This window comes from Triticum urartu, chromosome 5A, assembly GCF_056163025.1.
Source record: "Triticum urartu cultivar PI428250 chromosome 5A, HENAU_Tu73, whole genome shotgun sequence".
Lineage (NCBI taxonomy): Eukaryota > Viridiplantae > Streptophyta > Magnoliopsida > Poales > Poaceae > Triticum > Triticum urartu.
In genome coordinates, this window is record NC_141877.1 from 599,154,155 (window position 1) to 599,226,243 (window position 72,089).

At 44.3% G+C, this 72,089-nt stretch overlaps 3 protein-coding genes across 3 annotated transcripts; all 3 read right to left on the reverse strand.

The window, feature by feature from the left end:
* Positions 1-22,575: 22,575 nt before the first annotated feature.
* LOC147973222 (uncharacterized) lies at positions 22,576-23,452 on the reverse strand. The gene is made up of 2 exons (XM_087524611.1): positions 22,713-23,452; positions 22,576-22,600 (listed from the first exon to the last, which is right to left on the reverse strand). The coding sequence occupies exons 1-2, from the start codon at positions 23,450-23,452 to the stop codon at positions 22,576-22,578; spliced, it is 765 nt and encodes a 254-aa protein (XP_087380737.1).
* A 1,312-nt stretch (positions 23,453-24,764) lies between these two features.
* Positions 24,765-25,858, reverse strand: LOC125506139 (uncharacterized). The gene is made up of 2 exons (XM_048671004.2): positions 25,463-25,858; positions 24,765-25,145 (listed from the first exon to the last, which is right to left on the reverse strand). Exons 1-2 carry the CDS (start codon positions 25,784-25,786, stop codon positions 24,981-24,983), a joined length of 489 nt encoding a protein of 162 aa, XP_048526961.2. The 5' UTR covers positions 25,787-25,858; the 3' UTR covers positions 24,765-24,980.
* A 26,521-nt stretch (positions 25,859-52,379) lies between these two features.
* LOC125531583 (uncharacterized) lies at positions 52,380-53,199 on the reverse strand. The gene has a single exon (XM_048695932.2). It carries the CDS (start codon positions 53,138-53,140, stop codon positions 52,715-52,717), a length of 426 nt encoding a protein of 141 aa, XP_048551889.1. The 5' UTR covers positions 53,141-53,199; the 3' UTR covers positions 52,380-52,714.
* Positions 53,200-72,089: the final 18,890 nt, after the last annotated feature.

The following is a 72,089-nucleotide window of genomic DNA, read 5'->3' on the forward strand; positions in this document are numbered from 1 at the left end:
AGAAGTTTCGCCTATTGTCAGCTGATACTTGGCTGTCAAAAGCTAAACCCCACGGGTGGAGCTTATTAGTCATACTCCGTACCTTCTCATAAGCTTCCTAGAGATCACCCAATCTCATAGACTGTGACCAGCAGTCGGGATCACATAGGTGTGTTCCTCCAAAGAATGCTCTGTAGGTTAGCATCTTGCTTACATAAGCTTTGGAACACATTAAGACAAAAGTCAGCCTGCCTTACAGAATTGAGAGTATTGTGCATCTCCAACTGAGTGGGTTCATTAAGGATACTTTCCTCAGTTGACCGCTGGATTGTTTTCCCAAGTCCTAATTCACGGGATCTCCGATCACATAGGTTGGGTTACCCCCATGGCAACTTACGTGGGTCTCATACACATCTCCCTCGATGCATTTTCTATCACAATCCGTGATAGCCCTTTTGTAAAAGGGTCTGCCAGATTCTTAGCCGTCTGGATATAATCCAATGCTATTACTCCGGAGTTTCTTGATTTTCTGACAGATTTCAATCTTCTTCTTATGTGCTTTGTGGATTTCATGTTGTCCTTTGAACTCTTAGCCTTGGCAATCACTGTTTGATTGTCACAGTTCATAAGGACAGCCGGATATCCAAAATGGCTCAAAATCTTCTCAACATAGTGGGATTGCAAAAGTGTAATTCCACCCTCAGAATTTCTTAGTAGCTTGATGTTCAGGATAACATCAGCCACACCCAGGTCCTTCATCTCAAAGTTGTGAGATAGAAAAGACTTGACCTCCTCAATGACCTTGAGGTGGGCCCCAAATATCAGTATGTCATACCTTGACAAGATTTTGAAGTAGTTCAAAATGGAACAGTCAAAGAAAGAGTTCTTGGCTGTATTACAAGGTGTGAAATTGAGTAAGACTCAAAGCCCGACCACGGCAGAAGATAGAAAGAGAATGAAAGTCATTCCCTATGCCTCAGCCATGGGTTCTATAAAGTATGCCATGCTGTGTACCAGATCTATTGTATACCCTACACTGTGTTAAGCAAGGGAGTACAATAGTGATCTAAGAGTAGATCACTAGACAGCGGTCAAAATTATCCTTAGTGGAATAAGGAAATATTTCTCGATTATGGAGGTGACAAAAGGTTCGTCGTAAAAAGTTACGTCGATGCAAGTTTTGACACAGATTTGGATGACTCTAAGTCTCGATCTAGATACATATTGAAAGTGAGAGCAATTAGCTAGAGTAGCTCTGTGCAGAGCATTGTAGACATAGGATTCGCAAAATACTTACGGATCTGTATGTGACAGACCCGTTGACTAAAATTATCTCACAAGCAAAACATGATCACACCTTAGTACTCTTTGGGTGTTAATCACATAAGCGATGTGAACTAGATTATTGACTCTAGTAAACCCTTTGGGTGTTGGTCACATGACGATGTGAACTATTGGTATTAAATCACATGGTGATGTGAATTAGATTATTGACTCTAGTGCAAGTGGGAGACTGAAGGAAATATGCCCTAGAGGCAATAATAAAGTTATTATTTATTTCCTTATATCATGATAAATGTTTATTATTCATGCTAGAATTGTATTAACCGGAAACATAATACATGTGTGAATACATAGGCAAACATTATGTCACTAGTATGCCTCTACTTGACTAGCTCGTTGATCAAAGATGGTACCAAACGTCACAACATAACTGGGTATTATAAAGGAGCTCTACAGGTGTCTCCAAAGGTACATGTTGGGTTGGCGTATTTCGAGATTAGGATTTGTCACTCCGATTGTCGGAGAGGTATCTCTGGGCCCTCTTGGTAATGCACATCACTTAAGCCTTACAAGCATTGCAACTAATGAGTTAGTTGTGAGATGATGTATTACGGAACGAGTGAAGAGACTTGCTGGTAACGAGATTGAACTAGGTATTAAGATACCGATGATCGAATCTCGGGCAAGTAACATACCGATGACAAAGGGAACAACGTATGTTGTTATGCGGTCTGACCGATAAAGATCTTCGTAGAATATGTGGGAGCCAAAATGAGCATCCAGGTTCCGCTATCGGTTATTTACCGGAGACGTGTCTCGGTCATGTTTACATTGTTCTCGAACCCGTAGGGTCCGCACGCTTAAGGTTTCAATGACAGTTATATTATGAGTTTATGAGTTTTGATGTACCGAAGGAGTTCGGAGTCCCGGATGAGATCAGGGACATGACGAGGAGTCTCGAAATGGTCGAGACGTAAAGATCGATATATTGGACGACTATATTCGGACATCGGAAAGGTTCCGAGTGATTCGGGTATTTTCGGGGGTACCGGGGATTTACGGGAATACGAGGAAGAAGTAATGGGCCTCATGGGCCAAGTGGTGGAAGAGAGGAGGTAGGGCGCGCGCCCCCCTAGCCCAAACCGAATTGGACTAGGGGGCCGGCCCCCCTTTCCTCCTTTTCCTCCCTCTCCTTCCTTCTCCTTCTCCTTCCCTTCCTTCCCCTCTCCTACTTGGACTAGGAAAGAGGGGGGAATCCTACTTGGAGTAGGATTGCCCCCCTTGGGCGCGCCTCCTCCCCTTGGCCGCCTCTCCCCCCTTGCTCCTTTATATACGGGGGCAGGGGGCACCCCAAAGACACAACAATTGATCATTGATCTCTTAGCCGTGTGCGGTGTCCCCCTTCACCATAATCCTCGATAATATTGTAGCGGTGCTTAGGCGAAGCCCTACAACAGTAGAACATCAAGATTGTCACCACGCCGTCGTGCTGACGGAACTCATCCCTGACACTTTGCTGGATCGGATTCCAGGGATCGTCATCGAGCTGAACGTGTGCAAGAACTCGGAGGTGCCGTAGTTTCGGTGCTTGATCGGTCGGGCCGTGAAGACGTACGACTACATCAACCGCATTGTTATAACGCTTCCGCTTTCGGTCTACGAGGGTACGTGGACAACACTCTCCCCTCTCGTTGCTATGCATCACCATGATCTTACGTGTGCGTAGGAATTTTTTTTGAAATTACTACGTTACCCAACAGTGGCATCCGAGCCTAGGTTTTATGTGTTGATGTTATATGCACGAGTAGAACACAAATGAGTTGTGGGCGATATAAGTCATACTGCTTACCAGCATGTCATACTTTGGTTCGGCGGTATTGTTGGATGAAGCGGCCCGGACCGACATTACGCGTACGCTTACGCGAGACTGGTTCTACCGCGTGCTTTGCACACAGGTGGCTAGCGGGTGTCAGTTTCTCCAACTTTAGTTGAACCGAGTGTGGCTACGCCCGGTCCTTGTGAAGGTTAAAACAACACCAACTTGACAAACTAGTGTTGTGGTTTTGATGCGTAGGTAAGATTGGTTCTTGCTAAGCCCGTAGCAGCCACGTAAAACTTGCAACAACAAAGTAGAGGACGTCTAACTTGTTTTTGTAGGGCATGTTGTGATGTGATATGGTCAAGACATGATGCTAAATTTTATTATATGAGATGATCATGTTTTGTAACCGAGTTATCGGCAACTGGCAGGAGCCATATGGTTGTCGCTTTATTGTATGCAATGCAATCGCCCTGTAATGCTTTACTTTATCACTAAGCGGTAGCGATAGTCGTAGAAGCATAAGTTTGGCGAGACGACAATGATGCTACGATGGAGATCAAGGTGTCGCACCAGTGATGATTGTGATCATGACGGTGCTTCGGAGATGGAGATCGCAAGCACAAGATGCTAATGGCCATATCATATCACTTATATTGATTGCATGTGATGTTTATCTTTTATGGATCTTATCTTGCTTTGATTGACGGTAGCATTATAAGATGATCTCTCACAAAATTTCAAGATAAAAGTGTTCTCCCTGAGTATGCACCGTTGCCAAAGTTCGTCGTGCCCAGACACCACGTGATGATCGGGTGTGATAAGCTCTACGTTCATCTACAACGGGTGCAAGCCAGTTTTGCACACGCAGAATACTCAGGTTAAACTTGACGAGCCTAGAATATGCAGATATGGCCTCGGAACACTGAGACCGAAAGGTCGAGCGTGAATCATATAGTAGATATGATCAACATAGTGATGTTCATCATTGAAAGCTACTCCATTTCACGTGATGATCGGTTATGGTTTAGTTGATTTGGATCACGTGATCACTTAGAGGATTAGAGATATGTCTTTTTAAGTGGGAGTTCTTAAGTAATATGATTAATTGAACTTTAATTTATCATGAACTTAGTCCTGGTAGTATTAGCATATCTATGTTGTAGATCAATAGCTCGCGTTTAGCTCCCCTGTTTTATTTTTTGATATGTTCCTAGAGAAAACTGAGTTGAAAGATGTTAGTAGCAATGATGCGGAGTGGATCCGTGATCTGAGGAACATCCTCATTGCTGCACAGAAGAATTATGTCCTTGATGCACCGCTAGGTGACAGACCTATTGCAGGAGCAGATGCAGACGTTATGAACGTTTGGTTAGCTCAATATGATGACTACTTGATAGTTTAGTGCACCATGCTTAACGGCTTAGAATCGAGACTTCAAAGACGTTTTGAACGTCATGGTCCATATGAGATGTTCCAGGAGTTGAAGTTAATATTTCAAGCAAATACCCGAGTTGAGAGATATGAAGTCTCCAACGAGTTCTATAGCTAAAAGATGGAGGAGAATCGCTCAAGCAGTGAGCATGTGCTCAGATTGTCTGGGTACTACAATCGCTTGAAACAAGTGGGAGTTAATCTTCCAGATAAAATAGTGATTGACAGAATTCTCTAGTCACCATCATCAAGTTAGTATAACTTCGTGATGAACTATAATATGCAAGGGATGACGAAAGTAATTCCCAAGCTCTTTGTGATGCTGAAATCTACGAAGGTAGAAATCAAGAAAAGCATCAAGTGTTGATGGTTGACAAGACCACTAGTTTCAAGAAAAAGGGTAAAGGGAAGAAGGGGAACTTCAAGAAGAACGGGAAGCAAGTTGCTGCTCAAGTGAAGAAGCCCAAGTCTGGTCCTAAGCCTGAGACTAAGTGCTTCTACTGCAAAGGGACTGGTCACTGGAAGTGGAACTGCCCCAAGTATTTGGCGGATAAGAAGGATGGCAAAGTGAACAAAGGTATATTTGATATACAGATTATTGATGTTTATTTCACTAGTGTTCATAGCAACCCCTCGGTATTTGATACTGGTTCAGTTGCTAAGAGTAGTAACTCGAAACGGGAATTGCAGAATGAACAGAGACTAGTTAAGGGTGAAGTGACGATGTGTGTTGGAAGTGGTTCCAAGATTGATATGATCATCATCGCTCACTCCCTATATTTTCGGGGTGTTGAACCTAAATAAGTGTTATTTGGTGTCTGCGTTGAGCATAAATATGATTTGATCATGTTTATTGCAATACGGTTATTCATTTAAGTTAGAGAACAATTGTTGTTCTGTTTACATGAATAAAATCTTCTATGGTCATACACCCAATGAAAATGGTTTGTTGGATCTCGATCATGGTAATACACATTTTCATAATATTGAAGCCAAAAGATGCAAAGTTAATAATGATAAGTGCTACTTATTTGTGGCACCGCCGTTTAGGTCATATTGGTGTAAAGTGCATGAAGAAACTCCATGCTGATGGACTTTTGGAATCACTTGATTATGAATCACTTGATGCTTGCGAACCATGCCTCATGGGCAAGATGATTAAGACTCCGTTCTTCGGAACAATTGAGCGAGCAACTGACTTATTAGAAATAATACATACTGATGTATGTGGTCCGATGAGTGTTAACGCTCACGGCAAGTATCGTTATTTTCTAATCTTCACAGATGATTTGAGCAGATATGGGTATATCTACTTGATGAAACACAAGTCTGAACCTTTGAAACGTTCAAAGAATTTCAGAGTGAAGTGGAGAATCATCGTAACAAGAAAATAAAAGTTTCTACGACATGATCGCAAAAGTAAAATATTTGAGTTACGAGTTTGGCCTTCAATTAAAACAATGTGGAATAGTTTCACAAACTCATGCCACCTGGAACACCACAGTATAATGGTGTGTCCGAACGTCGTAACCGTACTTTATTGGATATAGTGCAATCTATGATGTTTCTTACCGATTTACCACTATCGTTTTGGGGTTATGCATTAGAGACAGCTGCATTCACGTTAAATAGGGAACCGTCTAAATCCGTTGAGACGACACCGTATAAACTGTGGTTTGGCAAGAAACCAAAGTTGTCATTTCTTGAAGTTTGGGGTTGTGATGCTTATATGAAAAGGTTTCATCCTGATAAGCTCAACCCCAAATCGGAGAAATATGTCTTCATAGGATACCCAAAGGAGACTGTTGGGTACACCTTCTATCACAGATCCGAAGGTAAGACATTTGTTGCTAAGAATGGATACTTTCTAGAGAAGGAGTTTCTCTCGAAAGAAGTGAGTGGGAGGAAAGTATAAATTGATAAGGTAATTGTACCTTCTCCCTTATTGGAAAGTAGTTCATCACAGAAATCTGTTCCTGTGACTACTACACCAATTAGTGAGCAAGCTAATGATGATGATCATGTAACTTCAGATCAAGTTACTACCAAATCTCATAGGTAAACCAGAGTGAGATCCGCACCAGAGTGGTACGGTAATCCTGTTCTGGAGGTCATGTTACTTGACCATGATGAACCTACGAACTATGAGGAAGCGATGATGAGCCCAGATTTCGCGAAATGGCTTGAGGCCATGAAATCTGAGATAGGATCCATGTATGAAAACAAAGTATGGACTTTGGTGGAATTGCCCGATGATCGGCAATCCATAGAAAATAAATGGATCTTCAAGAGGAAGACAGACACTGATAGTAGTGTTACTATCTACAAAGCTAGACTTGTCGAAAAAGGTTTTTGACAAAGTTCAAGGTGTTGACTATGATGAGATTTTCTCACTCGTATCTATGCTTAAGTCTGTCCGAATCATGTTAGCAATTGCCGCATTTTATGAAATCTGGCAAATGGATAAACAAAACTGCATTCCTTAATGGATTTATTAAAGAAGAGTTGTATATGATGCAACCAGAAGGTTTTGTTAATCCTAAAGGTGCTAACAAAATGTGAAAGCTCCAGCGATCCATCTATGGACTGGTGCAAGCATCTCGGAGTTGGAATATATGCTTTGATAAGTTGATCAAAGGATATAGTTTTATACAGACTTGCGATGAAGCCTGTATTTACAAGAAAGTGAGTGGGATCACTACAACATTTCTGATAAATATATGTGAATGGCATATTGTTGATCGGAAATAATGTAGAATTATTCTGCAAAGCATAAAGGAGTGTTTGAAAGAAGTTTTTCAAAGAAAGACCTCGGTGAAGCTGCTTACATATTAAGCATCAAGATCTATAGAGATAGATCAAGATGCTTGATAAGTTTTTTCAATGAGTACATACCTTGACAAGATTTTGAAGTAGTTCAAAATGGAACAGTCAAAGAAAGAGTTCTTGGCTGTGTTACAAGGTGTGAAATTGAGTAAGACTCAAAGCCCGACCACGGCAGAAGATAGAAAGAGAATGAAAGTCATTCCCTATGCCTCAGCCATGGGTTCTATAAAGTATGCCATGTTGTGTACCAGATCTATTGTATACCCTACACTGTGTTAAGCAAGGGAGTACAATAGTGATCTAAGAGTAGATCACTAGACAACGGTCAAAATTATCCTTAGTGGAATAAGGAAATATTTCTCGATTATGGAGGTGACAAAAGGTTCGTCGTAAAAAGTTACGTCGATGCAAGTTTTGACACAGATCTGGATGACTCTAAGTCTCGATCTAGATACATATTGAAAGTGAGAGCAATTAGCTAGAGTAGCTCTGTGCAGAGCATTGTAGACATAGAATTCGCAAAATACTTACGGATTTGTATGTGACAGACTCATTGACTAAAATTATCTCACAAGAAAAACATGATCACACCTTAGTACTCTTTGGGTGTTAATCACATAAGCGATGTGAACTAGATTATTGACTCTAGTAAACCCTTTGGGTGTTGGTCACATGATGATGTGAACTTTGGGTGTTGGTCACATGACGATGTGAACTATTGGTATTAAATCACATGGTGATGTGAACTAGATTATTGACTCTAGTGCAAGTGGGAGACTGAAGGAAATATGCCCTAGAGGCAATAATAAAGTTATTATTTATTTCCTTATATCATGATAAATGTTTATTATTCATGCTAGAATTGTATTAACCGGAAACATAATACATGTGTGAATACATAGACAAACATTATGTCACTAGTATGCCTCTACTTGACTAGCTTGTTGATCAAAGATGGTTATGTTTCCTAACCATAGACATGAGTTGTCATTTGATTAACGGGATCACATCATTAGGAGAATGATGTGATTGACTTGACCCATTCCGTTAGCTTAGCACTTGATCGTTTAGTATGTTGCTATTGCTTTCTTCATGACTTATACATGTTCCTATGACTATGAGATTATGCAACTCCTGTTTGCCGGAGGAACACTTTGTGTGCTACCAAACGTCACAACGTAACTGGGTATTATAAAGGAGCTCTACAGGTGTCTCCAAAGGTACATGTTGGGTTGGCGTATTTTGAGATTAGGATTTGTCACTCCGATTGTCGGAGAGGTATCTCTGGGCCCTCTCGGTAATGCACATCACTTAAGCCTTGCAAGCATTACAACTAATGAGTTAGTTGTGAGATGATGTATCACGGAACGAGTAAAGAGACTTGCCGGTAACGAGATTGAACTAGGTATTAAGATACCGACGATCGAATCTCGGGCAAGTAACATACCGATGACAAAGGGAACAACGTATGTTGTTATGCGGTCTGACCGATAAAGATCTTCGTAGAATATGTGGGAGCCAAAATGAGCATCCAGGTTCCGCTATTGGTTATTGACCAGAGACGTGTCTCGGTCATGTCTACATTATTCTCGAACCCGTAGGGTCCACACGCTTAAGGTTTTGATGATAGTTATATTATGAGTTTATGAGTTTTGATGTACCGAAGGAGTTCGGAGTCTCAGATGAGATCGGGGACATGACAAGGAGTCTCAAAATGGTCGAGACGTAAAGATCGATATATTGGACGACTATATTCGGACATCGGAAAGGTTCCGAGTGATTCGGGTATTTTCGGGGGTACCGGGGAGTTACGGGAATACGAGGAAGAAGTAATGGGCCTCATGGGCCAAGTGGTGGAAGAGAGGAGGCAGGGCGCGCGGCCCCAAGCCCAAACCGAATTGGACTAGGGGGGCGGCCCCCCTTTCCTCCTTTTCCTCTCTCTCCTTCCTTCTCCTTCTCCTTCCTTTCCTTCCCCTCTCCTACTTGGACTAGGAAAGAGGGGGGAATCCTACTTGGAGTAGGATTGCCTCCCTTGGGCGCGCCTCCTCCCCTTGGCCGCCTCTCCCCCCTTGCTCCTTTATATACGGGGGCAGGGGGCACCCCAAAGACACAACAATTGATCATTGATCTCTTAGCTGTGTGCGGTGCCCCCCTCCACCACAATCCTCGATAATATTGTAGCGGTGCTTAGGCGAAGCCCTGCAACAGTAGAACATCAAGATCATCACCACGCCGTCGTGCTGACGGAACTCATCCCCGACACTTTGCTGGTTCGAAGTCCGGGGATCGTCATCGAGCTGAACGTGTGCAAGAACTCGGAGGTGCCGTAGTTTCGGTGCTTGATCGGTCGGGCCATGAAGACGTACGACTACATCAACCGCGTTGTTATAACGCTTTCGCTTTCGGTCTATGAGGGTACGTGGACAACACTCTCCCCTCTCGTTGCTATGCATCACCATGATCTTACGTGTGCGTAGGAATTTTTTTGAAATTACTACGTTACCCAACATACACACTTTTCTTTCCTGACCATTTACTACAAAGCCATCCGGCTGTTGCATGTAAATTTCCTCATCTAGCTCTCCGTTAAGGAAAGCCGTCTTAACGTCCATTTGATGAACGAGAAGACCAGGCGAGGCAGCCAAAGCAAGTAACACTCGAATGGTTGTCAGTCTAGCCACAGGTGAATAAGTGTCAAAGAAATCCTCTTCTTCTTTCTGGGTATAACCCTTGGCCACAAGCCTAGCCTTGTACTTCTCAACAGTACCATCGGGCCTAAGCTTCCTTTTGAACACCCACTTACATCCTAATGGTCAACAACCATAAGGACGATGAGTGATCTCCCATGTCCCGTTAGCCAAGATGGAATCCATCTCACTACGGACCGCATCCTTCCAGTAGTCAGCATCCAGAGATGCATAAGCTTCTGAAATGGAGCTGGTGAAAGATCGTGGATGTCGCCTAGAGGGGGGGGGGTGAATAGGCATTTTAAAATAATTACGGTTTAGGCTTGAACAAATGCGGAATAAACCTAGCGGTTAATTTGTCAAGCACAAAACCTACAACAACTAGGCTCACCTATGTGCACCAACAACTTATGCTAAGCAAGATAAACTACTAGGTGATAGCAAGATATATGACAAGAAACAATATGGCTATCACAAAGTAAAGTGCATAAGTAAAGAGCTCGGGTAAGAGATAACCGAGGTACGCGAAGACGAAGATGTATCCCGAAGTTCACACCCTTGTGGATGCTAATCTCCGTTTGGAGCGGTGTGGAGACACAATGCTCCCCAAGAAGCCACTAGGGCCACCGTAATCTCCTCACGCCCTCGCACAATGCAAGATGCCGTGATTCCACTAAGGGACCCTTGAGGGCGGTCAACGAACCCGTACAAATGGCAACCCTTGGGGGCGGTCACCGAACCCGTACACTTTGGCAACCCTAGGGGGCGGTCACCGGTACCCGTCAAATTGCTCGGGGCGATCTCCACAACCTAATTGGAGACCCCGACGCTTGCCCGGAGCTTTACACCACAATGATTGAGCTCCGAACAACACCAACCGTCTAGGGCGCCAAGGCACCCAAGAGGAACAAGCTCTAGGGTGCCCAAACACCCAAGAGTAATAAGCTTCTCAAACTTCACTTCCACGTATCACCGTGGAGAACTCAAACCGATGCACCAAATGCAATGGCAAGGGCACACGGAGTGCACAAGTCCTTCTCTCTCAAATACCCCCGGAGCAACTAATGCTAGGGAGGAAAATGAGAGGAAGAACAAGAAGGAGAACACCAAGAACTCCAAGATCTAGATCCAAGGGGTTCCCCTCACATAGAGGAGAAAGTGATTGGTGGAAATGTAGATCTAGATCTCCTCTCTCTTTTCCCTCAAAAACTAGCAAGAATCCATGGAGGGATTAAGAGTTAGCAAGCTCAAAGAAGGTCAACAATGGGGGCAAAAACGAGCTCAAGAGATAGAGAACCATTGGGGAAGAAGACCCCCTTAAATAGGTCCCCACGAATCTGCCCGTTATGTACAGAATAACATAGGAGCGGTACAACCTCTATGAGCACCGGTACAACCGGTAACAGGCAATAAGCGGTACAACCGGCCCACAACCGCCCAACAACCGCACCACAACAGAGACCAGTCTGGTGGTAGAGCAGTACATGACCGGTACAACCTCCGGACCAATTCTGGAGCGGTACAACCGCTCCAAACACCGGTTGTACCGGTCAAGCGGTACAACCTCTCCATGGGGCGATACAACCTCTTTGTGTAAAACAGGCAATATCAAAGCAGCCACAACTTTCGCATACGAGCTCCGAATTCAACGAAACCAAGTTTGTTGGAAAGCTAATGACAAGGGCTAACACAATCTAGAGAGAAATATCAATAAGAAGCAAATGAGAAAAGGACCATAATAAAATGGTGAGAACCCTTCCTCGGAAAGACCGGTAAAACCTCCAACACCGAAAACATCATAGAAGATGCATGCGAACTCCGTTTTCGATGAACTCAAGCTTGTCATCAAGATGATCATAAGCTCTAAGACTCACAAATGGAACCAAACAAGAACCAAGAAAGATGATGCAAGGATGCAATGGTTTGAGCTCTCGACTAATGATACGATCAAGCTACTCCCTAGAGAGCCCCCCTTGATAGTACGACAATCGATCCTACAACCCGGTCTCCCAACTACCACTATGAGACCGGTAAAATAGAAAACCTATCAAGGGCAAACCTTTGCCTTGCACATAGTCCACTTGAGCTAGATGATGACGATCTTGACTTTCTCAAGTTGGACCACCTTTCTTGATTGTGTTGGCTCGATGAAGACTAGTTGATTGCTCCCCCATACTCCACTATGGGTGAGCCACTCTTTGGCACATCTTCACAATTCCATTGACACCACAATGGACGGCAAGCTTCAAGCTTGATTGCTCCCCCATACTCCATTATGGGTGAGCCACTCTTCGAGTTGCTCCACTTGAACTTGCACACTGCAAACTTGATGACGATCACCACTTGATGTCATCCTCCATGGGTTGTATGAGATATTCCTCTTGACGCAAGACCATGGAAACATACCTAACCCCACAAAGAACTCTCATGTAGAGCATGGGTTAGTACACAAAGCGTAATGGACAATGCTTACCATATCATGGGATCACTTGATCCCTCTCGATACTTCTTCTACGCTTTGTGAGTTGATCAACTTGATTCACTCTTGACTTAGTATTGATCAACATTGAATCTTTCCAACTCTCTTCATTTGGATGATGTCTTGAAGGTAAACATGAATGATCACACAATCTTCTTCTTCAAGACATGCTTGCAATACGCTCAACTCACACATGACCAATCTTTGGATAATTCCTTGAAAAGCACTTTGGCCATCTCATAAACTCCTTGAAACCAACACATGGACTTCAAGACAATCCTATGGACAAGTGCTTCAAATATAACTCAAGGCAACCGTTAGTCCATAGAGATTGTCATCAATTACCAAAACCACACATGGGGGCACCGCATGTCCTTTCAATCTCCCCCATTTTGGTAATTGATGACAATCACTTTCAAGAGAGTTTATATAAGGAATTATTTATCACCATGCAACAGAACAACCAACAATGCATGTGTATGAGATGCAAATGCTTAGGTACAAAACCAAAGCAAGAAGAAAAAAAAAACTCTCTAAACTTATCCACAAAACTCTCTGAAACTTCTCCCCCATTGGCATCGATTGCCAAAATGGGCGAAAAGCTTAGAATGCCAATATAAATTATGTTCCTCCATAAGTTGTGTATTTCTCAAGAAGAGAGTGGAATGCAATACACATATCCAATGGTAATACTTGGAGGAAGACCAACTATATTGAGGCACCAAGATTGCTAAAGGAATGATATGCCACAAGGACATAACAAAGAAAGAAACAAGCAATCAAGCAATCAAAAGGTACCAATTGAAGCAAGCAATCAACGGGTATCAATTGAACCAACTAGACCAAAGATCCTACGAGCTACATGAATAAAGGATATTATGAAATGAGTGAAGGAGTGCTCTAAAGGAACTAGAGAAGCTCCCCATGATTTGTGCACACATAAGAATTTTTGTATTTGGATACAAAGTGCACAAAATAGGATCACAGCTCCCCCAAAATCAATAGAAACTTACAACAAGTGCAAGTGAGCATATAGGAAACTAAGCCTAGTACATGTAACAAACACATGGTTGAGCAACAAGTAAGAGAGGCAACTTAAGAGTGGGCTCAACCAAAAAGATGTGTGTGAGTCAAGGCAATGCACTTGAGAAGACTAATGTACAGAGGAGCATTAAGCAACAATAAAGTCTTCAAAGAATGAGGTAGACGGTGCAAGGCCTATCATTCCCACACACAAATAGCAAATGGGTTCACAAGCTTACTAATACGCATATAGAGAACCTATGCTTGTGACAACCCGCGGTGAAGATAGAAGAAGAAAGGTGCATCAAGATGAGGGATGCCAATTAAGATGGCAAAAACCTCGTAAAGATAAGCATGAGGAAAATAATCTTCACCACACGCGAGCGCATCAAGATGCAACGATAGAAGACACACACTCAAGGCAAAGGCTTTCACGGAGCCACCAAAGAAATAACATAAGAAAGACAAGGTGGACGTGAAAGAAAGGATATCATCTAGATATGCAACTTCTCTCAAGTGTATAAGATTCTAGGTAGACGAAATCATGATATATATATATATATATATATATATATATATATATCTACAAAGAAGGATGTACACCCGAAATAGTTACAACACGAAGGAACAAGATATCCAAAAGGAAGTCATACATATACCAATAAGATATTTGCTTGAGAGCATAGCACATGGCTAGATATGGTCTTATTGTATATAAATGAATTCCAACCACACGAACATCAAAGACATCACAACTAGCAACAAGACATCATTGTTGGGATGCTTTGAGAAAGGAAACAAGTATCACAAGAAAGAATGGATAACATGCCATGATACAACCTACACAAGGTTGATGCAAGAAATGTGTGCATGAAGTATATGAAGATACTTGTTACTGAGATAACATTGGAAGGATGTAGTAGATACCAATTGAAGGTACAAAGTAGTTCATTGATCATCCTAGCTTGACTCCAATAAGCACATGGTGACAACACCTTCCTTGTGAGTGAGCCGAGCATCCAATGCATCTCCACTTGTTCCTAGAACAACAACACAAACAAAATGGTACCCAAACTCATTGGCACCAAAGAGTTAGAGAACCAACAACACATAGGACAAACTCCACATAAATATGTGCATATAGATATGAAAATGAATTTCATGCACATCTCATCCAATTTGAGACTTGGTGGAGTTCCCCCTATATATTGGGTCAAAGAAAGAAAACATGCCAAAGAAACTACAAGAAGTAAATATGCATGCTCAAGACTTTCAAGAACCGAGACCAAAAGACAAAGAAATACCAAGCTAAGAAAAGATACCAAATGAATAAATCATCACTTGGAGGATATCCATAAAAGATACATCAAGGAATGAGATATCCATTGATACACTCAAAAAGAAAGATGTCAAACTCCCAAAAGAGAGAATGGTTCCAAACAAACCAAGCCCTCTACAAAGTTTCATGATGGCACAAAGTACTAAAAAGAAACGGCTTGCCTTCCACAAACACACACTTGATAAGGATCACAAGATGAGTGTTTTATAGAGAATAGGATAGCTCCCCCAAGACTAGTGCATTATAGAGAATTTGCATTTGAATACAAAATGCACGAGGTGGGATCACCCCTTTCACTATATCTAGAAAACACTAAACAAGGTCAAGAAATTAACAAGATCCACAAGTGGTATGGAATACAATGGGAGTTGACACAACCCTACGCAAGAGATAAAGCAAAGGCCAATGTAAAGATGATCAATAATTTCTACCACACATAAGTGAGTACCAATTGTCAAAAGACAAGAAGTATTTGGGAATAATTCCGATGGTAGATAACAAGGATATCCGACATAATCTTCACACCAAACAAAAAGCAAATTGCAACTTGTAGAGCTAACATGCCACCTAGGAACAAGATAATTTACAATATCAATTCTAGGTGACAATATCTCAAATGTACACATTTTCTAGGCTAGTAATATACACATAGCATATTACTCCCCCATAATGTGATACCAATTAAAGATAAACAAGAGGCAAAATAACGAACCAACACGAGATAATTAATGGACAATATAGAATTTGATTTTCTCATGAGAAGACATACCACATAGCGACTAGATAATCTTGAAATATCAATACTAGATGGTATTACTCATGTACACACATATATAGGATTGTGAGGTGCACAAAGCACATCACTCCCCCATAATGGGATATTCCATTAATCTCTCACAAGAGCCAACTAAGAAAAGAACAAGATGCAAAAGGCTCAACGCATGACACACACGTACATGATGTGCAAACCAACACACACATACTTGATTGCTCAAGATAATCAAGTTGGAAGCACAACATATACAAACACATGCAAGGAACAAAACCAAAACATGCAAGGGGGCAAGTAACTTTCAATGTAAGCAATTGCGGTACAAGTTACCGCAAGGAGGCACATTGGATATAAGATATAATCTTGATGATTCAATTGACTTGGCTTGAGACAATAAGAATGATGAAGTACCCTTAATTCTTCATAATGTAGCCAAGTCTCCAATGACCTCCAACATCACCTATTGATCAAGTTTGAGCTTGTTGGTCCCCAACCAAGTTGGGTCCTAAGAGGTTAGTCACAATAGGCTTGGCTACCCAAATGGTTCTTTGCTTCAAACCACTTTGAGTACCAACAAACTTGGCAACCACATTGCCAACCTTATCCTTCCCAAGAGAATAGACATCATCAATAATAATTGGGTTGGATAAGTTACCACTAGTGCATGAAGAGGCGAGGTGACCTTTCTCGCGACATAGGTAGCAACGTCTACTCCTCACTTTCTTCTCACTTGATTTCTCAACTTGAGAAGCATAAGCTTGAGTCTTCTTGAGAAGAGGCCTTTCTTCAACTTGAGGTTTAGCATGAGAATGAACTTGTGGCCTCTTCCCTTGTTGCTTGTCATTAACGGACTTCTTCTTCAATGGGCAAGATCTAACATGATGCCCTTCAATTTTGCACTTGAAGCAAATAATCTTGGCCGAATTCTTGACTTGTTCTTGGCCCTTCTTCTTGATCATGTTGGACTTCTTCTTATTGGAGTTGAATCCAAGTCCACCTTTGTCATTGGGGGATTTTTGCACACTCAAGATATTGTTGAGTGTGGATTTCCCTTCATGACTCTTTTCCAAGTCTTTCTTCAAAGAAGTGACTTGGGCCTTGAGCTCTTTGATTTCCTCTACACGGTTAGTCTCAACACAAGTACTAGAGGAAGTATAAGCTTCATCGTTAGAACAACACGGCAAGGAAAGCAATTCATCACAAGATGTACCAACATTGTGAGTAGATGAATTACAAGGACTAGCACATGGCAATATAGCATTTTGACTAGAAGTAGTGCTAGTATCCACATGAGGCTCACTAGATGTTACCTTAGCAAGCATGGCCTCATGAGCTAATTTTTGCACATTATGGGATACTAGAAGATCATCATGAGAGCTTGTGAGCTTTACATGATTTTCTTCCAACATTCCATAATTGCTAGATAGCAACTCAAGTTGAGCCCGAAGCTCAACATTATCCTTCAAAATGGATGCTTCACAAGTAATAGAGTTAGTATCCCAAGCATCATCATTAACAACAATAGGAGAGGACACCTTGGCAAGCTCTTTTAAGTAAGAAGCTTCAAGTTGAGCATGAGACTCGGTGAGTTTTATGAGCTCACCCTTGATGACCCTTGAGCCATTTTCGAGGTGCTCAAAATCCTCAAGGAGTCTAGCACGACCAACTTCAAGCTTAGCATTTTTAGTTTTGAAATCATTGGCCACCTCGAGTGCTCTATCATGAGATTCCTTTATTCTAGATAATTCTATAGCAAAGGTCTCCTCAAGAGATTCGGATGAGGTTTGTTCATGTTCAAGAGCTTGAGATAGCTCCATGATCTCATTTGCGTAATCACGCTCATGAGCTTCCATTTTCTCAATGGTGACCTCATGCTCCTCTAGATGAGATTCCAACTCCTCAATGTATTTCTTGCCTTCAATGGCAATAGACATGATTTCCATGAAGTTGAAACGAGCAAGTTTATTTTTGTGAAGAGCTTTAAAAATCATTTCCCCCTTAGTTTTTAAGGAGGCAACATTATCATTCTCTTCATCATAATCAACATCATCATCACTCTTGCCATCATCACAAGATATATTGGGATTCAAAGTGGGAGATACCTTTGAAGCCTTGGCCATAAGGCAAAATGCAATAGATGATGATGTAGGATCCGTTGAAGCACCATTCAAGACCACATCTTGTTCCATGGGGTGTTGGGTTTCCTCTACATTGTTAGCACAACAATTCGAGGACATATATGCATTTTTATCATGGCAACAAGACATAGTAAACATATCATCATGAGATTTAGTCAAGCAATTTCTACATGACATGCAAGGACTTTCAACACAAGCATGTGAAACATTTCGAGTGCTCGAAGTGTTAAAGCCCAAAGAAGGAGCATTGCAATAAGATAGTGATGAAGGATCATCCACAATAAGCATACTATCATCATTGCAATGACCAACACTACTCACCATATCATTACCTTGTGGCAAACCACATGTAGGTGAAGTAGAAGAAGTTGAGAAGACTATACGACCGGAGGTGGAGGGAGAACAATCATCCCCACAAATCTTGGACACACCATATTTTTCTTGAAGCTTCGTCCACAACTCATGAGCATCCCGGAACGGCATGAGTTGAAATAGAACTACATTGCTCAAAGCATCGAAAAGCACATTAGAAGCTTGAGCATTGAGATAAGAGTTTTTCTCATCCTCTAAAGATAATCTTTGGGGATCCTTTGGAGGAGAAAAACCCATATCTACAATTTGCTCTAAATTTGGGTCCATGACCCTAAAGAGATTAAGCATGCGAATTACCCAAACATCAAAATTTGTGCCATCGAAACTAAGAGTGTCAGAGAATCCTAATCCCCTAGTCGACATCTTTACTCTGTAGGCGGTAAAGCCTAATAAAGAGAGACGAGGCTCTGATACCAATTGAAAGATCGTAGATGTCGCCTAGAGGGGGGGAGTGAATAGGCGTTTTAAAATAATTACGGTTTAGGCTTGAACAAATGCGGAATAAACCTAGCGGTTAATTTGTCAAGCACAAAACCTACAACAACTAGGCTCACCTATGTGCACCAACAACTTATGCTAAGCAAGATAAACTACTAGGTGATAGCAAGATATATGACGAGAAACAATATGGCTATCACAAAGTAAAGTGCATAAGTAAAGAGCTCGGGTAAGAGATAACCGAGGCACGCGAAGACGACGATGTATCCCGAAGTTCACACCCTTGTGGATGCTAATCTCCGTTTGGAGCGGTGTGGAGGCACAATGCTCCCCAAGAAGCCACTAGGGCCACCGTAATCTCCTCACGCCCTCGCACAATGCAAGATGCCGTGATTCCACTAAGGGACCCTTGAGGGCGGTCACCGAACCCGTACAAATGGCAACCCTTGGGGGCGGTCACCGGTACCCGTCAAATTGCTCGGGGCGATCTCCACAACCTAATTGGAGACCCCGACGCTTGCCCGGAGCTCTACACCACAATGATTGAGCTTCGAACAACACCAACCGTCTAGGGCGCCAAGGCACCCAAGAGGAACAAGCTCCAGGGTGCCCAAACACCCAAGAGTAATAAGCTTCTCAAACTTCACTTCCACGTATCACCGTGGAGAACTCAAACCGATGCACCAAATGCAATGACAAGGGCACACGGAGTGCACAAGTCCTTCTCTCTCAAATCCCATCGGAGCAACTAATGCTAGGGAGGAAAATGAGAGGAAGAACAAGAAGGAGAACACCAAGAACTCCAAGATCTAGATCCAAGGGGTTCCCCTCACATAGAGGAGAAAGTGATTGGTGGAAATGTAGATCTAGATCTCCTCTCTCTTTTCCCTCAAAAACTAGCAAGAATCCATGGAGGGATTGAGAGTTAGCAAGCTCAAAGAAGGTCAACAATGGGGGCAAAAACGAGCTCAAGAGATAGAGAACCATTGGGGAAGAAGACCCCCTTAAATAGGTCCCCACGAATCTGCCCGTTATGTACAGAATAACATAGGAGCGGTACAACCTCTATGAGCACCGGTACAACTGGTAACAGGCAATAAGCGGTACAACCGGCCCACAACCGCCCAACAACCGCACCACAACAGAGACCAGTCCGGTGGTAGAGCAGTACATGACCGGTACAACCTCCGGACCAATTCTGGAGCGGTACAACCGCTCCAAACACCGGTTGTACCGGTCAAGCGGTACAACCTCTCCATGGGGCGGTACAACCTCTCTGTGTAAAACAGGCAATATCAAAGCAGCCATAACTTTCGCATACGAGCTCCGAATTCAACGAAACCAAGTTTGTTGGAAAGCTAATGACAAGGGCTAACACAATCTAGAGAGAAATATCAATAAGAAGAAAATGAGAAAAGGACCATAATAAAATGGTGAGGACCCTTCCTCGGAAAGACCGGTAAAACCTCCAACACCGAAAACATCATAGAAGATGCATGCGAACTCCATTTTCGATGAACTCGAGCTTGTCATCAAGATGACCATAAGCTCTAAGACTCACAAATGGAACCAAACAAGAACCAAGAAAGATGATGCAAGGATGCAATGGTTTGATCTCTCGTCTAATGATACGATCAAGCTACTCCCTAGAGAGTCCCCCTTGATAGTACGACAATCGATCCTACAACCCGGTCTCCCAACTACCACTATGAGACCGGTAAAATAGAAAACCTATCAAGGGCAAACCTTTGCCTTGCACATAGTACACTTGAGCTAGATGATGACGATCTTGACTTCCTCAAGTTGGACCACCTTTCTTGATTGTGTTGGCTCGATGAAGACTAGTTGATTGCTCCCCCATACTCCACTATGGGTGAGCCACTCTTTGGCACATCTTCACAATTCCATTGACACCACAATGGATGGCAAGCTTCAAGCTTGATTGCTCCCCCATACTCCATTATGGGTGAGCCACTCTTCGAGTTGCTCCACTTGAACTTGCACACTGCAAACTTGATGACGATCACCACTTGATGTCATCCTCCATGGGTTGTATGAGATCTTTCTCTTGACGCAAGACCATGGAAACATACCTAACCCCACAAAGAACTCTCACGTAGACCATGGGTTAGTACACAAAGCGTAATGGATAATGCTTACCATACCATGGGATCACTTGATCCCTCTCGATACTTCTTCTACGCTTTGTGAGTTGATCAACTTGATTCACTCTTGACTTAGTCTTGATCAACATTGAATCTTTCCAACTCTCTTCATTTGGATGATGTCTTGAAGGTAAACATGAATGATCACACAATCTTATTCTTCAAGACATGCTTGCAATACGCTCAACTCACACATGACCAATCTTAGGATAATTCCTTGAAAAGCACTTTGGCCATCTCAACTCACACATGACCAATCTTTGGATAATTCCTTGAAAAGCACTTTGGCCATCTCATAAACTCCTTGAAACCAACACATGGACTTCAAGACAATCCTATGGACAAATGCTTCAAATATAACTCAAGGCAACCATTAGTCCATAGAGATTGTCATCAATTACCAAAACCACACATGGGGGCACCGCATGTCCTTTCAGCTGGGAGTATCATCATCCACGAGGTACACGAGAAAATCATCACCAAAGGACTTTGCAGTCCTCTGTCTCTTGCTCCTAACAGGAGCTTCCTCGTCATCCTCCGTGGAACTCTTATCACTTTTATGTTCATGATATTCCATCGGAATAGCAGGTTCAGGAGTCTCATCAGATTCCAGTCTAGAATTGCTTTGCATATCTCTCATGGGAAAAATATCCTCAAAGAATGTAGCATCCCTAGACTCTATAATTGTACCGACCTTTTGGTCAGGTACCTCACATTTCATCACTAGAAATCTATAGCCAACGCTATGCTTGTCATAGCCAAGAAAAACACAGTCCACGGTCTTTGGTCCCAACTTGCGCTTTTTGATTATCGGCACGTTGACTTTCGCCAAACAGCCCCAAGTGTGCAAGAGAGTGTAGTTCTTTTCTTCTCCCATTGCTCATAGGGAGTAGTCTCATTATCCTTCGCAGGAACTTTATTCAAGACATGACATGATGTCAATACAGCCTCCCTCCACCATGCCTTGAATAAACCCGATGTATCTAACATGGCGTTAGCCAAATCTGTTAGAGTACGGTTTTTCCGTTCGGCAATCCCATTTGACTGGGGTGAATAGGGAGGTGTCCTCTCATGAATAATACCATGTTCCGCACAGAATAAATCGAACTCACTAGAAAAGTACTCTCCACCACGATCAGACCGGATTCGTTTAATTTTCTTCTCAAGTTGGTTCTCAACTTCAGCCTTATAGATTTTAAAGTAGTGTAGAGCCTCATCCTTTGTGTTTAACAAATACACATAACAGAATCTAGTGGAATCATCAATCAAAGTCATAAAGTATTTCTTTCCACATTTAGTTAACACACCATTCATCTCACAGAGATCTGAATGTATGAGCTCTAGTGGTGCCAGGTGTCTCTCCTTCGCAGGCTTGTGAAGCTTACGAGGTTGCTTTGCTTGCACACACACATGGCACTTAGAGCCTTTGGCTAAGGTGAAACTCGGGATTAGATTCATCTTAGCTATCCGCGTCATACAACCGAAATTTATGTGACAAAGACGTGAATGCCAAACCTCAGATTCGTTCACATTAGAATGAATTTGGTTCACGACTTTATTACAGAAATCCTCCAGGGAAAGGCGGAACAAACCACCACAATCATATCCTTTTCCAACAAATAGTCCATACCGAGATACGACTACTTTGTTAGACTCAAATACTAACTTAAACCCTTCTTTACATAGAAGGGAACCACTAACGAGATTCTTCTTTATGGCGGGGACATGCTGCACGTTCTTAAGTTGCACGATCTTTCCCGAAGTAAACTTCAGATCTACAGTGCCAACACCATGAACAGAAGCATGCGAGCCATTCCCCATCAGGACGGAACAATCTCGTGCGACCTGGTAGGAAGAAAACAAAGACACATCAGCACACACATGAATATTGGCCCCAGTGTCAACCCACCAATCGGTGGACTGGCAAACTGAAAGTATGGTAAACAGATTAGCATACCCAGATGCCGCATCATTGTTGCTCAGAGTGACATTCACAGACTTGGAGTCCTGTGCTGGCTTCTTATACTTGTTTGGGCACTTGTTTGCCCAATGTTCATCTGAACCACAAGTAAAGAAGCCATCTCTCCTTTTGTCTTTCTTCTTACCCTTCTTCTTAAAGGTAGTATTCTGCTGGATAGAGTTCTTTCCCTTGAACTTGTGGAAGTACTTCTGCACCACATTGGCGCTAGAAGAACCCTCTGCCCCTTTCACGTGTGAGTCCTTTGCTCTCGAGTTCTGCTCAACACTGAGATGACCGATGACATCCTCAATAGAGAATTCACGTCTCAAGTGCTTGAGAGAAGTAGCAAAGTTCCTCCATCCAGGAGGGAGTTTTGCAATAATGCAACCCGCGACAAACTTGTGCGGTAACTCACACTTCAGGAGCTCCAGCTCCTTAGCGATGCATTGTATCTCATGGGCCTGGTCCAATACAGAACGGTTATCAACCATTTTGTAATCATGGAACTGCTCCATAGCATACAACTCGCTTCCAGCATCGGTTGCGCCGAACTTAGCTTCGAGCGCATCCCACAAATTCTTGGCAACGCGCATATGGAGATATGCGTCCACAAGCTTGTCTCCGATCACAGTAAGAACGGCTCCCAGAAAGATGGTGGTTGCCTCCCTAAACGCATTCTCCTGTTCAGGAGCAATCGCTACCGTGGGAGACACACCACTAACCCAGAACACGTTCATTGCTGTGAGCCATAAGGTGGTCCTCGTCTGCCAACGCTTAAAATGCGTTCCAGTAAACTTTTCCAGTTTCAGAGTAGCGGCGAAGCCATGAGTCGAAAAGTGCCTAAAATAAGGTTTTTGGATTGTTGGAAATATTAGCACTTTTTCGACTAATCTAATCCATGAGTAAACAGTAAACATGGCATAAAAGGTATGCATCCCATAGCAATACCTAAGCATACTAGCACGTACAGAACATAGAATCGAACCTTCTATGAGCAGCACATATACGGCTAGCATAAGTACGAGTAAACGAGGGATGAACAGATCATACCCTCCGGTTGGCCAGGCCAACGCAGCGGCGGCAGTAGCAGCCTCGGCGTCGTCCGTGGCCTTCTTCTTAGCGGCGGCGTCGTCGGCCATGGTGTCGATGCAGAGGAAGTAGTGGAAGTAGAGGCGAACGGAGTTGGGGACGGATCGGGAGCAGTCGCGTCGAGACGCTCCCCAAAAACCTTATTGTCGTTCTCCCGGGCAGGATCTCGAACGACAGGGTTCCGGAGGCACCTGCTCTCCCGACCAACCGTGCACGCGATCGCCGGGATGGGATCGCCGAAAGCAGCACAGAGAGAGGAACAGTAGGTGACGGCTAGGGTTGTACGAGAGGGAGTGAGTGAACTGAGTTAGGGTTCACTCCACTGGCCAGCGCCTTCTTATATAGGCCGTCAGGTAGATGGGCCTGGGCCTGGTCCACGACCGAGTCCGCGAAAAGCCATAAGCTTCGGCTCGGCTCATTCCCGCAACCCGCGGCGCGCGCGCGCGTCGTGACGAGGCGAGGCGAGGCGAGGCGAGGCGGGCGGCGGCGGAGGAGGAGCGCACGTGTACAGCTCCTATTCCCAAGCTCCCAATAGCAAGTGGTAGAGCAGCCCTTATAAAAAGGTCTCACTCTTCTTACTGTAGCAGTATGGGACTAAACTTCCCACACTTCCCACCACTTGCCTTACACATGCATGGGCCTTAGAGATTAACTAGGAATTATTGTCTTATATGGGCCTAAGCCCATCCATAATCCATCACATGGTTCTTTCTTTATCGTATTTGCAACGCATTGCCATTTTCAGCTAGGACACAAAAATCTACTCCTGTATTATGGGACGGAGGGAGTAGTTATGAGCTGCTTGATGATGGTACCAGGAAATTTTACAAATTCATCAATTTATCTGTTGGTTGATCTGAATCCCTGAAGTGCTTCGTCAGACGTTTGCCAGTTTAGTTGAGAAAATATTTGCGGTTCTGGCGCAGATTAGCTTCAGCCTTTTGAGGTCCAACTGGAAAAATAATATTGAGTTGGCATTGAGTGTCACTAGACTAGATTGCCTGCATACTGAAACTGCAGTAGCTCTGTTAGATTGTGAGAGTGATATCTAGGGTTATAATCACACTAAACATAGTCAATGGAATGATATGCTGGACGGTACATCTGTTCAACATATCTTGGTACATCTTGTGACACTTGAATATCTTCAGAAAGCATCGGAAATGCAAATTCAATCTAGACCCTCTTCTTCCGAGCAGAAGATGCAGGGGAAGGCGGCGCCGAGCATGAGCAGAGGCCGCGCAAAATTGCAATGACGGCAAACACAAGGTATGGAGCATACAGCTGAAGCAGCCTCGGCGTTGCCCTTCCTGAGCCCAGCATCTCACCAAGTATTGCAGACTGAAATAATTGCAACCGCTGTTAGAAACAGAGTCGAGACAATCGGTCGAAAGGAGATAAAGGTTAACCACCACAAGAGTGATTGTGTGCTAGTGACTGAAGTTGATGACACTCAAAATAACTTGAGGTGTTGATATGTTCAATGAGAACTGAGAAGTAATCCCCTACTCACTGACTGAAGTTGATAAAGGAGTTACGCATCGATGGATCCACGGAGTTGGCCTCTGCGTCTTGCAGACCCGAAGCAGAGGCCGCACGTATTCTCAGTAAATCGTGGGAAAAGGATAGAGCTGGGAGGGCGCGAGAGCTCAAGTTACCATGGAGGTGAGGGTGGAGACGCCGGCCATGAGGGAGGTGGTGGCGCCCCAGCGGCGGCGGGCGAGGACGCCGTAGATGGTGGCGACGGAGAGTGGCCAGAGGAAGGCGATCTCGAGCCAGAAGATGCCGAGGAGGAAGGCCGGCGGCTGGGCCATGAGGTAGTCGTCGAACTCGGCGGCGTACCACCGCTTGAAGTCCCGCAACGGCGCCGGGTATAGGTGTAGCGGGAGGACGGACTGCGCGCCGATCAGCGGGGCCGCCATTGCGATGGTGAGCGAGAATAGGACGACTACAGCGTCCGCCACCGCCGAGAGGACGCCCATGGCTGGCCGGGGATCTTGAGGTGGTGTAGGTCGATTTGTTGACTTTGAGAGGGGATCAGATATGCTTGGCGCTTGTACTCCCTCTGTTTTTATTTAGTCTGCATATTAGGTTTGACCAAGTTTATAGAACAATATATAAACATTTACCATAACAAATCTATATGATGTGAAAATACATTCAATAATGAATTTAGTGATATTGATTTTTTATTATATATATTAATATTTTTGTTTATAAACTTAGTCAAAATTTACAAAGCTTGATTTTGACCAAAGCTAATATGTGGACTAAATAAAAACGGAGGGAGTACATGAAAAAGGACAAGTATTTTGCAGCAATACTTTATTTATTTTTAGGTTTGGCAGGAGAATGTCAATAAAAGTGGTGGAATTAAGCTGAAATGAATTGGCCTAGTGTCTCCAATAACTACTGTTAAAAAACTCTCGTAAAAGTGCTTTCACAGGGTTGTTTGTAAAAATTAGGGGAAGTTTATTTTTCTAGTTTGAGTTATTTACCCAAAACCACCATAATTGGGGTAACAACTTGGTAGTAGATTTAAACCAGGGCACAAAAAACCGCCGACACCTAATGCGTAACGCAGAGCATTGATGCTGGAATTTGGTCGCGAAAATAGCAAAACCGATAGGTGGGTCTCACCTGCCGGTCCGACGTGGCAAAGACCAAGCACAAAAAAAGCTTTGACCAGCTGAAGTGGCAGATGATATGTGGGCCCCGCCGGTCATTGACTACATGGTCATCTTCATTCCATCTCTATTCTTATGGAGCATTGCGCCGAGCAGCTTGTGAGCGGCCGTGCCCTTGCGAACTAAGAGGTCCATGCCCATGGCAGCCGAGCCCTTGCTCAAGCTAGGCCTCCTAGCTCGACGTCCAGATCTTCCTCTCCCTTTTCCCTTCGTCTAGAGCTCGCTCCCACCCTCCAGTCCCTTCCCCGCTGCCGTCCGAGAGCTAGTCGTCGACGCCGCTGCGCACCAGCGTGGCCATCGCCATAGTTTCGCCGAGACACAGTGTCCCAGAGCTTTGCCTCCTCACGCTGGTCATCCTCAACGACGAACAAGAGATGAGAGGCCGCACAACGACCGAATTGACCGCGTCTTCAACCTCGAGCTAGCGGTCATCGCCGTTGAATTCACCACCTTCAGAGCACCCCCGACCTCGCTGGCCTGCTCAACTGAATCACCATGAGCCCCTCTCCTTCTAACCCTTTCTGTCATTGGCGATTTCGCTCTGTAACTAATTCCTCCGCCATGCCCGAGAGCTCCGGCCGTCGTGCATCTCAGCCACCGTCATTTGAGCACGAATTGATCATACCTGAGCACTGTACTGAGATCCTGGAGCTCCCTGAGGCCATCTAGTGGCTTAGCTCGCTCACTTGCAAGCTGTAACTCGGCGCTCGCGCAAGCCCGAGCTCTACCACCGCCCAGCTCACCAACGTCAACGCTACTGGCCACCCTAGCACCTTACCGCCGGCGGGCCCTTCCCACGCCTCCTCCCTGTCCTTTGAAGGCCATCTCTCGTCAACATGCCCGTGTGCTTGCCTTTGCTCCGGACCAGACGCCGCAGGGCAGAGTAAGAGAGGAGGAAGAAGAAGATAAAAGGAGCAAGACGATGAGTGGCTGACTGGTGGGTCCCCGGTCCACCTCAGCGGGTCAAACATTGACTTGGATTAGTTTTTGCCACGTTGGCCTAACAGGCGGGACCCACCTATCGGTTTTGTTGTTTTCGCGACCAAATTCCAACATCAGTGCTCTGCGTTCGCATTAGACACAGTTTCGGTGGGGTTTGGGTAAATAACTCTCCTAGTTCCCATAGAAACTTCCCCAAAAAGTAGATTTTGGCAGGCAACGGCGAACTCTGGCGGCGGTGGTCGGCTACGGTGTTGTGGGTGTGGCAGCAGTGTGGCGGACTCTAGTTGCGGTTTGGTGGCGGTTAGCCGACATAACATTTTTACGGGTAGAGCCATTTCCCCTAGATTGAGGGGAAGTTTTGGAGAATTTATGGGGTCCCGTAAGAAATTTGCGCGTTACGGGAACTATTGGAGAACTTTTTTTGTCCAACTTTCCCTAAATGACGGTTATTTCACGGATGCAGGAACCATCAAAGATGCTCTAAGGATTGTGGTGGGATTTGAATGTTTTATATGCAAGCCATGAATCAGTCCTTGCTGGTGAAATGACTTTGAAAACTTAAAATTTTTGATGGCATCTGGCAGAAACTTTTGAGCCGAAAATATCTCACGGATAAACCCTTTCAATCTTACCTGATGGGACGGGTGGTTCCCACTTCTGGGAGTAAAATCCATAGAACCATCACATTTGTGTCATGATTTGTGTAAAACCACCACTTTACAAAATATGACAGAACACACCGAACGCTATCATTGATAGTGGCAAAAAACACTAACCAAAATTTGAATCTCATTTTGACATGGCAAATCACCATCATAAGAAAGGGATACAAAATGTTGACGGACGGACGTTAGTCATGGTTAGTCATCTTCTTTCTCTATTTGACGGGTTGACCACGCCCTGCTAGTGGAAACGACTCCGACACTAGAGCTAGCTAGGGTTTTCCATCGCCGCCACAACGGCTGCTCTCCAACCCTCCAACCCACGCACCACCCAGAGCAATGCTTCCCCGCCTCCTCGGGTGCGACCCCTCACCCCCTCCCTCCTTCCTCCATCCCCTTCTAGTTGCCCATGTTTACAGTCGGCCCTCTAGCGCCGCCTGCAAGGTCTTCTCGTGCATGGGCCCAAGACCAGTGTCGCCCTCCTCTGATACGACAGCTTGCTTGTTAGACCACGATGACCGCGGTGGACGGTGGGCGCGGCGCCACATGCAACATGACGAGCGTGGAGTCGTGGGCGAGCGAATCCATCGGCGAGGCGACGAACTAGTTGCTAGCATCGTCGCCGCAGAGAAAGTCCACGCAGAGGGACAAATACAAGGGTGCTGAGGCAGATGCATGACAGAGGCGAAAAAAATGTAGTGCGAATGCCATGACATCATCAGTGTAGTAGGATGAGGGAGAGGAGGTCGAAAGGAACGACGCCGGGGACGGCCCCAGTGTAGTAGGACGCCGCGAGGAGACCGAGAGGAACAACACCAACGATGGCGTCAGTGTAGTACGATGTGGGCAAGGAGGCATCAGGTATCCAGATGTGGACTTCCTACGATCCTTGTCACCTGCGCAATCTGCATCTGTATAGCCCTGCAATACAGGATCACTGCTTCCAAAGCATAAATAAGATGTAGAAGTACCCTTGAGATACCTGAGAATCCACTTCACTGCTTCCCAGTGAGCTTTACCTGGATTTGTCATAAACCGGCTAACAACTACAACTGCATAGGCAATGTCAGGCCTAGTGCATACCATGGCATACATCAAACTACCCATAGCAGATTGGTAAGGTACTTTCCTCATTTCTTCTTTCTCCTTCTTGCTTGTAGGACATTGTTTTGAATTCAGTTTGTGATGGCCTGCAAGCGGAGAGATAACAGATTTTGCATCTTTCATATTGAACCTTTCAAGTACCTTCTCCGTGTATCTTTCCTGTGAGAGCCAAAGCAGATTCTTTGATCTATCACGGGAGATCTTCATGCCAAGTATTTGCTTAGCTGGTCCTGAATCCTTCATGGCAAATGATTTACTCAATGCCTTCTTGAGGAGAGCAATCCTCTTTGTGCCATTTCCAACAATCAACCTATCATCAACATACAACAAGAGAATAATGAAGTCACCCTCGGCGTAACTCTTCATAAAGACATAATGATCGGGTTGTGTTTTATGGTAACCAAGCCCAGTCATAAAAGACTCAAACTTCTTGTACCACCGTCGAGGAGCTTGCTTCAAGCCATACAAGCTCTTCTTCAATTTGCAAACTAAGTGCTCCTTGCCTGCAACCATGAATCCCTCTGGCTACTCCATGTATATCTCCTCCTCTAGGTCACCATGTAAGAATGTTGTCTTCACATCAAGTTGTTCAATTTCCAAGTCCATGGTGGCAGCCATGCCAAGCACAAATCGGATCGAAGACATCTTGACCACTGGAGAGAATATCTCACCATAATCAATGCCCTTTTTCTGACTGAATCCTTTCACAACCAATCTGACCTTGTACCTTGGATGTGAGGTGTTTTCTTCAGTCTTCACTCTGTACACCCACTTGTTCTTGCGTGCTTTCTTGCCCTTTGGCAGATTCACCAACTCAAAAGTATCATTCTCATACAGGGAATTCATCTCATCCTGCATGGCTTCTGACCATTCTTGTTTGTTCTCATCAGACATTGCCTCCTCATAGCATGAGGGCTCACCTGCATCTGTCATCAACACATATTGATGTGGTGGATATTTAGAAGAAGGAATGCGACCTCTTTCACTTCTTCTTTGCTGCTGCACTGGTGGTGAATCAGGTGGATTTTCGTTGGCATCATCATTACCAACTTCATCATCATCATCACTTGATGGCTGCTCGCCACTTTGACTTGTACTGTGATAACCCACAAGTATAGGGGATCGCAACAGCTTTCGAGGGTAGAGTATTCAACCCAAATTTATTGATTCGACACAAGGGGAGCCAAAGAATATTCTCAAGTATTAGCAGCTGAGTTGTCAATTCAACCACATCTGGAAACTTAGTATCTGCAGCAAGGTGTTTAGTAGCAAAGTAATATGATAGTGGTGGTAACGGTAACAAAAGAGTAATGAAAGCAAAGTAACATTTTTGGTATTTTGTAGTGATTGTCACAATAGCAACGGGAAAGTAAATAAGCGTAAACCAATATATGGAAAGCTCGTAGGCATCAGATCAGTGATGGATAATTATGCCGGATGCGGTTCATCATGTAACAGTCATAACATAGGGTGACACAGAACTAGCTCCAATTCATCAATGTAATGTAGGCATGTATTCCGAATATAGTCATACGTGCTTATGGAAAAGAACTTGCATGACATCTTTTGTCCTACCCTCCCGTGGCAGCGGGGTCCTATTGGAAACTAAGGGATATTAAGGCCTCCTTTTAATAGAGAACCGGAACAAAGCATTAGCACATAGTGAATACATGAACTCCTCAAACTATGGTCATCACCGGGAGTGGTCCCGATTATTGTCACTTCGGGGTTGCCGGATCATAACACATAGTAGGTGACTATAGACTTGCAAGATAGGATCAAGAACTCACATATATTCATGAAAACATAATAGGTTCAGATCTGAAATCATGGCACTCGGGCCCTAGTGACAAGCATTAAGCATAGCAAAGTCATAGCAACATCAATCTCAGAACATAGTGGATACTAGGGATCAAACCCTAACAAAACTAACTCGATTAGATGATAAATCTCATCCAACCCATCACCGTCCAGCAAGCCTACGATGGAATTACTCACGCACGACGGTGAGCATCATGAAATTGGTGATGGAGGATGGTTGATGATGACGACGGTGACGAATCCCCCTCTCCGGAGCCCCGAACGGACTCCAGATCAGCCCTCCCGAGAGGTTTTAGGGCTTGGCGGCGGCTCCGTATCGTAAAACACGATGATTTCTTCTTCTCTATTTTTTTCTCCCCGAAAGCAAATATATAGAGTTGGAGTTGGCGTCGGAAGGTCTCCAGGGGCCCACGAGGTAGGGGGGCGCCCCCCCCACCCTTGTGGACAGGGTGTGGGCCCCCTGGTCTTCATCTTTGGCAAGGATTTTTTTATTATTTATTATAAGATATTCCGTGGAGTTTCAGGTCATTCCGAGAACTTTTGTTTTCTGCACATAAAACAACATCATGGCAATTCTGCTGAAAACGGCGTCAGTCCGGGTTAGTTCCATTCAAATCATACAAGTTAGAGTCCAAAACAAGGGCAAAAGTGTTTGGAAAAGTAGATACGATGGAGACGTATCAACTCCCCCAAGCTTAAACCCTTGCTTGTCCTCAAGCAATTCAGTTGACAAACTGAAAGAGAAAAAGAAAGACTTTTACAAACTCTGTTTGCTCTTGTTGTTGTAAATATGTCAAGCCAGCATTCAAGTTTTCAGCAAAGATTATAACTAACCACATTTGCAGTAATTCTCAGGTCTCATAATTACTCATATCAATAGCATAATCAACCAGCGAGCCATAATAATAAATCTCGGATGATAACACTTTCTCAAAACAATCATAATATGATATAACAAGATGGTATCTCGCTAGCCCTTTTCTAGACCGCAAAACATAAATGCAGAGCACCTTTAAAGATCAAGGACTGACTAGACATTGTAATTCATGGTAAAAGAGATCCAAACATAGTCACACCCAATATAAATTAACAGTGATGAATGCAAATGACAGCTGTGCTCTCCAGCTAGTGCTTTTAATAAGAGGGTGATGACTCAACATAAAAGTAAATAGATAGGCCCTTCGCAGAGGGAAGCAGGGATTTGTAGAGGTGCCAGAGCTCGGTTTTGAAATAGAGATAAATAATATTTTGAGCGATATACTTTCATTGTCAACATAGCAACTAAGAGATGGCGATATCTTCCATGTCACACACATTATAGGCGGTTCCCAAACAGAATGGTAAAGTTTATACTCCCCCTCCACCAACAAGTATCATTCCATGGCTTGCTCGAAACAACGAGTGCCTCCAACTAACATCAGGTCCCAGGGGGAGTTTTGTTTGCAATTAATTTTGATTTAGTTTGCATAAAGCATGGGACTAGGCATCCCGGTGACCAGCCATTTTCTCGTGAATGAGGAGTGGAGTCCACTCCTCTTGAGAATAACCCACCTAACATGGAAGATAAGGGTAGACCTAGTTGATACATGAGCTATTCCAGCATACAAAACAGAATGTTTATTTGAAGGTTTAGAGTTTGGCACATACAAATTTACTTGAACGGCAGGTAGATACCGCATATAGGAAGGTATAGTGGACTCATCTGGAATAACTTTGGGGTTTAAGGGATTGGATGCACAAGCAGTATTCCCGCTTAGTACAGGTGAAGGCTAGCAAAAGACTGGGAAGCGACCAACTAGAGAGCGACAACAGCCATGTACATGCATTAAAATTAATAAACATTGGATGCAAGCATGAGTAGGATATAATCCACCATGAACATAAATATCGTGAAGGCTATGTTGATTTATTTCAACTACATGCATGAACATGTGCCAAGTCAAGTCACTTAAATTATTCAAAGGAGGATACCACCCCACTATACCACATCACAACCATCTCAATAGCATGTTGGCATGCAAGGTAAATCATTATAACTCATAGCTAATCAAGCATGGCACAAGCAACTATGATCTCTAATTGTTATTGCAAACATGTTTATTCATAATAAGCTGAATCAAGAACGATGAACTCATCATATTTACAAAAATAAAAGAGGTCGAGTTCATACCAGCTTTTCCCATCTTAGTTTAGTCCATCATATATCATCATAATTGCCTTTCACTTGCACGACCGAACGATGTGAATAATAATAAGAGTGCACGTGCATTGGACTAAGCTAGAATCTGCTAGCATTCAATAAACAGGAGAAGACAAGGCAATATGGGCTCTGGGTTAAATCAACAATAATGCATATAAGAGCCACTTCAACAATTTAATCATGGTCTTCTCCTACTGATCCCCAAAGAAAAGAAAAGAAATAAAAACTATTTACACGGGAAAGCTCCCAACAAGCAAAAGAAGAACAGGAAATATTTTTGGGTTTTCTTTTTAATTATTACTACTACAGCAGAAAAGTAAACTACTACTAATATTTTTGGTTTTCTTAAGGTTTAACAAACACATAAGAAGAAAGCAAGAAAAAGAAAATAAACTAGCATGGATTTTACAGTGAAAGAGTATGAGCACCGACATCTAGCAATGAGTGTGTGTGAACATAAATGTAATATCGGTGAGAAATATGTACTCCCCAAGCTTAGGCTTTTGGCCTAAGTTGGTTTATTGTCAGGGATAGCCTGGCGGATACCCGTAGGTGTAGCTGGGGTCGTACTGCGACGAAGAATACTTGGGGTTGTACTGTGATGAGGAAGACTCTGACTGCCATTGGCTGACAGCCATCTCCGGATCCCAAGAATAAACAGACTGTCGTGGAGGCTCATCTTGTGGTTCTGGTTCCGGGGCTGGTGCAGGATTCCGGTAGGCTTGGACGGCAGCCCACATAACGAGATAGGGTCCTACAAAATTAAACAAAGAAGGAGCAGGCAAGGTAATAGTTTCAGGATGATGTTTATGAAAGAATAATTTATATTTGAGCTCTCCTTCCCTGCCCTTAACGAGAAAATCATGTGCTAGCATACTCTTATAATCTAAATAAGCACTAGGTAGCAATTTTTCTTCTTTCTCATGAAGCCTAATAGGTATGTTAAAATGTGCAGCGAGGCGTGAAGCGTAAATGCCTCCAAAGATGGGACCCTTAGTACGGTTCATACTTAACCGTCTAGCAGTAATTCCACCCATACTAACAGTGTTATCGCGGTATAAACCATGGAACAAAATAATAACATCAGGAACACTAAGGTTTCCACAGTTCCCGCGACCAATCAAGCAACGACTAGCAAATGAGGCAAAATAGCATAATACAGGAAAATGCATGCTAGTGATTCTTGCATCAGAAACCTTCCTGGTTTCTCCCACAGAGATAGTGTTAATAAACGCTCCCACCTCTTTACGGTGTGGTTCCTCTAAGGTACCCTCAGGGGGTATGTTGCAAACTTCGCAAAATTCAGCTAATGGCATCTTTTTAACAATGTCATATAAATGAAACTCTATTGAAGGAGGTGATTCCTTAGGGAAAAAGTAGAAGTTTTGCACAAAAGTATTTGTGAGTAAGAGATACTGAGGACGTTGGTCGCGGACGAAGTCGGTGAGGCCGTCATTCTCAATCAATGAATAGAAATCCTCATAAATCCCGGCCCGTCTCAAGAAATTATCGGAAGGCCATTCACACGGCCGGATCTCCGTGGTACGAGGCAAATTATATTTGGGCCTCTGTGCTTCTTCATTTTGTTTCTCCTTCGAGCTTTGGCTCGATGATCCCCTCAAAAGTCTCTTCATTATTTTCTGAAATAATCTCAAATTTTTAGTAACTTCAAACAAAAGTGAACCAACTTCAATAAAACTGATAGCAACTACTCCTACAAGTGCCTAGAGCCTATATCAAGCATTAGAACTACTTGGAACCATATAAATTTGACATGCAAGCTCAAGAACATGGTCACCTATGCAGCACAAATTTGCAATGAATAAAGCACTAGAACAAAAACTAATTGGACCAATGGAGGAGTCACATACCAAGGAACAATCTCCCCAAGCAGTTTTGCGAGAGGTGCTTTGAGCAAGGAGATCGAAAATTAAAGCAAAGAGGGCTGGAACTCGTGCTTGAGTTGGTTTTTCGTGTTTGTGGAAGGAAGAAGAAGAGGATGGGTGCAGGAATAAGTGGAGGAGGGCCACCGTGGGCCCACGAGGCAGGGGGCGCGCCCAGGGGGGTAGGGCGTGCCCTCCACCCTCGTGGCCAGGTGGCAGCTCCCCCCGCGGTAATTTTTGCACCATAAATCCTCAAATATTCCCGAAAAAATCATATTAAATTGGCATGTCATTCTGAGGACTTTTATTTTCGGCATATTTTTATATTGCACGGATAAACCAGGAAACAGACAGAAAAATACTATTTTTACTTTGTTTCAACTAAATAACAGAAAGTATAGAGAGGGTACATAAGGTTGTGCTTCTAGTTTCATCCATCTCATGCTCATCAAAAGGAATCCACTAACAAGGTTGATCAAGTCTTGTTAACAAACTCATTCTGATAATCATGAAACCGGAGAAATTTCAAATAACACTATGTTACCTCAGCGGGGATATGCACATCCCCAATAATAAGTATATCATATTTCTTTTTGACTGTAGGAAGAGGAAATTCAAAACTTCCAAATATAATCGATGGAATTTTTCCAATAGAGTTGATACTGTGGACTTGAGGTTGTTTCCTCGGAAAGTGTATCGTATGCTCATTACCATTAACATGAAAAGTGACATTACCTTTGTTGCAATAAATAACAGCCCCTGCAGTATTAAGAAAAGGTCTTCCAAGAATAATAGACATACTATCGTCCTCGGGAATATCAAGAATAACAAAGTCCGTTAAAATAGTAACGTTTGCAACCACAACAGGCACATCCTCACAAATACCGACAGGTATAGCAGTTGATTTATCAGCCATTTGCAAAGATATTTCAGTAGGTGTCAACTTATTCAAGTCAAGTCTACGATATAAAGAGAGAGGCATAACACTAACACCGGCTCCAAGATCACATAAAGCAGTTTTAACATAATTTCTTTTAATGAAGCATGGTATAGTAGGTACTCCTGGATCTCCAAGTTTCTTTGGTATTCCACCCTTAAAAGTATAATTAGCAAGCATGGTGGAAATTTCAGTTTCCCGTATCTTTCTTTTATTAGTAACAATATCTTTCATGTATTTAGCATAAGGATTCATTTTGAGCATATCAGTCAATCGCATACGCAAAAAGATAGGTCTAATCATTTCAGCAAAGCGCTCAAAATCCTCATCATCCTTTTTCTTGGATGGTTTCGGAGGAAAAGGCATGGGTTTCTGAACCCAAGGTTCTCTTTCTTTACCATGTTTCCTAGCAACAAAGTCTCTCTTATCATAACATTGATTCTTTGATTGTGGGTTATCAAGATCAACAGCAGGTTCAATTTCTACATCATTATCATTACTAGGTTGAGCATCCTCATGAACATCATCATTAACATTTTTATTAGGTTCATGTTCATTACCAGATTGTGTTTCAGCATCAGACATAGAGATATCATTTGGATTATCAGGTGGTTCAGCAATCGGTTCACTAGAAGTTTGCATAGTTCTATCATTTCTCTTTTTCTTCTTTTTATAAGAACTAGGTGCATCATTATTATTTGTCTAAGAATCTTGTTCAATTCTCTTAGGGTGGCCTTCAGGATACAAAGGTTCCTGAGTCATTCTACTAGTTCTAGTAGCCACTCTAACAGCATAATCATTTTTCTTACTATTCATTTCATCGAGCAATTCTTTTTGAGCTTTAAGTACTTGTTCTACTTGAGTGGTAACCATAGAAGCATGTTTGCTAACAAGTTTAAATTCACCTCTAACATTAGCCATATAATCACCCAAGTACTTAATCATATAAGTATTCTGTTTTAATTTTCTACCAAAATAAGCATTAAAATCTTCTTGCTTAAACATAAAGTTATCAAACTCATCCAAGCACTGACTAGCCATTTTAGTAGGAGGGACTTCAGCTTTATCATATCTATAGAGAGAATTTACCTTTACTACCTGTGTCGGGTTATCGGGATCGGGAGGTTCTTCAATAGGTAATGGATCAAGATCATATGTTTCTTCGACAGACGGTAAATTAAGACCATGTATTTCTTCAATAGGAGGTAATTTCTTAACATCTTCAGCTTTAATACCTTTTTCTTTCATAGATTTCTTTACCTCTTGCATATCCTCGGGACTGAGAAATAGAACACCTCTCTTCTTCGGAGTTGGTTTAGGAATAGGCTCGGTAATTGGAGCAGGAGCTGGCTCAGGAACTGGCTTAGGAGGTGCCCAATTATTTTCATTTGTCAACATATTATTCAATAGAATTTCAGCTTCATCCGGTGTTCTTTCCCTGAAAAGAGAACCAGCACAACTATCCAGGTAATCTCTGGAAGCATCAGTTAGTCCATTATAAAAGATATCAAGTATTTAATTTTTCTTAAGAGGATGATCAGGCAAAGCATTAATTAACTTAAGAAGCCTCCCCCAAGCTTGTGGGAGACTCTCTTCTTTAATTTGCACAAAGTTGTATATTTCCTTTAAAGCAGCTTGTTTCTTATGAGCAGGGAAATATTTAGCAGAGAAGTAATAAATCATATCCTGGGGACTATGCACACAACTAGGATCAAGAGAATTAAACCATATCTTAGCATCACCCTTTAATGAGAACGGAAATATTTTAAGGATATAAAAGTAGCACGATCTCTCATCATTAGTAAACAGGGTGGCTATATCATTTAATTTAGTAAGATGTGCCACAACAGTTTCAGATTCATAGCCATGAAAAGGATCAGATTCAACCAAAGTAATTATATCAGGATCAACAGAGAATTCATAATCCTTATCGGGAACACAGATAGGCGAAGTAGCAAAAGCGGGGCCAGGTTTCATTTTATCTTTAAGAGATTCTTTGTTCCATTTAATTAATAGCCTTTTAAGTTCATGACGATCTCTGCAAGCTAAAATAGCGGCAGAAGATTCCATATCAAAAACATAACCCTCAGGAATAACAGGCCTATCTTCATCATCACTTTCATCATTATAATCAGATTCAATAATTTCTTTCTCTCTAGCCCTAGCAATTTGTTCATTAAGAAATTCACTAAGGGGCACAATAGTATCAGGCATAGAAGCAGTTCCATCATAAGTATCATGCATAGCAGAAGTGGCATCATCAATAACATGTGACATATCAGAACGAATAGCGGAAGCAGGTTTAGGTGTCGCAAGCTTACTCATAACAGAAGGTGAATCAAGTGCAGAGCTAGATGGAAGTTCCTTACCTCCCCTCGTAGTTGAGGGATAAATTATTGTCTTAGCGTCTTTCAAGTTCTTCATAGTGTCCAGCAGATATAAATCCCAAGTGACTCAAAGAATAGAGCTATGCTCCCCGGCAACGGTGCCAGAAATTAGTCTTGATAACCCACAAGTATAGGGGATCGCAACAGCTTTCGAGGGTAGAGTATTCAACTCAAATTTATTGATTCTACACAAGGGGAGCCAAAGAATATTCTCAAGTATTAGCAGCTGAGTTGTCAATTCAACCACACCTGGAAACTTAGTATCTGTAGCAAGGTGTTTAGTAGCAAAGTAATATGATAGTGGTGGTAACGGTAACAAAAGAGTAATGAAAGCAAAGTGATATTTTTGGTATTTTGTAGTGATTGTAACAATAGCAACAGGAAAGTAAATAAGCGTAAACCAGTATATGGAAAGCTCGTAGGCATCGGATCAATGATGGATAATTATGCCGGATGCGGTTCATCATGTAACAGTCATAACATAGGGTGACACAGAACTAGCTCCAATTCATCAATGTAATGTAGGCATGTATTCCGAATATAGTCATACGTGCTTATGGAAAAGAACTTGCATGACATCTTTTGTCCTACCCTCCCGTGGCAGCGGGGTCCTATTGGAAACTAAGGGATATTAAGGCCTCCTTTTAATAGAGAACCGGAACAAAGCATTAGCACATAGTGAATACATGAACTCCTCAAACTATGGTCATCACCGGGAGTGGTCCCGATTATTGTCACTTCGGGGTTGCTGGATCATAACACATAGTAGGTGACTATAGACTTGCAAGATAGGATCAAGAACTCACATATATATTCATGAAAACATAATAGGTTCAGATCTGAAATCATGGCACTCGGGCCCTAGTGACAAGCATTGAGCATAGCAAAGTCATAGCAACATCAATCTCAGAACATAGTGGATACTAGGGATCAAACCCTAACAAAACTAACTCGATTAGATGATAAATCTCATCCAACCCATCACCGTCCAGCAAGCCTACGATGGAATTACTCACGCACGGCGGTGAGCATCATGGAATTGGTGATGGAGGAAGGTTGATGATGATGACGGTGACGAATCCCCCTCTCCGGAACCCCGAACAGACTCCAGATCAGCCCTCCCGAGAGATTTTAGGGCTTGGCGGCGGCTCCGTATCGTAAAACGCGATGATTTCTTCTTCTCTATTTTTTCTCTCCCCGAAAGCAAATATATAGAGTTGGAGTTGGCGTCGGAAGGTCTCCAGGGGGCCTACGAGGTAGGGGGGCGTGCCCTAGGGGGGGCGCGCCCCCCACCCTCGTGGACAGGGTGTGGGACCCCTGGTCTTCATCTTTGAGGAGGATTTTTTTATTATTTATTATAAGATATTCCGTGGAGTTTGAGGTCATTCCGAGAACTTTTGTTTTCTGCACATAAAACAACATCATGGCAATTCTGCTAAAAACAGCGTCAGTCCAGGTTAGTTCCATTCAAATCATACAAGTTAGAGTCCAAAACAAGGGCAAAAGTGTTTGGAAAAGTAGATACGACGGAGACGTATCATACTGCCTTGATCAGTTACATCTCCACTATCTTCAGTGTCATCATCTCCCCCATGATTGTCATGCACGAGAGGAGGAAGGATTGGATCCATATCAACCTGAGGTGTGCTGGTCATTGACTTCTCTGGTTTCCCAATATCTTTTATTGTTTCATCTTCAATGAACACCACATCTCGGCTTCTCACAATCTTCCTATTTGCTGGATCCCACAACCTGTAGCCAAACTCTTCACTTGGTTGGCTGAGGTAGATGCACTGCTTTGTCTTGCTATCAAGCTTGGATCTCTCGTCCCTTGGAACATGTACAAATGCCCTGCAACCAAAGACCTTCAAGTGCTTGTATGATACCTCCTTCCCTGAGCAAACTCCCTGAGGAATATCACCTGCAAGAGGAACTGAGGGAAATAGGTTAACCACATACATAGCATTCATCAATGCTTCAGTCCAAAATGAATTAGGTAAATGATCATGAGAGAGCATAGCTGTGACCCTCTCTGTGAGTGTCCTGTTCATTCTCTCTGCAAGACCATTGAGCTGAGGTGTCTTTGGTGGACTCTTCTCAAGCCCGATGCCAACATTTCTGCAATACCTTTCAAAAGGACCTCTGTATTCACCACCATTGTCTAATCTCACGCACTTCAATTTCCTACCAGTTTCTCTTTCAACTTTGGCATGAAACTCCTTGAAGGCTTCAAACGTCTGGTATTTGTGTTTCAGCACATACACAAAAACCTTTCTAGAATGGTCATCAATAAAGGTCACAAAGTATAATGCTCCACCATGAGATTTTTCAGTCATGGAGCAAACATCATTGTGCACAATATCAAGAACATTTTCTGCACGATGTGGACGGAGTGTACGAAATGCAACCCTATGTTGTTTTCCAGCAAAACAATGTGCACATGGTTTTAAGGATATACCTTTGAACTCAGGGAGGTACTCCATGCGAGCAAGAGCATGCATGCCCTTCTCACTCATATACCCAAGCCTCTTGTGCCACAATTCAACCGAGGTGTCTTTTTCAGCAACATTCAACACCTCATTGCACAACTTGGTTTTAGTCACATAGAGATTACCTTGCTTACTTCCTTGAGCCACAATCAAGGAGCGTTTGGTGAGCTTCCATTTTCCTTCACCAAAATAACTAGGATGTTTGATATCATCAAGCTTGCCCACTGACAACAAATTCAGCCTTATGTCGGGAACATGCCTCACATCATCGAGCACCAATCTGCAACCTGTGTTTGTTTCAATGCATATAGAGCCCTTGCCAACAATTGCTGAGGAACCACTATTTCCCATCCCCACTTGGCCAGTAACACCACTAGTGTAAGATGTAAAATACTCCTTGTGTGATGTGATGTGGAATGACGCACCTGAATCCACAACCCAACTCATGGCCTCATCACGAACAACACTATAGCAATCTTCATCTTCAATGACTAGATAGTCCTCATCTGTTGCAGTCATGGCTGAACTGGTCTCAGCCTTTTGCTTGGTTTTCTTTGTGAGTTTCCCCTCTGCAAGCTCTCTTTTATACTTCCTGCACTCGCTCTTTATGTGTCCCAGATTGCCACAATGAAAGCAAGTAATATCTTTTCTCTGTTTTGACTTTGATTTCCCCCTGGATTTATTTTTGCCTTGCTGAAATCTAGTATTGCTGCATCCACGGTTCTCATTCTTCCCATGGGTTTCAGCCACATACGCATCAGAAGAAGAGGCATCATCCTTTTCCTTCTTTCTGGCTTCTTCATTCAGCATAGTGTTCTTCACCATCTCTAAAGTCAGCTTCCCATCCGGAGCTGAATTGCTAAGTGACACAACAAGCATGTTCCAACTATCAGACATGGAACTCAGCAGCAACAATGCTTGTACCTCATCCTCAAAGTTGATCTTCATGGCTGAAAGTTGATTTATATGGCATTGGAAGACATTCAAGTGCTCAATCACACTTGTGCCATCTCAGTACTTAAGCTTTGCAAGTCTTTTGATCACCGATGCCTTGTTCACTGATGTCTTCCTCTCATACATAGACTCCAACTTCTGCCACATCTCATATGCATTTGTGTCATTTGCAACATGGTGGAAAATATTGTGGTTGATGTACAACCGAATCATACCTACTACCTTTCTGTGCAACACTCTCCATTCCTCTTCCGTGACACCTGTGGGTATCTTGTCTTTCACAATTGGCTCATACAAATCCTTGTAATAAAGGATGTCTTCCATCATGGGCTTTCATAATGAGTAATTGGAAGAATCAAGTTTTATCATGCCACTTGTAGTAGCACCTTCTTCCAAAGCCATTGTGAGCAGCACTTCCAGCAACAATCAAGCAACTGGGATTTGCAACCTTCTAAGCAACCAAGGCTCTGATGCCACTCTGTTGGGAATTAGCACACAAATGCACTTGTGGTTAACTGATAACTGCAGCGGAAACAAAGTAATCTCAGCACCACATCATGTACTAACTCAAGGATCGTTGCTTAGCACGAAAGGAAACATATGCAGCAGCATATATGGAGGCAGAAAATGTTAAGCAGCAGGCACGACACTCCTCAGCCTAGTGTCTTGTGGTAGGAGTAAGTTTTTGGACAGCACCAAGCATCAACAAAGAGACACCAGATTTTACGTGGAAAACCCCCCAACTTGAGGGAAAAACCCACGGGCCGAAGCCACCCAAATCCTCTTCCACTATTATCAAATGTCGGATACAACAAGTTCTTCTCTAGACAGCACTAGAGGATCTCATACATCAAGATTTCTGAATCTTGGATGAACACAACAAAATTTGGGGCTCAAGAACTAGGGATTGGAACAATCTCACCAAAGATGGTGGAACCGCAGCTTGAAGGAGGCAAGGTAGTGGACCTGAACCATCACAACCTTGGGGAGGAGCTCCCTTTGCTTCTTCCTTCAATCTTCCTCTTCTTCCCTTGCTCTCTTGGTTTTCTCTCTTCTTCTCTCTTGGAGGATGAACTAATTTTCGTCACACTTGGTGGTGGCTGCTGGATGGAGGGTAAAGCATCCCCATCCACTCATGTGCAAAGTCCAAAATGACCCTAGGTCATAACCCTAATGGGTAGTGGGCTTCTGCACCTCTTTGGACTGCCTAAAAGGCCTCAAATGGTCATCTCCTCACAGCCCATATGAGGAGGATATCCCAACAGTTTTGATAAGAAAATGGAACAGTAATTTTCATCTTTCCAGTCATCTCACCGACTAAAAAAATCTTGCAGACAAACCTAGAAGTAAGAAAGCATTGAGCTCGGCGTGGAGAAGATCAAGCATGTGGTGCAGGAGATCTACACAAGAAGCCATGGATGGGGTCCTACGGTTCTCAGGATCACATAGAGGTGGCTGAAAGTTTTCACATGCATTTTTGTTGTTTCACAATGACTTACTTCTGTTGTGTGCCAGTGATCAAAACGCTTTGTTATGTTAAGTTCATTACTGTATCTTATGAGTGTGCTGACTTTCAGGGCCCTGCGTGGTCATCGGAAAATAGCCTGGGTGATGGTTTTCCTGGTGATGCTCCAAATTGTTCTGCGTGTATTGCCCGAGCCTTTCTTTTGTTTCGCTCTCTCTGAATATTTGTATGTCTGGTAGTTTCTTCAATGGAAATCGACGAGGAAGGCTCGTTGTTTCTAAAAACTTTAACTTCTTTTAGGTACACGGTTATTGCAGCGGGGCAACAAATACATGTATAAATTCACTGACCATAAGGTTGTTGTTGTGTATCTCGTAATAAGACAAGCCATTGCCTTCGCTATTCCTGTCTCTTACCTCTAGCTCCTACGTGTGTACCGCGCGGTAAAAGCAACTTCTAGGTTTATCGGTAGGCTAGCACATACGCCCATGCACTGTAACGAAAAAAATTAGCGTTATGTGCAAGCAGAGAGCTACATAGCGATATTTCCATGAAGAAAATGCTAGTTGTCTCATCCAGCAAAAAGTCAGTTAATTGATTCTTTAGCTGATTCTTTAGCGATATTTTCTTATACGTGATTTTTATTTGCGTACGACCAAGTATTTCAAAAGGCCAAAAAGTCAGTTAATTGAAGAACAAGTACAACATCCTCTTACTCATCTCATCTCCGGCCGTGTACTTATGTGCCCAGACGTAGTCAATACCGCTGGCCGCGACGACAGATGGCAAATACCTTAGGGCGTGTTTGGTTACATTGTCGATTCAGCCTGGCCCGGCGAACCTGGCTCTATTGAGCCGGTTTGAGGGGATGCAAGCCAAAAAACCTCAGATGCACATAGTTTGGTTGCCTGCATGTCCCTAGTTGCATGAGACAACCAATTTTGACCCGGCGTTTGGTTGCCGGCATTGCATTAGGCGCACATATGACATGGTGTTTGGTTGCAACCTGCATAAGGTGTTGTCACCATTTCTAACTAGTGCTGAGCTTACCACACAGAATCTGAACATGTAGCGCCATCTACTTAAACAAATGATAGTTAATCCTAACTATTATCAAATGACAGTTCAAATTATTAAGAGCCATTGGCTAAATAGGGGCTAGTTCATCGGTGCTACCAGATCTTCCTCTTCCTCTCCTCTTCTTCTACTTCTGCTTCTGCTTCAGCTGCTACTGCGCTGCTGCTGCTTCTTGTTCTTCTTCCATCTGCTTCAAATCCTGCACTGATCTCTGTTAAGCCACAATGCCTCTGCCCACTCCAACCTTTTGTTCTTCCAAGCGTCATTGTCAAATGCCTCCACAGCATGGCCGGAGCTAACAACATCGTCAGGCTCGACATCTTCCTCCTCAGGCACGTGTTCATCAAAGCCCCACTGGAGGATCCAGTTATGCAGAATGCAACAAGCAAGAACTAGCTTAACCTGAGCGGAGTATGGGTGGAATGACTTCTGATCCAGGATCTTAAACCTATTCTTCAGAGCTCCAAATGCCCTCTCAACAGTTACTCTAAGGCTGGAGTGTCTGAGATTAAATAGCTCCTATGCAGTCCTAGGATAGTTCCTACCAGAGAACTCGTTGAGATGGTACCTTGTTTTCCTGAAGGGTGGAAGAATACCCGGCCGACATGCATAGCCAGCATCTCCAAGGTAGAACTTGCCATCGGGGATGTTGATCCCATCAGGTCGACTCATGCTGTCGGTGAGAATGTTAGCATCATGCGCTGACCCCTCCCAGCCAGCCAGCACATATGTGAACTTCAGATCAAAGTCAACAGCAGCAAGCACATTCTGGCTTGTGTAGTGCTTCCTTCCCCTGTATGCTGCTGACTGTGACCTAGGAACTCTGGCAGTGACGTGAGTACCATCTATTACCCCAATGCAATCCTGAAAATGGCATCACAAGTCTGTGTTAGTGCTCAACTTGAACAATACAAGCATATCAAGCCATGAAAAGTGTATATTGTCAATGCTCACCTTGAAGTATGTATACCATCTTGGGCTTCCGCGAATCTTGGGTGGAGTCTGGCCAGATGGTCTCCTGATCATCTCTCCTCTAAGCTCCCCAACAGCATAAAGCACCTGCTTGAAGTACCTAGAGATGGTCTCTATTGATCTCCTGAACGTGTTGTGAATGACCCAGAACCTCTGGTTATGGCCAACAACATGGAGGAACATGGCCACTTGCTCTTGGACACTGGTGTTGATGCTATCTTGTAACAGCCCCCTGCTCCTGAATGTCTCGATAAGCCTGGCAAATGGTGCTCTTTTCATTCTAAGTATCCACAGAGCCTCGACGTCATTGCAGTTGTAGATGTAGTTCAGATTTTGGATCCTCTCCTGTTCCCGGGGAAACAATGGACCATAGCAGATCAAAGGTCTCCCAGCACGACGAACAGCTCTCTGGTGCATGAACATGACCCATGCCTGAATCACACTAATCAGTGTTGCTGCCTGGATTATCGGCCTCATCCGTGCGTCCATAACCTAGTCGACATCGACGGTTCGTTCAGTGGGAAATCGATCCTACACCTAGCTTAATGGCCTAACCACTGAGCTAACAAAAGGGGGGAGGGGGTGCTGCTTACCGGCATCAGAGACGAGGACGACGTAGGGGGAGCCATGGCACAGACTGGGTCGACCAGATGGTGGCCAACAGCAAGGGCAGCACCAGATCCGCCGCAAACGCCGCCGCCTCTTCCGCCGCCGCCTATAGCACAGATCTGAAATCGCAGCCACCGCCAGTGGTGAGGCAGTAGGGATGGAAGGGGGGCAGTGGCTATGAGTGAGCGAGTGAAAGGGGGGTGAGGCTAATTTGGCGCCGGGACGGCGCGCCAGATTTCCATCTCCCGCCATCCCCCTCGCCCTCGCCTCGCTCCCGCCCGTGCGACCTCGCGCCGCACTCAGCCTGGCTCGCGAGAAACTGCCGATCCGAGCGTTTTCAGCGAGCCAGGCTCTGGGCTGCTTTGAGGAGCGTGCAATGCAGGCCCAACAGGAAAACCGGGCAACCAAACAAGCCTCTCCCTTCCCGCGCGGGCCTGGTTGGGCTCGATGCGGGCAACCAAACACGCCCTTAGGGGTGAGCCTCTTCTAGTATGTTCTCGCTCGGGAGGATCACAGTTCTGGCGACACATCCAAAGGATCAAGGAGGACATCCGTGTAAAAATTTTCTTCTTCATAGGGAATGAGGATGGGACCCAATTTTGGCTGGACCCCTGGTTGGGTACCGAGCCTCTAAGAATGAGCTTCCCTGACTTGTTCTCGATTTGTTCGGACCCACTATTAATTGTTTCCATGGCCTTTCGATCTGTACAGTGCAATATTCAATTTCGTCGTACTTTTGGGCAAGCAGAGAGTGACACTACAGGTTGCCTTACCAATGGTGCTACTGGACTATCCAAACATCGTGTCTTGACAGATCTCTCTGACAGTGAAGTTTTCGGTGAGCACGACATACCATGCTTTATGCCAGTCACCTACCAACCCGTGGTTTTCACCCCTGTGGAAAGCCCCTCTGCCCTTGAAGACTAGGATCTTTGTGAGGCAGCTATTACGAGAGCGCATCCCTTCGGGGATTGAGGTACTTAAGCGGCATGACCCGGGTGATGACTTGTGCTGTTTATGTGCGGCACCGGAGACTGGGACCCATATCCTATTCTCTTATATGTCGGCACGGGTCTTATAGACGTTCGTTTGCGAGGCGCTTGGGCCCGACTGGGAGGCCTTGAACGTCACGGAATTCCCCTGGTCCAGGACTACGCGCCATACGCAACATTGCCCCCTATTCTGGCTTATCTTTGTGGCGATGTCATGGACTTTTTGGACAACACGTAACAAAATGGTGATTGAGAAGGTCTTTCTGAGGCAGGCGTCTGACTCCTTCAAATTCCTCGCTTTTCGTCAACACTGGCACCCGCTCTCGAGGCAGCGTGACCGCGATCGTCTCGGTCTCATGATGGATGCGCTTCTGGGTACAACGCGTCGACTGTCGTCCTCGTAGGGCCGCTTGGTGGCAGCTACTAGTTGTTTTTTCCCCTATTTCTCTTATGTTTTTTTTGGGTATGATTGTGCCGTTGCTTTAGCCGTCGTTCTTGATCCGAACTTTAGATACAGATTGTGTGGACCGTTGCTTTATCTATAAAGCGGGCGAAAGCCTATTTAAAAAATCAGACTACGGCGAATGAGCTCCACCGGCCGGCCACGCCTCGCGGTCGGCTTGGTCGCTGCTCGGATCGTAATCATATGAGTGCTGCTAGACGGACGACACTGCTCGGACGATTTTTGGAAGATGCTATGGATCGAGCCATGCATGTGTAGGAGCAGGCGTCACACGGCCGTAGGATCAGGCGTCGTCTCAAAATCGGGCAGAGAGTGTCGGCCACAGAGTACTTCCGTAATCATATCATGTGCCCCCGGTCCTGATGTAGTATCGACGTCTGAAGACATTATTGTTGTGTATGAATGTATATGCCAACATTGTCGTCTCCTCGGAGAGGAGTCCACAATCTCGGTTTAATTCTCATGGGGAGTGCAAAGTACCTCCTTCCTTGCATGCCCCGTTTAATTAGCTCACACCTGAACCGTGCTCATTGGCCTCTCGTCCATTTTGTCTCATGTCTCTGTTGATTTCTAAGGATGCTAACAATCTGCATGCCACCGCCAGTGTGTGGTACAATTCTACTTCCAGCTCTACAACACAACTCTAGACCACTCATTCGGCTGAATCTGTTGATCAAATTCCTGATGCATCTCACTCCTAACGGATTTCACCATCTGACCGCCGCCGGCGACACTAATCGTCCTTGTCAATTTTGCTCCCCTCTTTCACTTGATCATTGTCCTTCTTGCAAACATGATTGTGTTGCACGCCAAACTAGTTATTTATATAAGGTCAGTGAATGAACATTGTGTGTGGCCTCGACGTTATTCCTTCACCAAACTTCACATGCCAATTGTTGTGGCCATTTATTACTACCGCGGCCGCCATTTATTTAAACTATGAGTGATTTCATTTTTCACTGACCTTATATAAATAACTAGTTTGGCGTGCAACACAATGTTCCGGCGTGCAGCTTGGCCAGCCTTGGCCAGCCCTGCCATCCCAGGATTCCGGCGGGCTCTGGTCGCTGGATCTGGTGGTTTGTCGACGGGCTTGGGGCTGGTGGGACAAGGATTGGGGGGAATCTTTGGCCGGCAATGACGGCCATGATGTCGATGGTGCTCTGGGCTTCTTCCTCCTACCCGTAGGCATCATCGAGGTCTGCTCCCCTCCCCTTCCCTCCCATGGGTGTCCCTGGTGAAAATCAAAATCCTTTGGATTTGGCGGCGGTGGCGGCGCTCCGATGTCGTTCACCTTCTTGAAGGCATGGCCTTTGGACAATGGGAGGGCGGGCAATGCTCTCGCGCAGGTGGTCGCCCATGGCCATTGTTTGCGGTCGGTGTGTTTCATTGGTGCAGTGCTTAGTGGCAGATCGGGTTCCTGCTGGAGCTCCGGTTGTGTCCTGTGGCGTCGTGCATTTTTCTTCTCACCACGTCTTCGTTGGTGCTTTCGTCCGGCGGCTGGGTCATGCGACGTGGTGGGTTTCAAAGGCAACCATCGCAATGGATGAGGTGTTTCACGAGATGAGGTGCTGGTGCATGTTGTCCTACCTTGGGCCTCTGGTTGTTCAATATCCATGCATGCTCAAGGGGAGCAACTCTGCCATGCCGATGGTGCGACGCCCTATGAACCAGGGCGAGAGGACAGGTGGTGCCTTCTTTGGTGGCGGAGACGGATAGTGTGACGCCGGTGTTGCCTCGAGGATTTTATGACATATGGGTTTTCCTCCAGCGGCAAACCACCTCCCTGGCTTCGACTCCTCTTCAACAAGATCGCAGCGTCCATCAAAGGCCTTTTGTTCAAGCTTCTGACTTTGTGCTATACGGTGGCCTACTAGCGGCAAACCACCTCCCTGGCTCCGTCTCCTATTCGACAAGATTGTGGCGTCCATCAAAGGCCTTTTGTTCAAACTTCTGAGTTTGTGCTATACGGTAGCCTGCTAGCTGGCTCTGTAGTTTCATGTATCCTTTTGTTGTTTCTATGTCTCTGTGTTGGTTGTGTGGCCATCATGTCTGTAAGGGCGTCATTGATTTAACGAATTTAAGCACTAATATGAAGTGATGGACAAACACAAGACACAAAGAGGATAAAGCAAGTATTGAGTGCAATATCCCTTGTGTGCTCTACAAATTCAGAAGATCATCCAGAAAACAACCGTCAACAACCATTTTTCATTACACACTTATTATTATCAATAGTATTGTTCCATATTTGGTCGAGAGAAACAACCAGAGACAGCTCGAAGGTGAATAATCATGTCACAACATATACAACATATAGACAATAAACTAAACACATTCAACCACATCGCCATGAGATGCGCAATGGCTCAATTGCTTTCCGGTGCGATTCACCGATGCTATAGCCTGAATGGCTGAATGTGAGCACCAAGTTGAGCAGACACGGCATAGATCTGCCAGCCCATCCTAGTTCCATGTGGAAATCTGGAAACGGATTTTGTTGTGTTCGATCGGATCCACGCAACCACGAGACATGATCTAGGTCACTCGTCCCACTCACCTTCAACGAAATAGGCCGGCAACGACCACCCCCTGGCCGTGGAAAGGGAGAGCACCTCCTCCCCCGTCATGGGGACGTAGGGCTCTGCCTCGTATGACACCTCGCCGACACGGACGCCGCGATCCAGCCGAGGAGCTCGATGACCCAATGGGAGCGCCGCACCGGGGCACCCAAAACGAGCCCAATCAAGTTTTCTTGAAAGATACCTAATATGAACCCGACTCCAAATCTCTACGAGAATATAGTACCTTTTTTAAGTAACTTTATTTAAGATTCGTGCAAAGTTTTAAGGTGTACCAAAGCAAATCTCTTCCAGTAATACTTCAACTAGTAAGGTTGTTCTCGTGCCCTATTCCTGTCTCTTACCTCTTGCTCCTACTATGTATAGCACGGTAAAAACAATTTCGGGGCTTATCGGCCATCAATTATATATCGAAGCGCTCATGGGTCGGTTAACTGTTTTTTTTTCCAGTTTCGGCTGGATACAATAACCATTGGATTTGCAAAAGAACAGGTGGATATGTTTTTTTTCTCCAACAGTTCCCAAATCAGATCGCACGTTTCTTTCCTCTCCACCCCTCACCATTTCCGTCCTCTCCCTTTCATGGAGTCTGCGAGTTTCTTTCCTCTCCACCCCTCACCATATTTTAAATTACATAGATGTTTTTAAATATGTGATCACTTTTAAAATGCATGAAGTCCTTTTAAATTTACACTAACATTTTATAAAAACATATATGCACTTCTTTAATTAGATGAACATTTTTTAAATACGGGAACACCTTTTAAGTTACATGAACATTTTCTAAAAATGTGAGAACATTTTTGAAACTCCATGAACATTTTAAGAAAAAATTGAACACTTTCCACATTATGAGAACATTTTTTTTAGAATACTTCGTGAACACTTTCCACATTATGAGAACATTTTTTTAGTAAAATTCATGAACACTTTCTTTATAAACAAGAAAAACATTTTTTTAGTTTTGGACACTTTATAAGTTACTCCCTCCGGTCCTTTTTAGTTCGCATATAAGATTTGACTGAAGTCAAGCCTCGTAAAATTTGACCAACTTTATAGAAAAAAATACCAACATTCAAAATCTGAAATCAATATCAATAGATGTGTCATGACTTAAAGTTTCATATTGTATAACTTTAGCATGGCAGATATTGATATTTTTTGATATAAATACGGTCAAACTTTGTGAAGTTTGACTTCAGACAATTCTAATATGCAGAGTCAAAAGGACCGGAGGGAGTACATGAATGTTTCTAAAATATATAAACACGTTAAAATTACATAAATATTAAAAAACTAGAGCACTTTCTTTAAAATTATATGCACGTTTTTTTAATGTGTGAACACTTTTTTCATAATTACAAGAATAATTTTCAAAATAGTTTAATTTTTATATGTACTAATGTTTTTATAACACACAAACAATATGTATGTCTTTTTTATTATGTGTGTATATTAATTATAACAAAAAATTACCTCAAAAAATTATAACAAAATAAAGATCACAGATGCATTGTGGGTTTTTGTTGTTGTCAAGGGAAACACGTTTTGTGCAAGTAGTCTAGGGTGCTACATCTGAGGTTGCACGGAGTTAACAAAGGGATCTTTTCTGTGATTGTATTGTTGAAAAAACAAAGGCATCTTCTTTGCTATAAAAGAGGGACTTCTATTTTTTAGTGGTATTTTTTATTTAGTATGAAATCATCATTTCTCCTCATGGAACTTCTTTTTGAATTGAAACAATCGTTGGTATCTTTCATCCATCCAGGCTCGAGAAATTGGAAAGGACGGCGCTACTCGTAGACAAAAGTTAGCGATTCCGTTTGTGCTGTCTAGACAAAAAAAATTGCTCGCTTGGAAAGGAAAACCCTCTTGAAGAAAAACCACTCAGTCTTGGGTCCTAAAAAACTAGCTACCTGATTTTTTTACAAGATTAAGAAAATGAATTACGTATTACAAAACAAAAACTCATGAAGTTTATGAAGTCACGAAATTTTAAAAATGTTGCAAATTATTATTTTAAATAACGGTGCACCCTCGGTACCCTTACAGGCGGTACATCGCAACACCCCTATTCGCTGGAATAAGAAGAATAAAGCAATGGTATCATGCTAAATATCAAGAAGTTCTCATGGTGTGTGCATACAGGTAAATGATGTATGCAACTATGAAGGCATTGACCGCACATTCTTAGGACACAACTAAAGAATGGTGCTTTAAGCAGTAATATTAAGTGATGGACAAACAGATAAAAATCCATGGGAACAAACAAAGAGGATAAAGCGAGTGTTGAGTTGAGTGCCATATCCCTTTTGTGCTATATATGAATTCAGAATATCCTCCAGGACACAACCGTTAATTACCATGTTTCATTCCACTATAATAATCTTCAACCAGAGACGGCTGAAGGTGAATAATCATCTCATAACAAACATATAGACAATAAACTGAACACATTCAACAGCAACACCATGAGAGATGCGCAATGGCTCAACCGCTTTCCGGTGTGCTTCACCGATGATATCAGCCTGAATGTGAATACCAAGTTGAGCAGATACAGCATAAATCTGACAGCCCATCGTCTAATTCCACAAGGAAATCTGGAAACGGATGGAGGAGTATGTTTTCTACCGTTCGATCGAACTCATCGAATAATCCACGCAACCGCGAGATCGGATCTCGGTTCACTCGTCCCGCTCACCTTCGACGAAGTAGGCCGCCGACGGCCACCCCCGGGCCGTGGAGAGGGAGAGCACCTCCTCCTCCGTCATGGGGACGTAGGGCTCCGCCTCGTACGACACCTCGCCGACCCCGGACGCCGCGATCCGGCCAACGAGTTCGGCGACCCCGCGGGGGCGCCGCACCGGGGGCACCCAGAAGGACCCGCCCGGCACGAAAGGGAGCCACTCGGGCGTGGCCCGCCGCACCATCACGCCGTGGATGGCCTCCTCCATGCGCCGGATCCCCACGACCTCGACCGACGACGGGTCCTCCTCGGCGAGGTCGATCTCGATGAGCTCGACCTTGGTGGAGAGCCCGCGGAGCGGCGGGAGGACGGAGGCGGTGGCCGGAGAGGGGCGGGCTAGGCTTTGCGCGAGCAGGCGAGCCATCGGGGAACGGAGGCGAGGAAGATGCGGTGATGGGGAAGGGAAATGGAAGGAGATAGGGACCGCGAGAGGGATAACCAGGTGGGTATCGTGGTAGGGCCCGAGTGTTGCTAACGTGGGCCCGCTTGTCAGTGACGGTGTGTAGGTCAGGCCCGCTTGTCAGTGACCAAAGTGATTCCTCATGTCATACACGGTGAAAAAAAAATATTTTATACCCGCTGGCCTAGGTTTTTTTTAAAGAAGTCCATATTTCACTCTCAAATGTGGCCTGATGGACGAATACCCCCTGAACTCCAATTTAAGGAGTATAAATTTGACCCAAAAACCTCTAACACCGGGTAAATGCCCCCCCTTGAGTGGTTTTGGTGCTGATTTTATGTCGTTTCCATTTAAAGGGCGCTACATGGCATGGTTGGATTGTGTCGCTTCACCCTGGTCATCGAGTCGAATCTCCTGGTCGTTTGGCCTCCTTGAGTCACTTCTCTCCGGCCGCCTTCACCGCTGGTGCGGTTCATAATCATGACGCCTAATTCATGATCTGATTGAAGCCGTGGACTGAGGTACGTGATGCGAACCTAATGCCCTACATTTTTTGTCCTGCCTCCTCAGTTTCCTAGGGCTCTCAAGGCGCGCGAGATAGGGTTTACATCGACCTTTTGTTCCATGCCAGGTCCTGTTCATTGGGCCAAGAGGACGACCGTAAGTGGCGCCATGATGTGTGTTAGTAGCGTGATGTTTGTTTCGTCAAGGGATGACATGACTTGTGTGTTAGCGACACCACGAGCTGTTGGATATACTCCATGTACATGTGATTAGTTTGATGGATCATGCAGCTGTGATGTGTACCAGAGAGCAAATCCTGCTGCTTTTACTACATTTTTCTATATTTGTGTGGCCGATCGGAAGTACTTGTGGGAAAAAAACCTGCTTCTTTTACAGGGACTCACATCTCTGCACGATGAGGACAGACTTTCAGACTCCGGAGTCTGAAATGATCCACCGATGATGACCCGATGATGTGTGAATGTTGTCCTGAAGATAATGCATTCGGTGTCGCTTAGTCAGATACTGTTCTGCTTATGTTAGCATTGTTCATCTTGATGGAAATGGATGTACTGGTATTGTATTAAGGTGAGGACTTCATATTCAGGTAAGGTCTTGACTACATTTAGAAACAGTGAGCCGCAAAAAACAGAGCAAGACATGTTGTCTGTATTCATATTTCCCTTCCAAGCAATCTGAAGTCTAACAGAAGAAATAGACATTAGATTTTGATTTCTTTCCGCACTTTGTCTGAATTTTATTTCAATTAATTAAGTGATTGCTCTGGTCCATTAGTGGTCCACTGCTGCTAACGAAGGGAGCGACTAGTCCGGCGGAACCAAGAACAAGCGGTCCGTGCCGCGTCAAAAGTGTCAATGCTTACTCATCTTCTAAAACCAGCTAAATTCCGTAAAACCAGCAGCAGAACCACTTAGGCGGGTATTTACGTGTGTGTGTGGGGGGGAGGGGGGGGGGGGGGGTATGGGCTTCTAGTTTTTCGACAGACATGGCTATTTGGCTAAGAGCATCTATAGTCGGGCGTTCAAACCCGTCTAAAACGTTCGGAAGGACGAACCGGTCACAAAAAATCTACCCACTCAGGTTTTTTTTTTTGAGAAATCTCGCCTGCTTTATTCATTCAAAACGATTGTCATAGGTACAAGGTTTGGGTCATGGAGGATGCCCAACCAAACATGTCTACCTATATCTAGGTTACAAGCAAATTTGGCGAGATTGTGAACTTCAAAATTGAAGTTCCTACGCTCGAAAACAAAAGATCAAGAAATAAAGCTATTACAGTAATTCGTTATTTCATGCACCAAAGCGGCATTAGGGCCTCCAGTTCCCCTGTTGATGTCGTTCACCGCATCTTGGCAGTTCGAGGTCACGCACACCTTCTGCTCACCCAGGTCATCAGCCAAAGCAAGGGCTTCGCGACATGCATACGTCTCCAAAGTTAAAGGATCAGTGATTCCGTAGTAAACCATCGTCGATGACCCTAGATAGTGTCCGTCCTGGTCGCGGCATAAAGCTGCGACTGCCCCACCTCGCTGGGATCTCACTACTGCTCCATCCACGTTAATCTTCGCGATGCCCCTCGAAGGAGGAAGCCACCGCTTCGGTTGTGGTGGTGAGACAGTAGGAGTACTTCAATTCGGCCTTAGACGCCCAGGCTGTCCGACGCCCCTCATATCCAGCCCAAATATGGGGCGGGCCGGGCTCATCCGGGCGCATCCGCCACATCTGAGCTGACCGTACTGGCCTACCACCGACCCCACGACTATCCCAAAAAACCCAACCATCTCCTTGCTCGGAACCCTAGCTCACTCGTTCTCCTCTCTCGCTCCTTCCTCTCCTCTCTCCGATTTCGAACCCACCAGGCGCAATGTCAAGCTCCGGCAGCCACTCCGACTCGGATGTCGACGTCGATAAGAAGCTGGCCCTCCGCATTGCCTTGGAGCGGTCCAATGTGGACACGGGGGTAGCTCCGCATTTGCAGCGTCATTGCGGCTCCTGCGCCGGTGCAGCGCGGATGGCCGAGTTGGCCCCTCCCGGTCCGCACGCAGCTCCTCCAGGGCAGCGTCGTTCGCTTCGCCCCCGCGCCGTCCCCTTCCCCCGTCGGCCGCTGCTCCGCATGGGCAGCGGTGGGTGCTAGTGCCCGCGCCGCCAACCCGCACGGGCACTCCAGAATCCAAGGCGCGCGCCGCCCGCCGTGACAGGCAACATGCAAGGGAGAGGGACGCGGCAGAGCAGTCCGTGCGCTCCTCGCTTGGGCCTACCGCCGGTCACTCATGATAGTAGCGACCGACGCTCGCCGCCTTCGGTGGAAGAACGTGAAGGCGCTCCGGCTTGCCATAGAGCAGTCGGAGTGCGAGGTGAAGGAGGCAGCGGTGGAGGCAGCTCAGCTTGCCAAGTTGAAGCGGCAGCAGGGCAGGGCCGTCCGCCGGATGGAAGGGCCGATCGTCCTCTCCGACTTAGACTCTGACGAGGCGACCATCACAACTCCAACTCCTCCTTCGACGACCAAGATCCTCCACTAGCCGCGGATGCCTATAGCTACGTCGGTGACCAGAAGGGGAAAGGCCCGGTGAGGAAGTGGTGAAGACGCTCATCCTCCTATGTTACTATCGTTTTTTTGTTATTGAAGTTAATAACTTATCTGGCGATGAACTCCGATAATCTTTTGGATGATGTACAGTTTGTTTGTGTGCATTTGGTTGTCTGTTTGATGTCGATTCGTTATGCGTCGTTTGATCACGTAGAGTAGCTCTTATGTTGAATGACTTGTATGGATATAGGGTGTCGGATCTGAGGTAGGCGGATGCAGAAGAAAAAATTTGAGGCGTGACCGGTCACTGTCCACGAACGCACCCAGACGCATCCTCGGGCGTTTGAGGGGTCGGATTTGCTGTCCACGGCTGTAGATGCTCTAATAATATCACCCGCAAAAAAAGATGCTCTAATAATATAGGAAGCCACCACCTGGTTATAAGTAATTGCCATATAATTATCTGAAAGCAAATTGCCATATAATTAAGAGTCGGCATTATTAATAATTCATACAATAAGATCGGTTACATATTCCCATTGCGAGGCGCACTAGGCAACACTAAAAAAGAAATTGCGTCACCCACATGCATGTGTTCTCCATAAGGCATCTCCAATGGCAACCCACAAAAATTCTCCCGCATCCGTCCATGGACAGGGGGAGACCAGTCCGGACACAGATGCGGGAGGTAGCCATCCAACTGTAGCTGCATACATTTTCACAATAACTCAAATCAATCGGACGAAATTTGTTCAAACAAGTCCGGAATTCATATAAACATGGCTGGATTTCATATAAAATACCGGATTTCGTTACAAATACATCAAAGCGGTCCTAGACGGGCTATGGAGTATAACTAATATCTAATCTAAATGATCGCCGGCGTCCGGTTCCCGTCTCCGGCCATCAGCCCTGAGAACTGAAACTTCACTGTCTTTAGTTCCGCCTCGACGCTCTCCTGCTCCGCCTCCGTGACCTCCGCCTCCGGAGCCCCGGAAATTGAAGCTGCCCGCCTCGATGTCGCCGCGCGACTAATCGACCGAAGATGCTCAGCCCACCAAGCTTGGCGTCAACGGAAGGGGAAGAGCGGTGGCCTTCCTGGGACACGAGCGGCGGCGACCTACCGTGCACTACTCTTCCTCGCTGCAGGCGGCGCCCGTCGACATGTCGGCTTCTTTGTGGTCGTGGTGCCGAGGCGCGGTCTCGGCGATGTCCTCCTCATCGGTTTCGTCGAACAACGCCTCGCCCATGTCATCATCGCACTTCTTGTCAGCGGCCGCCAGCCGGTACCTCAAGTGAGCAAGGTGGATCTCGTGGGGAGAGCGGCAGGACTCGAACAACGCTCCTGCTCCGCTAGGTCCGGATCCGGCGCGAACGCCTTGCTGGCGGCGACCTGCTCCTACGCCTGTGATGCTCCTGGAGGAGGTTGTGATTGTAGTTGACGTCGGCCTGCGCCTCCCAGAACTGCTCCTCCCGCACCATGTCCATATAATAGGCACGGGCCTCGCCGATGGTCATGGTGCAATGCATCGGCGAGGGTGGAGCGGAGGAGGAGGAGGGTGGCGTTGGCTCGTCGTCGGAGGCATCCTCCATTTGCATGCCCTTCGGCTGCCTGCTGGCCTGCCAGTCGGCAACAATGGCAGCCATGGCCTTCTTCTACTCTGACGTGAGCCAGTCCCAGAGAGCTTTGGCAGTGGAGGGATCCGTGTGAAGGAAATATGCCCTAAAGGCAATAATAAAGTTGTTATTTATATTTCCTTATATCATGATAAATGTTTATTATTCATGCTAGAATTGTATTAACCGAAAACTTAGTACATGTGTGAATACATAGACAAACAGAGTGTCCCTAGTATGCCTCTACTTGACTAGCTCGTTAATCAAAGATTGTTAAGTTTCCTAGCCATAGACATGCGTTGTCATTTGATGAACGGGATCACATCATTAGAGAATGATGTGATTGACAAGACCCATCCGTTAGCTTAGCACTATGATCGTTTAGTTTATTGCTATTGCTTTCTTCATGACTTATACATGTTCCTCTGACTATGAGATTATGCAACTCCCGAATACCGGAGGAACACCTTGTGTGCTATGAAACGTCACAACATAACTGGGTGATTATAAAGATGCTCTACAGGTGTCTCCGAAGGTGTTTGTTGGGTTGGCATAGATCAAGATTAAGATTTGTCACTCCGTGTATCGGAGAGGTATCTCTGGGCCCTCTCGGTAATGATCATCACTATAAGCCTTGCAAGCAATGTGAGTAATGAATTAGTTGCGGGATGATGCACTACAGAACGAGTAAATAGACTTGCCAGTAACGAGATTGAACTAGGTATGATGATACCGACGATCGAATCTCGGGCAAGTGACATACCGATGACAAAGGAAACAACGTATGTTGTTATGTGGTTTGATCGATAAAGATCATAGAATATGTAGGAGCCAATATGAGCATCCAGGTTCCTCTATTGGTTATTGACCAAAGATGTGTCTCGGTCATGTCTACATAGTTCTCGAACCCGTAGGGTCCACACGCTTAATGTTCGATGACGATTTGTATTATGAGTTATGTGATTTGATGACCGAAGTTTGTTCGGATTCCCCGATGAGATCACGTACATGACGAGGAGTCTCAAAATGGTCGAGACATAAAGATTGATATGTTGTATGATATTATTCGGACATCGGATGAGTTCCGAGAGTGCCGGAGGGTTATCAGAACCCCCGGGGGAACTAATGGGCCTCGATGGGCCTTAGTGGGAGGAGAGGAAGGGCCAAGAGGGGCTGGCCGCGTGCCCCCCTTGGGTCCGAATTGGACTAGGGGAAGGGGCGGCGCCCCCCCTTTCCTTCCCTTCCCCCTCTTCCTTCCTTCTTCCCCCTCTTCCTTAGGTGGAAACCTACTAGGACTTGGAGTCCTAGTAGGATTCCCCTCTCCTGGGGCGCCCTAGGAGGGACGGCCGGCTTCCCCTCCCCTCCTTTATATACGGGGGCAGGGGGGCACCCTAGAACACACAAGTTTCTCTTAACTGTGTGCGGTGCCCCCTCCACAGCAACACACCTCAATCATATCGTCGTAGTGCTTAGGCAAAGCCCTGCGCCGGTAACTTCATCTTCACCGTCGCCACGCCGTCGTGCTGACGGAACTCTCCCTCGGCCTCAACTGGATCAAGAGATTGAGGGACGTCATTGAGTTGAACGTGTGTTGAACACGCAGGTGCCGTACGTTCGGTGCTTGGATCGGTTGGATCGCGAAGACGTTTGACTACATCAACCACGTTACTTAACGCTTCCGCTTTCGGTCTACGAGGGTACATGGACACACTCTCCCCGCTCGTTGCTATGCTTCTCCTAGATAGATCTTGCGTGATCGTAGGAATTTTTTGGAAATACTACGTTCCCCAACAGTGGCATCTGAGCCAGGTCTATGCGTAGATATTATATGCATGAGTAGAACACAATGTGTTGTGGATGATAATAGTCATACTGCTTACCAGCAACGTCTTACTTTGATTCGGCGGTATTGTTGGATGAAGCGGCCCAGACCGACATTACATGACCGTGTTCATGAGACTGGTTCTACCGACATGCTTCGCACACAGGTGGCAAGTGGGTGTCTGTTTCTCCAACTTTAGTTGAATCGAGTTTGACTACGCCCGGTCCTTGTTGAAGGTTAAAACAACACACTTGAAGAAAAATCGTTGTGGTTTCGATGCGTAGGTAAGAGCGGTTCTTACTAAGCCCATAGCAGCCACGTAAAACTTGCAAACAACAAAGTAGAGAACGTCTAACTTGTTTTTGCAGGGCATGTTGTGATGTGATATGGTCAATACGTGATGAGATATAAATTGTTGTATGAGATGATCATGTTTTGTTAAAGTTATCGGCAACTGGCAGGAGCCTTATGGTTGTCTCTTTATTGCATAAGATGCAGGCGCCATATAATTGCTTTACTTTATCGCTATGCGATAGCAATAGTTGGCGAGATGATCATGTGACGAAACGTTGATAGAGATCAAGATGATGGAGATCATGGTGTCATGCTGGTGACAATGGAAATCATGACGGTACTTTGGAGATGGAGATCAAAGGCACAAGATGATGATGGCCATATCATGTCACGTATTTTGATTGCATGTGATGTTTATCCTTTATGCATCTTATTTTGCTTAGTACGGCAGTAGCATTATAAGATGATCCCTCACTAAATTTCAAGGTATAAGTGTTCTCCCTGAGTATGCACCGTTGCTACAGTTCGTCGTGCCGAGACACCACGTGCTGATCGGGTGTGGTAAGCTCTACATTCACATACAACGGGTGCAAGCCAGTTTTGCACATGTAGAATATTCGGGTTGAACTTGACGAGCCTAGCATATGCAGATATGGCCTCGGAACACTGGAGACCGAAAGGTCTAGCGTGAATCATATAGAAGATATGATCAACATAGATATGTTCACCATTGAAAACTACTCCATCTCACGTGATGATCGAACATGGTTTAGTTGATTTGGATCATGTGATCATTTAGATGATTCGAGGGATGTTTATCTAAGTGGGAGTTCTTAAGTAATATGATTAATTGAACTTTAATTTCTCATGAACTTAGTCTTGATAGTATTTGCAAACTATGTTGTAGATCAATAGCTCGCGATGTAGCTCCCCGTTTATTTTTGATATGTTCCTAGAGAAAAAATAAGTTGAAAGATGATAGTAGCAATGATGCGGACTTGGTCCGTGATCTCAGGATTATCCTCATTGTGAAGGAAATATGCCCTAGAGGCAATAATAAAGTTATTAGTTATTTCCTTATATCATGATAAATGTTTATTATACATGCTATAATTGTATTAACCGGAAACATAATACATGTGTGAATACATAGACAAACAGAGTGTCACTAGTATGCCTCTACTTGACTAGCTTGTTGATCAAAGATGGTTATGTTTCCTAGCCATAGACATGAGTTGTCATTTGATTAACGGGATCACATCATTAGGAGAATGATGTGATTGACATGACCCATTCCGTTAGCTTAGCACCCGATCGTTTAGTATGTTGCTATTGCTTTCTTCATGACTTATACATGTTCCTATGGCTATGAGATTATGCAACTCCCGTTTGCCGGAGGAACACTTTGTGTACTACCAAACGTCACAACGTAACTGGGTGATTATAAAGGAGCTCTACAGGTGTCTCCAAAGGTACATGTTGGGTTGGCGTATTTCGAGATTAGGATTTGTCACTCCGATTGTCGGAGAGGTATCTCTGGGCCCTCTCGGTAATGCACATCACTTAAGCCTTGCAAGCATTGCAACTAATGAGTTAGTTGCGGGATGATGTATTACGGAACGAGTAAAGAGACTTGCCGGTAACGAGATTGAACTAGGTATTGAGATACCAACGATCGAATCTCGGACAAGTAACATATCGATGACAAAGGGAACAACGTATGTTGTTATGCGGTCTGACCGATAAAGATCTTCGTAGAATATGTAGGAACCAATATGAGCATCCAGGTTCCGCTATTGGTTATTGACCGGATATGTGTCTCGGTCATGTCTACATTGTTCTCGAACCCGTAGGGTCCGCACGCTTAACGTTACGATGACAATTTCATTATGAGTTTATATGTTTTGATGTACCAAAGGTTGTTCGGAGTCCCGGATGTGATCACGGACATGACGAGGAGTCTCGAAATGGTCGAGACATAATATATTGGATGACTATATTCGGACACCGGAAGTGTTCCGGGTGATTTCGAAGAAAACCGGAGTGCCGGAGGGTTACCGGAACCCCCCGGGAGAAGTAATGGGCCTTATGGGCCTTAGTGGAGAGAGAGAGGGGCGGCTAGGGTGGGCCGCGCGCCCCCTCCCTCTATGGTCCGAATTGGACTAGGAGAGGGGGCGGCGCCCCACTTTCCTTCTCCCTCTCCCCCTTCCTTTCCCCCTCCTAGTAGGATTAGGAAAGAAGGGAGTCCTACTCCTACTAGGAGGAGGAGGACTCCTCCTGGCGCGCCCTGCAAGGGCCGGCCGGCCTCCCCCTTGCTCCTTTATATACGGGGGCAGGGGGGCACCTCTAGAGACAACAATTGATCATTGATCTCTTAGCCGTGTGCGGTGCCCCCCTCCGCCATAATCCTCGATAATATTGTAGCGGTGCTTAGGCGAAGCCCTGCGATGGTAGAACATCAAGATTGTCACCACGCCGTCGTGCTGACGGAACTCTTCCCTGACACTTTGCTGGATTGGAGTCCGGGGATCGTCATCGAGCTGAACGTGTGCTAGAACTCGGAGGTGCCGTAGTTTCGGTACTTGATCGGTCAGGCCGTGAAGACGTACGACTACATCAACCGCATTTTTATAATGCTTCCGCTTTCGGTCTACGAGGGTATGCAGACAAGACTCTCCCCTCTCGTTGCTATGCATCACCATGATCTTGCGTGTGCGTAGGAATTTTTTTGAAATTACTACGTTTCGCAACAGTGGCATCCGAGCCTGGTTTTATGTGTTGATGTTATTTGCACGAGTAGAACACAAGTGAGTTGTGGGTGATATAAGTCATACTGCTTACCAGCATGTCATACTTTGGTTCGGCGGTATTGTTGGATGAAGCGGCCCGGACCGACATTACGTGTACTCTTACGCGAGACTGGTTCTACCGACGTGCTTTGCACACAGGTGGCTGGCGGGTGTCAGTTTCTCCAACTTTAGTTGAACCGAGTGTGGCTACGCCCGATCCTTGCGAAGGTTAAAACAACACCAACTTGACAAACTATCCTTGTGGTTTTGATGCGTAGGTAAGATTGGTTCTTGCTAAGCCCGTAGCAGCCACGTAAAAACTTGCAACAACAAAGTAGAGGACGTCTAACTTGTTTTTGCAAGGCATGTTGTGATGTGATATGGTCAAGACATGATGCTAAATTTTATTGTACGAGATGATCATGTTTTGTAACCGAGTTATCGGCAACTGGCAGGAGCCATATGGCTGTCGCTTTATTGTATGCAATGCAATCACCCTGTAATTCTTTACTTTATCACTAAGCGGTAGCGATAGTCGTAGAAGCATAATATTGGCGAGACGACAACGATGCTACGATGGAGATCAAGGTGTCGCGCCGGTGACGATGGTGATCATGACGTTGCTTCGGAGATGGAGATCGCAAGCACAAGATGATGATGGCCATATCATATCACTTATATTGATTGCATGTGATGTTTATCTTTTATGCATCTTATCTTGCTTTGATTGACGGTAGCATTATAAGATGATCCCTCACTAAATTATCAAAGTATAAGTGTTCTCCCTGAGTATGCACCGTTGCGAAAGTTCTTCGTGCTGAGACACCACGTGATGATCGGGTGTGATAGGCTCTACGTTCAAATACAACGGGTGCAAAACAGTTGCACACGCAGAATACTCAGGTTTAACTTGACAAGCCTAGGATATAACAGATATGGCCTCGGAACACGGAGACCGAAAGGTCGAGCGTGAATCATATAGTAGATATGATCAAGATAGTGATGTTCACCATTGAAACTACTCCATCTCACGTGATGATCGGACATGGTTTAGTTGATTTGGATCACGTGATCACTTAGAGGATTAGAGGGATGTCTATCTGAGTGGGAGTTCTTAAGTAATATGATTAATTGAACTTTAATTTATCATGAACTTAGTCTTGGTAGTATTAGCATATCTATGTTGTAGATCAATAGCTCGCGTTGTTGCTTCCTTGTTTTATTTTTGATATGTTCCTAGAGAGAACTAAATTGAAAGATGATAGTAGCAATGATGTGGACTGAGTCCGTGATCTGAGGTTTATCCTCATTGCTGCACAGAAGAATCATGTCCTTGATACACCGCTAGGTGACAGACCTATTGCAGGAGCAAATGCAGACGTTATGAACGTTTGGCTAGCTCAATATGATGGCTACTTGATAGTTTAGTGCACCATGCTTAACGGCTTAGAATCGTGACTTCAAAGACGTTTTGAACGTCATGGACCATATGAGATGTTCCAGGAGTTGAAGTTAATATTTCAAGCAAATACCCAAGTTGAGAGATATGAAGTCTCCAACAAGTTCTATAGCTAAAAAGATGGAGGAGAATAGCTCAAGCAGTGAGCATGTGCTCAGATTGTCTGGGTACTACAATCGCTTGAATCAAGTGGGAGTTAATCTTCCAGATAAAATAGTGATTGACAGAATTCTCTAGTCACCATCACCAAGTTAGTAGAACTTCATGATGAACTATAATATGCAAGGGATAACGGAAACGATTTCCAAGCTCTTCGTAATGCCGAAATCGACGAAGGTAGAAATCAAGAAAAACATCAAGTGTTGATGGTTGACAAGACCACTGGTTTCAAGAAAAGGGCAAAGGGAAGAAGGGGAACTTCAAGAAGAACGGCAAGCAAGTTGCTGCTCAAGAGAAGAAACCCAAGTCTGGACCTAAGCCTGAGACTTAGTGCTTCTACTGCAAAGGGACTGGTCATTGGAAGCGGAACTGCCCCAAGTATTTGGCAGATAAGAAGGGTCGCAAAGTGAACAAAGGTATATTTGATATACATATTATTGATGTGTATTTTACAAGTGTTCATAGCAACCCCTCGGTATTTGATACTGGTTCAGTTGCTAAGAGTAGTAACTCGAAACGGGAGTTGCAGAATAAACAGAAACTAGTAAAAGGGCGAGGTGACGATGTGTGTTGGAAATAGTTCCAAGATTGATATGATCATCATCGCACACTCCCTATACTTTCGGGATTAGTGTTGAAACTAAATAAGTGTTATTTGGTGTTTGCTTTGAGCATGAATATGATTTGATCATATTTATTGCAATACGGTTATTCATTTAAGTTAGAGAATATTTGTTGTTCTGTTTATATGAATAAAACCTTCCATGGTTATACACCCAATGAAAATGGTTCATTGGATCTCGATCGTAGTGATACACATATTCATAATATTGAAGCCAAAAGATGCAAAGTTAATAATGATAGTGCAACTTATTTGTGGCACTACCGTTTAGGTCATATTGGTGTAAAGCGCATGAAGAAACTCCATGCTGATGGGATTTTGGAATCACTTGATTATGAATCACTTGATGCTTGCGAACCATGCCTCTTGGGCAAGACGACTAAAACGCCGTTCTCCGGAACAATGGAGCAAGCAACAGATTTGTTGGAAATCATACATACTGATGTATGCGGTCCGATGAATATTAAGGCTTGCAGCAGGTATCATTATTTTCTGACCTTCACAGATGATTTGAGCAGATATGGGTATATCTACTTAATGAAACAGAAGTCTGAAACATTTGAAAAAGTTCATATAATTTCAGAGTGACGTGGAAAATCATCGTAACAAGAAAATAAAGTTTCTGCGATCTGATCGTGGAGAAGAGTATTTGAGTTACGAGTTTGGTCTTGATTTAAAACACTGTGAAATAGTTTCACTACTCACGCCACCTGGAACACCACAGTGTAATGGTGTGTCCAAACGTCATAACCGTACTTTATTAGATATGGTGCGATCTATGATGTCTCTTACCGATCTACCACTATCGTTTTGGGGTTATGCATTAGAGACAGCTGCATTCACGTTAAATAGGGCAACATCTAAATCCGTTGAGACGACATCGTATCAACTATGGTTTGGCAAGAAACCTAAGCTGTCGTTTATTAAAGTTTGGGGTTGCGATGCTTATAAGAAAAAGTTTCATCATGATAAGCTCAAACCCAAATCGGAGAAATGTGTCTTCATAGGATATCCAAAGGAGACTATTGGATACACCTTCTATCACAGATCCGAAGGCAATACTTTTCTTGCTAAATTCGGAAATTTTCTAGAGAAGGAGTTTCTCTCGAAAGAAGTGAGTGGGAGGAAAGTAGAACTTGATGAGGTAACTGTACCTACTCCCTTATTGGAAAGTAGTTCATCATAGAAATCTGTTCTTGTGACTACTACACCAATTAGTGAGGAAGCTAATGATGATGATCATGTAAATTTAGATCAAGTTACTACCGAATCTCGTAGGTAAACCAGAGTGAGATCCGCACCAGAGTGGTACGGTATCCTGTTTTGGAAGTCATGTTACTAGACCATGACGAACTTACGAACTATGAGGAAGCGATGATGAGCCCAGATTCCGCGAAATGGCTTGAGGCCATGAAATCTGGGATGAGATCCATGTATGAGAACAAAGTGTGGACTTTGGTTGACTTGCCCGATGATCGGCAAGCCATAGAAAATAAATGGATCTTCAAGAGGAAGACAGACGCTGATAGTAGTGTTACTATCTACAAAGCTAGACTTGTCAAAAAGGGTTTTTGACAAAGTTCAAGGTGTTGACTACGATGAGATTTTCTCACTCGTATCAATGCTTAAAGTCTGTCCGAATCATGTTAGCAATTGCCGCATTTTATGAAATCTGGCAAATGGATAACAAAATTGCAATCCTTAATGGATTTCTTAAAGAAGAGTTGTATATGATGCGACCAGAAGGTTTTGTCAATCCTAAAGGTGTTAACAAAATGTGCAAGCTCCAGTGATCCATCTATGGACTGGTGCAAGCATCTCGGAGTTGGAATATACGCTTTGATGAGTTGATCAAAGCATATAGTTTTATACAGACTTGCGGTGAAGTCTGTATTTACAAGAAAGTGAGTGGGAGCACTACAACATTTCTGATAAGTATATGTGAATGACATATTGTTGATCGGAAATAATGTAGAACTATTCTGCAAAGCATAAAGGAGTGTTTGAAAGGAGTTTTTTCAAAGAAAGACCTCGGTGAAGCTACTTACATATTGAGCATCAAGATCTATAGAGATAGATCAAGACGCTTGATAAGTTTTTTCAATGAGTACATACCTTGACAAGATTTTGAAGTAAGTTCAAAATGGAACAGTCAAATAAAGAGTTCTTGCCTGTGTTACAAGGTGTGAAATTGAGTAAGACTCAAAACCCGACCACGGCAGAAGATAGAAAGAGAATGAAAGTCATCCCCTATGCCTTGGCCATAGGTTCTATAAAGTATGCCATGCTATGTACCAGATCTATTGTATACCCTACACTGATTTTGGCAAGGGAGTACAATGGTGATCTAGGAGTAGATCACTGGACATCGGTCAAAATTATCCTTAGTGAAATAAGGATATGTTTCTCGATTATGGACGTGAAAAAAAGGTTCATCGTAAAGGATTACGTCGATGCAAATTTTGACACTGATCCAGATGACTCCAAGTCTCAATCTGGATACATATTGAAAGTGGGAGCAATTAGCTAGAGTAGCTCTGTGCAGAGCATTGTTGACATAAAAAATTGCAAAATACATACGGATCTGAATATGGCAGACCCGTTGACTAAACTTCTCTCACAGGCAAAACATGATCACACCTTAGTACTCTTTGGGTGTTAATCACATAATGATGTGAACTAGATTACTGACTCTAGTAAACCCTTTGGGTGTTGGTCACATGTCGATGTGAACTATAGGTGTTAATCACATAAAGATGTGAACTATTGATGTTAAATCACATGGCAATGTGAACTAGATTATTGACTCTAGTGCAAGTGGGAGACTGAAGGAAATATGCCCTAGAGGCAATAATAAAGTTATTATTTATTTCCTTATATCATGATAAATGTTTATTATTCATGCTAGAATTGTATTAACCGGAAACATAATACATGTGTGAATACATAGACAAACAGAGTGTCACTAGTATGCCTCTGCTTGACTAGCTTGTTGATCAAAGATGGTTATGTTTCCTAGCCATAGACATGAGTTGTCATTTGATTAACGGGATCACATCATTAGGAGAATGATGTGATTGACATGAGCCATTCCATTAGCTTAGCACCCGATCGTTTAGTATGTTGCTATTGCTTTCTTCATGACTTATACATGTTCCTATGACTATGAGATTATGCAACTCCCGTTTGCCGGAGGAACACTTTGTGTGCTACCAAACGTCACAACGTAACTGGGTGATTATAAAGGAGCTCTACATGTGTCTCCAAAGGTACATGTTGGGTTGGCGTATTTCGAGATTAGGATTTGTCACTCCGATTGTCGGAGAGGTATCTCTGGGCCCTCTCGGTAATGCACATCACTTAAGCCTTACAAGCATTGCAACTAATGAGTTAGTTGCGGGATGATGTATTACGGAACGAGTAAAGAGACTTGCCGGTAACGAGATTGAACTAGGTATTGAGATACCAACGATCGAATCTCGGGCAAGTAACATACCGATGACAAAGGGAACAACGTATGTTGTTATGCGGTCTGACCGATAAAGATCTTCGTAGAATATGTAGGAACCAATATGAGCATCCAGGTTCCGCTATTTGTTATTGACCGGAGACGTGTCTCGGTCATGTCTACATTGTTCTCGAACCCGTAGGGTTCGCACGCTTAACGTTACGATGACAGTTTCATTATGAGTTTATATGTTTTGATGTACCGAAGGTTGTTCGGAGTCCCGGATGTGATCACGGACATGACGAGGAGTCTTGAAATGGTCAAGACATAAAGATTGATATATTGGCTGACTATATTCGGACACCGGAAGTGTTCCGGGTGATTTCGGAGAATACCGGAGTGCCGGAGGGTTACCGGAACCCCCCCGGGAGAAGTAATGGGCCTTAGTGGAGAGAGAGAGGGGCGGCCAAGGTGGGCCGCACGCCCCCTCCCCCTCTGGTCCGAATTGGACTAGGAGAGGGGGGCGGCGCCCCCCTTTCCTTCTACCTCCCCCTTCCTTTCCCCCTCCTAGTAGGAGTAGGAAAGAAGGGAGTCCTACTCCTACTAGGAGGAGGACTCCTCCTCCTGGCGCGCCCTGCAAGGGACGGCCGGCCTCCCCCTTGCTCCTTTATATACGGGGGCAGGGGGCACCTCTAGAGACAACAATTGATCATTGATCTCTTAGCCGTGTGCGGTGCCCCCCTCCACCATAATCCTCGATAATATTGTAGCGGTGCTTAGGCGAAGCCCTGCGACGATAGAACATCAAGATCGTCACCACGCCGTCGTGCTGATGGAACTCTTCCCCGGCACTTTGCTAGATCGGAGTCCGGGGATCGTCATCGAGCTGAACGTGTGCTAGAACACGGAGGTGCCGTAGTTTCGGTACTTGATCGGTCGGGCCATGAAGACGTACAACTACATCAACCACATTGTTATAACGCTTCCGCTTTCGGTCTACGAGGGTACGTGGACAACACTCTCCCCTCTCGTTGCTATGCATCACCATGATCTTGCGTGTGCGTAGGATTTTTTTTGAAATTACTACGTTCCGCAACACATTGCTGCACAGAAGAATTATGTCCTTGATGCACCGCTAGGTGACAAACCTATTGTAGGAGCAGATGCAGACGTTATGAACGTTTGACAAAGCTCGATATGATGACTACTTGATAGTTTAGTGCACCATGCTTTATGGTTTAGAACCGGGATTTCGAAAACGTTTTGAACGCTAATGTCTACTACGCAATCTTCTTCTTGTAGACATTGTTTGGCCTCCAAGTGCAGAGGTTTGTCGGATAGTAGCAAATTTCCCTCAAGTGGATGACCTAAGGTTTATCAATCCGTGGGAGGCGTTGGATGAAGATGGTCTCTCTCAAGCAACCCTGAAACCAAATAACAAAGAGTCTCTTGTGTCCCCAACACACCCAATACAATGGTAAATTGTATAGATGCCCTAGTTCGGCGAAGAGATGGTGATACAATTGCAATATGGAAGGTAGATATAGGTTTTTGTAATCTGAATTTATAAAAGCAGCAAGGTAACAAGTGATAAAAGTGAGCGTAAATGGTATTGCAATGCTAGGAAACAAGGCCTAGGGTTCATACTTTCACTAGTGCAAGTTCTCTCAACAATAATAACATAATTGGATCATATAACTATCCCTCAACATGCAACAAAGAGTCACTCCAAAGTCACTAATAGCGGAGAACAAACGAAGAGATTATTGTAGGGTACGAAACCACCTCAAAGTTATTCTTTCAGATCGATCTATCATAGAGTTCGTACTAGAATAACAACTTAAGACACAAATCAACCAAAACCCTAATGTCACCTAGATACTCCAATGTCACCTCAAGTATCCGTGGGTATGATTATACGATATGCATCAAACAATCTCAGATTCATCTATTCAACCAACACATAGAACTTCAAAGAGTGCCCCAATGTTTCTACCGGAGAGTCAAGACGAAAACATGTGCCAACCCCTATGCATAAGTTCACGAGCGGAACCCGCAAGTTGATCACCAAAACATACATCAAGTGAATCACGTGAATATCCCATTTTCACCACAGATAAGCATGGCAAGACATACATCAAGTGTTCTCAAATCCTTAAAGACTCAATCTGATAAGATAACTTCAAAGGGAAAACTCAATCCATTACAAGAGAGTAGAGGGGGAGGAGCATCATAAGATCCAGCTATAATAGCAAAGCTCGAGATACATCAAGATCGTATCACCTCAAGAACATGAGAGAGAGAGAGAGAGATCAAACACATAGCTACTGGTACATATCCTCAGCCCCGAGGGTGAACTACTCCCTCCTCGTCATGGAGAGCGCCGGGATGATGAAGATGGCCACCGGTGAGGGATCCCCCCTCTGGCAGGGTGCCGGAACAGGGTCCCGATTGGTTTTTGGTGGCTACAGAGGCTTGCGGCGGCGGAACTCCCGATCTATTATGTTCCCTCGATATTTTTAGGGTATATGGATATATATAGGCGAAAGAAGTCGGTCAGGGGAGCCACGAGGGGCCCACGAGGGTGGGGGGCACGCCCAGGGGGCAGGCGCGCCCCCTGCCTCGTGCTCTCCTCGTTGATTCCCTGACGTGTACTCCAAGTCTCCTGGATTGCTTCCGTTCCAAAAATAACTCTCCCGAAGGTTTCGTTCCATTTGGACTCCGTTTGATATTCCTTTTCTGCAAAACACTGAAACAAGGGAAAAAACAGAAACTGGCACTGGGCTCTGGGTTAATAGGTTAGTCCCAAAAATAATATAAAAGTGTTTAATAAAGCCCATGAACATCCAAAACATATAATATAATAGCATGGAACAATCAAAAATTATAGATACGTTGGAGACGTATCAGCATCCCCAAGCTTAATTCCTGCTCGTCCTCGAGTAGGTAAATGATAAAAACAAAATTTTTGATGTGGAATGCTACCTAACATATTTATCAATGATATCTTCTTTATCGTGGCATGAATATTCAGATCCATAAGATTCAAAACAAAAGTTTAATATTAACATGAAAACAATAATACTTCAAGCATACTAACAAAGCAATCGTGTCTTCTCAAAATAACATGGCCAAAGCAAGCTATCCCTACAAAATCATATAGTCTGGCTATGCTCCATCTTCATCACACAAAATATTCAAATCATGCACAACCCCGATGACAAGCCAAGCAATTGTCTCGTACTTTTGATGTTCTCAAAGTTTTTCAATCTTCACGCAATATATGAGCGTGAGCCATGGACATAGCACTATAGGTGGAATAGAATGGTGGTTGTGGAGAAGACAAAAAGGAGAAGATAGTCTCACATCAACTAGGCATATCAACGGGCTATGGAGATGCCCATCAATAGATATCAATGTGAGTGAGTAGGGATTGCCATGCAACGAATGCACTAGAGCTATGAATGTATGAAAGCTTAAAAAGAAACTAGGTGTGCATCCAATTCGCTTGCTCACGAAGACCTAGGGCATTTTGAGGAAGCCCATCATTGGAATATACAAGCCAAGTTCTATAATGTAAAATTCCCACTAGTATATGAAAGTGACAACATAGGAGACTCTCTTTCATAAAGATCATGGTGCTACTTTGAA

Bases quoted from the DNA above. Each gene is read 5' to 3' on its own strand.
- LOC147973222 (XM_087524611.1), bottom strand. From the start codon at position 23,452: ATGAACGTGTTCTGGGTTAGTGGTGTGTCTCCCACGGTAGCGATTGCT. The intron at 22,601-22,712 runs GTATGCTAATCT...TCTTCCTACCAG, and splicing joins AACAATGATGCGGCATCTGG to GTCGCACGAGATTGTTCCGT.
- LOC125506139 (XM_048671004.2), bottom strand. From the start codon at position 25,786: ATGGGCGTCCTCTCGGCGGTGGCGGACGCTGTAGTCGTCCTATTCTCG. The intron at 25,146-25,462 runs GTAACTTGAGCT...CAATTATTTCAG, and splicing joins TCTCCACCCTCACCTCCATG to TCTGCAATACTTGGTGAGAT.
- LOC125531583 (XM_048695932.2), bottom strand. From the start codon at position 53,140: ATGGCTCGCCTGCTCGCGCAAAGCCTAGCCCGCCCCTCTCCGGCCACC.